Source organism: Panicum virgatum, chromosome 5K (assembly GCF_016808335.1).
Source record: "Panicum virgatum strain AP13 chromosome 5K, P.virgatum_v5, whole genome shotgun sequence".
NCBI classification, from domain to species: domain Eukaryota; kingdom Viridiplantae; phylum Streptophyta; class Magnoliopsida; order Poales; family Poaceae; genus Panicum; species Panicum virgatum.
Window position 1 is genome coordinate 45,560,413 of NC_053140.1, and position 69,987 is coordinate 45,630,399.

At 48.0% G+C, this 69,987-nt stretch overlaps 5 protein-coding genes and 1 long non-coding RNA gene across 9 annotated transcripts; 3 read left to right on the forward strand and 3 right to left on the reverse strand.

Moving 5' to 3' along the window:
- Window positions 1–732: 732 nt before the first annotated feature.
- Window positions 733–5,660, forward strand: LOC120707770 (chloride channel protein CLC-e-like). 4 transcript variants are annotated; one of them, XM_039992777.1, is made up of 7 exons: window positions 738–1,146; window positions 1,574–1,961; window positions 2,455–2,616; window positions 3,092–3,558; window positions 3,775–4,317; window positions 4,856–5,064; window positions 5,169–5,660. In XM_039992777.1, exons 1-7 carry the CDS (start codon window positions 820–822, stop codon window positions 5,248–5,250), a joined length of 2,178 nt encoding a protein of 725 aa, XP_039848711.1. In that variant the 5' UTR covers window positions 738–819; the 3' UTR covers window positions 5,251–5,660. The 4 variants fall into 4 exon arrangements, with proteins under 4 accessions (XP_039848712.1, XP_039848711.1, XP_039848710.1 ...); XM_039992776.1 differs by having other exon boundaries at window positions 739–1,146; window positions 2,419–2,616; XM_039992779.1 differs by lacking the exon at window positions 738–1,146 and adding an exon at window positions 1,342–1,386 and having other exon boundaries at window positions 2,419–2,616.
- A 553-nt stretch (window positions 5,661–6,213) lies between these two features.
- LOC120707772 (MAPK kinase substrate protein At1g80180-like) lies at window positions 6,214–7,370 on the reverse strand. Its single transcript, XM_039992780.1, has 2 exons — window positions 7,240–7,370; window positions 6,214–7,115 (listed from the first exon to the last, which is right to left on the reverse strand). Exon 2 carries the CDS (start codon window positions 7,007–7,009, stop codon window positions 6,710–6,712), a length of 300 nt encoding a protein of 99 aa, XP_039848714.1. The 5' UTR covers window positions 7,010–7,115; window positions 7,240–7,370; the 3' UTR covers window positions 6,214–6,709.
- A 10,735-nt stretch (window positions 7,371–18,105) lies between these two features.
- Window positions 18,106–18,750, forward strand: LOC120710706 (germin-like protein 1-2). Its single transcript, XM_039996302.1, has one exon. It carries the CDS (start codon window positions 18,106–18,108, stop codon window positions 18,748–18,750), a length of 645 nt encoding a protein of 214 aa, XP_039852236.1.
- Window positions 18,751–58,645: 39,895 nt separating this feature from the next.
- On the reverse strand, window positions 58,646–59,885 carry LOC120710707 (late embryogenesis abundant protein 14-like). Its single transcript, XM_039996303.1, has 3 exons — window positions 59,688–59,885; window positions 59,174–59,593; window positions 58,646–59,080 (listed from the first exon to the last, which is right to left on the reverse strand). The coding sequence occupies exons 1-3, from the start codon at window positions 59,745–59,747 to the stop codon at window positions 58,904–58,906; spliced, it is 657 nt and encodes a 218-aa protein (XP_039852237.1). The 5' UTR covers window positions 59,748–59,885; the 3' UTR covers window positions 58,646–58,903.
- A 1,070-nt stretch (window positions 59,886–60,955) lies between these two features.
- Window positions 60,956–65,961, reverse strand: LOC120707785. Its single transcript, XR_005689099.1, has 3 exons — window positions 65,817–65,961; window positions 61,919–61,985; window positions 60,956–61,289 (listed from the first exon to the last, which is right to left on the reverse strand). It is a non-coding gene; the product is annotated as an uncharacterized LOC120707785 (long non-coding RNA).
- LOC120707783 lies at window positions 64,682–65,614 on the forward strand. Its single transcript, XM_039992793.1, has 3 exons — window positions 64,682–64,797; window positions 64,884–64,936; window positions 65,196–65,614. The coding sequence occupies exons 1-3, from the start codon at window positions 64,734–64,736 to the stop codon at window positions 65,301–65,303; spliced, it is 225 nt and encodes a 74-aa protein (XP_039848727.1). The 5' UTR covers window positions 64,682–64,733; the 3' UTR covers window positions 65,304–65,614.
- Window positions 65,962–69,987: the final 4,026 nt, after the last annotated feature.

The window sequence follows — 69,987 nt, forward strand, 5'->3', positions numbered from 1 at the left end:
TCGTGCAAATTTCAATCAGAACTACCGAATCAACATTCGAGGGGATGCGCAGGGGAGTGGGAAGGGGAATTTGCAAAAGTGTGATTAGAGGCGGACAACTAATTGTAAAATTATCCAATCCATCCATATTCATTGGATGTTGATTCGGTGGCCTAGATTGAAGTTTGCATAGTTTACACGAAAAAGATTGGTTTGCACTTCCGTTTTTGAGAATTCCTAATCCCTTCGCAGAACGGTCAAAGGCCCCGTTTGGTTCCTTTTAGAAAATCTAGTATTTTGCATGCATGGAGTAGCAAATGAAGTCTATTTACAAAATGTCTTCACGGGTGTGTGTAACTTTTCGCGACGAATCTAATGATGATAATTAATCGATGATTGGCTATAGTAATGCTATAGTAACTATCCTCTAATCATGTAGTCGATTCGTCAGAATTTCTAGCGCAGGGGTTCTAGAGTTGGTTTTATAAATTATTTTTATTTAATACTCATAATTAACTTAACTGTCAAAATTGTATTTTCTAGAATTCTAGACAAACCAAACAGGGAGAAGTCCAAACACAACGCCGGGCCTGTGGCTCGACCGATCTGCAGCCTAGCATTACCAAGGCCCAGCTCAATTCGGCACCGTGCGGTAGGGGAGAAGAGGAGGAGAGGCCGAGGATAACGGACGGACGCGTCGCGGATTCACGGCCACCGCAGAAACCGAGCGAGGGAAAAAAAACGGCTCCCTCCGTCCAGAAAGGTCAGAACTCGGAGCCTGCGTTTCTTCTGAAATCACGAGATGAGATATAGCCGGTGAACAATCAGAGCGCCCCCCCCATGGCGCCATCCGCTGCCACCACCACCACCACCTCCTCCGCGCGCCTCCTCCTCGCCTCGCCCCAGTCCCCGCCCGCTCTCCTCGGGCTCCGCGGCTGCGGCCGTCGCAGCACCGTGGGGCTGGCGCGCCGAGGCGGCGGCTGCGCGCGCCGCCTGCGGGTTGTTCGGCGCGGCGCGGCGGACGAGGAGGCCGGGGCCACCACGCGGGGGCAGCAGTCGGTGGAGGAGGCAGTCGAGGACCCGGCGCCCGGCCGCGACCTCGTCACGCTCGCAGCCTGCCTCGTCGGCCTCCTCACCGGCGTCTCCGTCGTGCTCTTCAACCTCTCGGTATGGTACCCACCTCGCGAGCTCAACCATGGTTCGATCGGTTGGTTTATTACGCAGACAGTCAGACCTGCGTGGAACGGTGTCCGTTCTACGGTAGTTTGACATTTTGAAGTAATGGAGTTGAATTGGTTCGAGGCAACTGAACAGCTATTTGATCATGTATATCTTGCTTCAGAATTCTGATCCCCAAAGTTGCTGAATCACTTCGCCATGCTATTCAGTTGCTTACATTTTATTCTGGCAAGTCCTCAGACTTCAAAAATATTAGTTTCCCTTTGATCAGTGACTTGAACATGTTGGGTGCATTTTAGTACTGAAGAATTATTTTAAATTCTCGTGCTGTCCATTTAAGTTCCTAACTTCCTCAAGCTAAATCCTGTAGTCCTGCAATTTAAGATGGAACCTTTTTTTTGTGTGATATATATAGGTTCATGAAATACGTGACATTTTCTGGGATGGTATTCCTTCGCGTGGCGCTTCATGGCTGAGGGAAGAACCGATCAGTGAAGTCTGGCAGAGAGTGATATTTGTTCCAGTCAGTGGAGGTGTTATAGTAGGAGGATTGAACGCATTAAGAATTTCTGTCAAAACTAACTCAGATGGCCCTATGTCCAAGGCAAAGAGTGCAATTAGGCCATTATTGAAAGCTGTGGCAGCATCTTTCACACTTGGAACTGGCAATTCTTTGGGTCCTGAGGGTCCCAGTGTGGAGATTGGTTCTTCAATAGCCAAAGGATTTGGAAATGTGTTTGGCTGGGAGGGTGGGAAAAAGCTATCTCTTGTGGCAGCTGGATCAGCAGCTGGAATTTCATCAGGTAACTTTTACTATCTGTAGCATGAGCACTGTATGTTGTAAACATTTGTGCCACATGTATAATAAATTTAAAATGCCGTGAATGTTTTCTCGATTTCTTCTTGTCCATGGCAAATGATTGTCACCGACTTAACATCAATCCATTTTCTTTAGCAACACCACATCAATATTCCATGTCCTTCGCCTATTGTAGATTATTTCCCCTAAATTTCAAATTGTGATGCTGGTGTATGTTAATTTTTGAACCACCAATTATGAATAGATTAGTATGCTGATAGCTATACATGATGTATTGGTTCATTGGTTGCATAATATATGCGGCATTATTCTGTAGATTGCATTAGATTCACCTTCCATGGATACTTAAAATGCTCCACAACTCAGCATGTCAATTCAGTTTTCTGTCTTCTTTCTGATTTCATTTTACTTTTATTTCAGGTGATTTCCTTGTATTTTAGGTTTTAATGCTGCTGTTGCTGGGTGCTTTTTTGCGGTGGAATCTGTTTTGTGGCCTTCTTCTACGGATTCCTCATCCCTTGCCAACTCAACACCGATGGTGATACTCAGTTCAGTGATAGCATCTGTTGTTTCAGAAATTGGTCTAGGTTCCGACCCCGCTTTCACTGTTCCAGAATATGATTTTCGCTCCCCAACAGGTACCTCGTTATAATTGAGATTTCAGCACTGTTGATAACTGAGTTTTACAAAACTTCTAATGGTGATGATGTTTTAACCAGTTGCTGTTTCGTAGCACTCTCTAAATAACTTTAGATGTCAAATAAAGTAGGTATGTGCAACTGTTGATGTCAAAAGTTACTGAAACATGACACAAAATGTAACATTGCTGTAAGCTAGCTGATTTTTGGATTACTTTGTTTCGAACTGCATATGCTCTTGTCCTCCTGATAATTGAGTTGGGGAATGGTGTACATTGTCTCTGAGAGCACGCAAACCCCTCCTATCCATCCAAGTTTGCCAAAATGTCCCTTACAGCTATAGAATTCCTTTACAGTCCTCTTGATGGTAGGTTAGTTATGGTGTCTGTTTTATGATATCCTCTTTTTACATTTTGTTTTTCGTGCTCCAGAGATTGAAAGTATGAGGATATTTACATGACTTCATAAATGTCAGAACTTCCTCTATATCTTTTGCTGGGTGTCTTCTGTGGATTGGTATCAATCACATTATCAAGATGTACATCACTTGCTATGGAGACAGTTGAGAGATTACAAAGTGCAACAGGATTACCAAAGGCTGCATCGCCTGCATTAGGTGGCCTTATTGTTGGTCTCCTAGCACTCATGTACCCTGAAGTATTGTATTGGGGCTTTGAAAATGTTGATATCTTGCTGGAATCACGACCATTTACAAGTGGCCTCTCCGCGACTATATTGGTCCAGCTCATTGGAGTGAAAATATTAGCAACGTCTTTGTGCAGAGCTTTTGGATTGGTTGGTGGTTACTATGCACCATCTCTTTTTATTGGTGCAGCCACAGGGATGGCATATGGCAAGTTCATGAGGTTTACATTCACTGGTCCTGAACCACTCCTGCATATCCCTTTCCTAGATGTGGCATCACCTCAAGCTTATGGCCTGGTAACATGCCTACCAATTCAGCTCTCTCATCTGCATTCTGCATTTTTCTTCTTCTTCTCAACTATCTTAATAACTATCTCTTTACAGTGTTATGTTATTATTTTTTGTATTCCAAATGTTAAACTAGTTTTCCACTCCTTGTACCTTGGATGACAATATTAAGCAAAGAACATGATAATTTCTTGTGTTTTCTTCCTTTTTGTTTAATCTTCACAGGTAGGTATGGCGGCTACCCTTGCTGGTGTATGTAAGGTGCCTCTGACATCGGTGCTCCTACTTTTTGAGCTTACACATGACTATCGTATAGTTCTACCTTTGCTTGGGGCTGTTGGGTTATCATCTTGGATTGCTTCTCCTCAAAGGTTCTCTAAAAGCATTAGGAGTAAGCTGGATTCTCTGGAGGAGAAATCAAGTATTGCTCAACAGGCAAACAGCTTGCCCACTCAAAACAAACAAGTCAGATCCATGGATACGGTTGATTCATCTCAAGAATTATGTAAAATTGAAAGCTCCCTTTGTGTCTATGATGCCAATGATGAGAATATGTTTGAGAATATTACTGTTGCAGAGGCCATGAAAACTAACTATTTTTCAGTCTCAATGACAACTCCATTAGTTGAGGCACTAGATCTTATGCTTGCAGAGAAGCAGCCCTTTGTTATTGTCACTGAGAATAACCGGTCTGTAATAGGCTTGTTAGCACTAAAAAGTATCCAAGATTTCTGCCGAGCTGCAAAAGATACAAGGGCACAAGATGAGGTGAGATGTGATTTGGAGTTCTGCAGAGTACATAGGTTAGGCAAACGGTCAAGTTCTTTTTTGAGATCTATAGATATTTTGTCGTCTCAACACAGTGATCATGCATTATTGTCTTACCTATGAACTTTCACCAGTTTGGTTAGATATAACCAACTTACTGGGTAGTTGCATCCATGCCAACTCTGGATCGTAGCTAGCATCTAGTAGGGAGGTGAGCATTCTAAGCCATACTACAACCCAGATACACCAAACAAATAGCTTTGTAATGAATTATACCTGATACCATAAGTTTAATATTCACAATGTGTCAAACACAATTGTCAAGTTTGGTTAGTTCTTGTGAGCACGACAACCTTTGTATCTCCAAGTTTCTCTGGTTTATGCATACTTCCAAGTTTTCCTTTAAAAAATAAAATGGATTTCTTGTTTGTTTGGTGAGATCGAATAGTAATTTAGAGGATGTCTAAGTTTAGGTAACATTTATTGCCAGATGGTCATATTTGTTAACTGATTGGGAGTTTGCTCAATCTTGGTGCAGCTAAAGGAATTCCTGGTATCTCATGTTTACCATGCAGGCAAGTGTAAATCATGCTATGTGACTCCTCAGATGCCACTTACTACTGCAGAGAAGATTATGGATTCTCATGGTGTGGATCACCTTCCTGTAGTCTCTGAACCTGCTAATCTTCAGGACAGCGGACTTTTGATAGGTTTTGTAGACAGAGAATGCATCACCATCGCTCGAAGGTAATTGTAGAATTCTTCTAAATTGAACATAATATTGGTTGTATTCCAATTGCCAATTTATACTAATGGTGTTCTTATGTCTTTCGTGTCCTGTTCTCATTCAGAGCCATGTCAATGAAAGAATTTTTCAGATCTACATATGAGATTGGGAAGGAAGAGAGATCTAGCACGGAAGGGAGGAGATGAGGCAATACAGGAGCACTTGCTACTTCGCAAGCTGTATGATATTTTGCAGCTTGGATAATTGCAGGTGCAGCCTGCAAACCTGGCCTGGTTTCATGCGCCATCTGTTCTATAACTGGTCAAGGCTAAGGCTTCATCGCGTTGGTCTGCTAACTTCATAATGTGATTCAAATGTGCGGTTAAGGAGGGCCTCTATTTTTTTTTCTGAAAGTATCTCCCTTACCATCACCCATGTGTGCATAGTTTTGTCGCAGTGCGTTGCAGTTTCCTGATCATTTTAAATTTTTAATTGATAAGCTGAATTAGCAGCTGAGAACTGAACAAGGTCGGGTGTTGTTACGTTCTATTCTTCTTTCCACTTTTTGAAACCAATTAAAATCGAAATACAGGAGAGGTTGAAAAAGCATTCATAAGCTTGATTTGCTATCAATGTCCTGTCTCCGTATCCTACCGTGCGCCAGGGCCGGCGTTCTGTACTTGTGCAATTACATGAGTTAAAATGGGGACTACAAAATTCGGTGCTGGTCAAGATGCACTGACCGACCTACTATATAATTGATGTTTTTTGGAAATTAAATTAGAATATTCGAAGAGCACGAAATTGCTGCTTCAATGTATGTCCAGTGATGGTCTCAAAATGAACTCAAAGCTGTAGGCTTTCTATAGCGACATTTCAATTACATTTTTTTTTTCCTGGCAAGTTGAGGGCATGCTGCTGCCGTATGAATGGGCGATTTTTCTTTTGTTCTGCATGGTTGAATAAGAACTGCAAAGTCTGAACTGTTAGGGGATTGATGTCCAGTCCAACCTTGTTACAATTATTAAGTCTGGAAAAATGTAGCTAATCATGTTACGTGCGAACTTCATGGAGTTGAAGAGTAAATATGGAGCTTATCTGTATCCATGTTCCATGCGCACGAATAAGAAAAAGGAGGCAACACGAAAGGGACACATGATGATACATACAGTTAATATCCCTATCAAGATTATGCAATTTTTCAACATAGGGATTAACAGGGCTGCAGAACATGCTTGTTTTTCTTTTGAGGAGTCCCAGGACATGCTTGTCGTCAAGTTGTGATTTGTAACTAGTACTAGAGACGATTCTGAAGATATACGAGAACAAAAGAAAGATACAAGTTAGAATGTTCAGAATCATTCAGCAAAAGTGTCCACTAGCACGTCGCCTAAACGATTTAAGTACATGGGCGTTCAGAATCACTAGGCAAAAGTGTCCAGTTTGTACGAACACAAACACAAAACTTTTCAGTATTCCGTGGTCTCTGATGATCATGCATGTAGATATCCTCTAACTTGCTGTCACGAGTTCATCACGACAAGACCGAAGCTAGCTACCAGCAGCAAGAAGCTTACAGGATTAAGTATAGCATAGCATGTAGCATCATAACCAGAGCTCTTGCACGCCGGCCCACCTTGCCGTCGTCGTCGCCGAGCTCGATCGTCAGCGGCGCCGGGCCTTGCCGCGGGCCGCCGGCAGCTGCTTGTCCTTGCCGAAGATGCCGCAGAAGCCGCAGGCCGCGACGCGCGGGGACGGCGGGTCCAGCGCCGGCTGCACGTGCCCGGCCCTGTACCCGCCGTGGCCGCTGGATACGCTCCTCCGCTGCTGCCGCGCGGCCGCCGCCTGTGTCGCCCCGGCCGGCTTGGCGAGCTCGCCCGACGCCGGCCTGTGCTTGTCCTCCCACACCGTCCCCGACGACCCGGACCGCCGGAACGTCTCGCTCGACCGCTGCAGCCCCGCCATGGCGTCCGCTATGAGCTCGCTCGCGACCTCTTCCTGCCCGTTGCTGCCGTCCGCGCGCGGCCGGCGCAGCGCCTATACACACGGCTGCAAGCGCGGACCGGAGCTCCTGGGGGAGTCAGATCAAAATCATGTGATATGGAGATAAGGGAAGGGCGGATCAGGATCAATGGAGCTGAAAGGAATGTGGTTTATAAAGTTTCTTCATCGCCTGCGGGCTGCGGCTGACCGACCTGCAATGGACTGACTGATGAACAGGTGGAGACGCGTTCAGGTGATGGGTGACCCGCTCGCCCTGCTCCCTCGCTCGCTTGGGTTGCTTAGCCTCGTCGATCACCCGACTTTGAATTGTTTTTTTTAAACAAAATCTTCAGGAGCCGGTCGTGACGGTTCCTGTTTATTCAGACCGCGCAAGCATGGCATTGGCTCTGATTCTGTTATAGTTTACTTTTTTTAGGAGAAAAAACAGGCGTTTGCTTGGTGACTGAAGTTGTGGTGTGGAATGATTGATACGTGCCAAGATGGACGACGGACGCAGCACGGGAGCAGTGGCGAATCTAAATGTCAATGTTAGGGTGGTCCAATGCAAACAAAATTTTTTTAACTAGTTGTGAGGCTGAAAATATAGTTAATTTCTTTTAGAAAAAAAAAGAGAAAATACAGTAAATGAGCTTGTTGGGCTGGATCTTAGGGTGGGCCGCGGCCCACCCGGTCCACCCTCTAGATACGCCACTGCACGGGAGGAGTAGGAGCGCGAAGTGACAGCGTGATACTGATGGATAGCATGCCGGGACAAATGGGCCGACGTTGGGAATGAAGAGCAGGAGAGTGGGAACGGAATCATGCATGCTTACACAACGATGCCCTTAGCTACAACACGCTGACGAAATTAACACGCTGGTAAAGAACAGATTTAAGGATGGAAACGGATCGAATGCGCATGGAATCGGATTCGGATAGCACTTTTTACCACATTTTAAATCGAATACGGATACGGATTCGGAAATTCTCGGATACGAATGCAAAACAGATGCCTCGGATTTGGATTCGAATTCGGATATTGACTTGATATATGAGCTAACATTTATCTATTCTCTTTATTAGTAATTTTATATTATAAAATTATTATACATGTACAAACTAAAGTATAATAATATAATAAAGATATCTAGTTAAAAATAATTTATTTATCATTAATAAGTAAATACATAAAATAAAATTAGAACTAAAAATATATTGCAATAAACATATAAATAATTTTATTATATATAAATTAAAATATAGAAGTCATATTGAGATAAAATAAGAATATTTAAAAGTAAATTTAATATTTAATATTATATTATTATTATAAAAATAATAATATGGGTGGTAAGAAATAAATATATTTCTTAAATACTTTTTTAATGAAAACGGATACGGATATTGTCGAATACGAATATGTAATCGGATAGAGAAAATCAATGAAAATCAGATTCGGATGTATCCACTTTGCTACCATATTAAATTCGAATATGGATACGGATATCCATATTGATGTTTAAACGGATACGGATATCGAATAATTCGGATATCTGCTATCTGTTTCCCATCCTTAAACAGATTAGCTAGCCTTTCACAAGGTGGATAATATAAATAAAACAACAGTACCGATCACAAAGATGTCGCACGTTGCAGTTATATTTTCGAGAACTGTTTCAACAATACCCCGCAATAATCTTAAGGAGCCCGCTAAAATTAGCCCGGCGTACAGCCCCTCCAATTTTGAAAACTGGAACAGACCGTTGCGGTCTTCTTGACTTTTCTGGCAAAGTCAGTGCACAATAGGCCCACACCAGATAAGCAATTCTCAAGTTAAAAAAGGCATAGTTTTACAAGTGAGCAACAAAATTCAAAACTGATTACACCGTTGCATTGGCCTCAACAAAAGCTTTGAGACAAGATCTCACTTCAATATGTTTCGATCTCTTTACAATAAGAAGCATTTTGTCAAAATTTGAAAGCATATTATAATAACAATTAAGCAATTTTGAATAAATATACAAGCATTGCATTCATGTTCGGCTGCACTTTGCGGCAGCAACAACTGTAGTTGTTGCAGCTGTTAGCGTGTCATCTACGTGAACTTTGGTTGCTGGGCTGCTACAGCCGTATGGGTACTGCTGGAAGCACAGCTGAACAGATTTCACCAAAACAGGGCAAACCGAAATGGAATCCCTGCAAATTAGCATTTTACTTCATAAACATATAACATCCACATAAAGTAGTTCTTCTCATCTCATCGTTGTTTAATTGCTCTTGATAAAAGTTAAACAACAGTTGTCTTCATCTGCTAAAGATACTAGCAAAGCTACCGGACAGGTAATGAGATTAACAAAAGCACATGAGGTAAAATTCGTTTTAGTGAATAAACTAACGAACTACTCAATTGTTCGACCAAAGTAAGCAAAGTAATGATTCAATTATAGAACTAGCAGTACCATTACTATAGCGTGAAAATGAAAATCCATGTACTTGACATCTGAAACCTTGCTGAATACTAATATGCTTACCTACCCAAGTTGGTGTTGTTGCTACTCAATCAAACAAAACAAAAAGAATTGAGCTGTTGTTATTCCTGTCGCCCTGAGCACAAAGGTGAAACTGCAGTGATTGTTGTAGGCAATCCAATTAAGCAACACAGTGCAAGAAGAAATAAATAAAGTACCAAAAACCACCCAATGATGTTGGTTTTCAGTATATCAGGCAATCAAGGAAGAAAAAGAAAGAAAAAGATAACTAGGATTTGAAAAACGATGCATAATATCGCTCAAATTTGCCCCTTGCCTTTTCCCATGCAAATCTGAATAAAAACTAGCACATCCAGGCTTCGTTCAGTACATCAGGCATCATCAAGTAAAAAGCTTGCACTCCTAGTATTGATAATTTTGTTGTTACATATAGAGAAAATGTTTATTGGGAACCATATTATTGCCCATCTATAATAATATTTTTGCCTAATTCCTACCTATTAATTGCCTAAATAAACTCCATGTTATTGGCTAATGTTCTTATCTTTTAATCTGAATATATAAAAAGACAACAAAACTAAAATATAAAGTAGGTTTGCTTTCCCCTGCAAATCCAAATAAAAATAGCACATTCAGGTTTCATCCAGTACATTAGATGTCATCAAAGTAAAAAAAATGTGCACTCCTAGTTTGATATTAACGTTGTTACATATGGTAAAAGTGCTTATTTTGAACCATATTGCCCATCTATAATAATACTATTGCCTAAATCATACCTATAAATTGCCTAAGTAAACTCCATGTTATTGGCTAATGCCCTTATCCTTTAATCTGAACACATAAAAAAGACAACAAAACTAAAAGATATAGTAGGGTTCTAGGGGCATTTAAAACCCATGTTATTACACGCAACTATTATCTTACAACAAAAGTGTTGCCTCGTAGAAAATACTAGGACATATAACTTGCTACCTTCAACATATTTTGATGATAGTACAGTGATACATACCGCAGTACATGATGATATAGTGCCTTGTTGATGCTTCTGTCATCTAGCCATTGCATAAACTACAACTAAACAAGCAAGAGAATGAAAAGCATTTAGCTTAAATGTTAAAAATGCAGTTAAAAATATAATTTCTGGATATGATAGTGCCAAGGCTTGTGAGTCAGCAATGAGCACCAGCAGTGCTAGGGAAAGAACTACTAAGCAAAAAGCAAAGTTGAAACAATACTTCCTTTAGAATCATACATGTACAGGATAGTAAAAAAGAACTAATATATTTCCAGTACTAGGATGCATGTAAAAAAAGAACTTAAGAGCTTTGACATGTCATAATAATAGGGAGGGAGGGAGGGGAGGGAGGGGGGGGGGAGAGAGAGAGAGAGAGCCAGGACACTGGGGATGGAGGGAGGGGAAAAAGAAAATGGCACAGCCTTGTTACACATAAGCATACCCAAAACAATGATAGGAGTCTTTAAGGCTTGTTATAGTGCTGACTAACTGAGGAAACCTACAGGGAGGCATAGGAAAGGCACATCAGGTTCTAATCTCTATCTTGTTGTACTGAAATGAAGAAAGAAAAAAAATATTAGTGAATGAAAAGCAAGTGTGGTTAATAAGAGTAAATATCAGGTTCTAATTCTATGTGTGTGTTATGAGTTGAGTGCCTAGCTAGCATCCAATAAGAGGATGCATGGGAAGGTTGTGCAATGGTTTCAGTTTGGGTTTAGCGCATTTCAATTCATTTCAGCATTATATCATTCAATATTCAATATATAGATGAGTTCTAAAATTGCACAAAAAAGCTCAAATAGGGGCACGATTTGACACTTGACTATGTAAAACCAAAAAAAGGATCTAGCAATATGCTAGGTTCTACCCAAATGAACATAACCAACACTGAACAATGTGGCAATCTCGTATCTGTACAAATGCTATTGCTTCAATAATTTAAAAAAAACAAACTTGAAACGAGACTCACCTTTGTGTGCAGGGCTACTCGTCTTCACTTGCCTGATTTTGATTGACTTTTCCTTGAACATTAATCCAAAGAAAAAAAACAAATCACCACACAAATCAGTGAGGAATATATACCAACAAATGGACATCCCCTCTCCGTTGATTTCTATGCAAAGGATAAATGATTCACCTCAGAAATTTATATTTCCCCTATAGACCAGTGGATTCGAATAGAAAGAGCTACTCCTCTACCCTCTGTGATGAAATTCCTTCATATCGAAATCCAAAATGTAGACGCAAAGGTCAGTTGAGTATAGAAAAAAAAACAGTGTGACAACAATTTAGATGAAAAACAAATAGATTCCTCACCATATGTCTGTTGTGGATCCTTTTTCCACCGATTGACAGATTCTCTCCAGCAAAAAAGGGCCCAAATCAGTTTATCTCGCGAGATGTAGAAGGGGCATGGGACAGACTCCGTATGGGACAGCGTTGGAATCAGATGGGAGAATCACTCACCTACACGAGAAAATCCAACGAGTTCCATAGGTGCGCTGCAGATGGAACGCGAGTAAGCCGAACTTGTCCTCAAGCACAGCTTCCAGGGCAGGAGATCAGCTCGGTTGCCAGGCCCAAGCCCCCACCATCGACGCCTGGTTCCATCGGCGGCGCGTCTTCGCTGTTGTCGCCGAGGACGAAGCGGAGAGAGATGCAGTCCTCGCCGCCCTACGGCATCCGTCACGGGTAGTGTGAGCGAATGAACGTCCTGAGGTCGCGGTCGTAGCCCCGAGCCGCACCCACCACGGCGGCGAGCGTGTCCTCGGTGGCCGCCGAGATGGGTAGGAGGGACCCAGGAGAAATCCTCCCCAGGAAGGGGAGCGCCTCCGAGACCGGGACATATTCATCGAGCACCGCAAGCAACTTCGATGGAGAGCTCCCAAGCGCGGCGACGGCGCCGCGTCAAAGGAGAGAGAGAGAGAGAGAGAGAGAGAGAGAGAGAGAAGAGGAGGAGGAGGAGGAGGAGGAGGAGAAATAGGCCCAGGCGTGCGGAAGCTGAAAAGTCATTTGGCACACCGTAATGGAAGAAGTCCACATTACCCCCCTCAACTCTCGCCGCGGTCTAAAATACAATCCTCAACTATAAACCTGGCTAAATGACCCCCTCATCTCTAGAAACCAGGTACGCCACACCCCTATGTCCAGTTCACCGTGGTTTTGAGCCAAGGTGGCTGCCACTGGACCTGACACCCCTCCTCCCCATGCCGTTTTTATTTTCTCTCCCTGTTGGCTTTTCTCTCTCTGTCGGCAGCACCTCTCCAGCTCTCCTCTCTCTCTCCCCCAAGCTGCGTACATTTTATTTTAGCCGAATTGTTCTCAGTAATGACACCATGAATTAGAACAGATAACACTGCATAGCACTGGCATAAGAGTACCAAGCCATTAGTCTGGCATATTACAGGAAGTAGTAGCCTACAGTTTGGCATAAATTGGAGCCATTAGTCTTGCATATTACAGGAAATAGTAGCCTACAACTTGGCATAATTTGGAGCCATTTGTCTGGCCAATTACATGACCTGGCCAATTACATGACTTAGTCCTGGGTCTTCACTCTCGCACTTGCAGTCCCAGATGTGACATTAATAGAGCCTTTAGCTGGGCCTTCTATTTGTAGGGAAGCTGTTCCACCAGGTGTGGTTGCCACCCTGCCTTGAGCAGATGTCCTCATAATTCTTTGGGTTGACATGCCCTGCTGCAATTTAAACCAATAAGCATTTGCAGCAGCTATAACCCAAGTTGCAATAGAGAGGTGACAACATTAACTTACAATTTGTGTTGTTGTTGCAGTCTTCTCTGAATAGAGAATTCCTGACCCATAACACTGTTTTTTGCTGTTTGAGGAACTTGCAACATTCGTCGAAGGTCCCTTTCTCTTCCTGTCACTTGTAACACTCTGCTGTGAAACTGGCACTGAAACCTGTGTACATGATGATTAACTAGTTATTAATAGCAATTAATTTACACAGAATAGCTGAGTCACAAGTCCTTACCATTGCATTTAGTGAGTTGGCATGAACTTCAGATTGAGCTGGTTGCACATGAGATTGAGATGCTGCCTTACTAGGCCTACCACTATTCCTCCTTTCACAGGTGCTCTTGTTGTGTCCAGTTTGTTTGCATTTTGTGCACCTGATCCTATCTTAGAAATTATTTTCTTTTTTGGCTTCTCATGTGGTTCCCTCATCCTCTCCTTTTTAGGCCTGCCAGGCATCTTGACATACTTTGGTGCTCTCGGTTTTGCCATTTTAGAGGTGGGCCAATTTTGAATGCCTTCGACAGGTTGCAACCAATGAGAATAAGTTTTGTTGAATTGTTCCACTGTGTAACAGCTTGCAATGTAATCATCTAACTTGTTGGTTTTGCAGTATATACAGAAAATGGCATTGCAACATGGCAGTCCAGATAGTTGCAAATACCTGCAAGAGCAAGTTCTTTTTTCAAGATTTACTGTCCACCTGTGATCATTGTGCTGCACTTCAAAGGAATCTCCTCCACAACAAATTGCATGGCAGTAAGCAGATGACTTGATAGCTGCTTTGAGTTTCTTTAGTATATTAGGACATATAGCATGGTGCCACCTAGCAGCTTTACTAACCATGTCATGGATCCTGATCATTACTTTACATCTAATAGCCTCTAGCATACTGATTATAGGAAGATACCTTGCTTCAATGATCCACTTGTTGAAGGACTCATAGATGTTATTGTCAACTGAGTCACAGTTTGACCCTAGCTTCATCCATGCCCTGCTCCAATGATGTGGAGATGTGTTCATCACTGCTTGTGCTCCTTGAGGTGTCTTCTCAGCCAGCTCAGCTCTTGCAATGTTGAAAATTGTCATGCATGGAGCCTTAGCACACCTCCAGAAGATGTTCTGGTATTCTTTTTTCTTGAATTTTTTTCCTCCAGTTGGCATAGATATGCCTAGCACAATTTCTATGCTCAGCTCTAGGAAGCCAGGCTTCAACTGCATTTATAATTCCCTTTTGTTGATCTAAGATAATAACCCAACCATCTCCATCTCCAATATCCAAGTCTCTGCATAGCAAGTAACAAAACCAGTCCCATTAATCATTTGTTTCCATCTCTACTATAGCCCAAGCTATAGGATAGATTTGGTTGTTTGCATCCCTACCAATTGCACACAGCAGGATACCTTTAGTTGCTCCTTTGAAGAAGCAACCATCAAGACCAATTACTTTCCTACATCCAGCCAGAAAACCCTTCTTACATGCATCTAGGCACACAGATTCTCTGAAACACAAGATCCTCAAATTCTAGGTCCAACTTTATAACAATTGTGCTTTCTGGGTTACTCCTTAGAAGTTCCTCCTGGTAGTCATAAACTCTAGTGTACTCACTCTTTGTCCTGTCTAACCATCTACCCATTACTATCTGCTTTGCTCTCTTGCACTTAGACAAACTGACATTTGCAAACATTTCCTGTTGAACCGTGGCTCGAAGGTGATGTAAGCTCCATGCTGGGTTTGCTTTAATCAACTCTTCAAATCTATCTGCAATTCTTCTAGATGCCACAAGTTTATTATCTCTCCTTTTGGGACATGTGTGCTCATCATTCAGACTAGTTACAAGCCAGCTGTCTGACATAGTGGTCTTCTTCAAAAGGCACACCCACGGACACATGGGCCAATCACATACAGCTCTGACCCTGTTTCCTTCATCCTTGATAAATTTGATACATTTCCTTTCAGTAATACCATACTGAATTATTGCATCCTTGAATAGTTTCTTATCACTGAACTTCATTCCTAAAACAAAAACCGGGACAACAGCCTTTCTGTCAAACCTAAGAAAATTATCTTCTTTTATAAAAACTTCTCCATCAGAGCCTTCTTCAAATGATTCATCCTCATCACTAGAGTCAGCATATGGTGTCGAATTGCCATCTAGAAGGTCACAACCATCAAGTTGCTCAGTTTCAGTAACATGAGTAGTGAAAAGTTCTCCTGATTTCAGATTGTTCTTGAATTCCATCAATTTATTGTTAATTTCTGCAGCTTCCTCATCCTCTTCTGAAGAACAACAGCCACTAGGAAGATGATAATCACTATCTGAACTGCTATTCATTTCTTGTTCCTCCCCCATCTCACTAGAGCACTTCTGTAGCTGTATACTTGGTTCCTCTAGTTTGATTATGTTGCCTTGGATACTAGCTATCTTCTTCTCATCAATGAATTGCACTTCATCAGAGCTACCATCATCTACACTAATGATTTCTCTATCTTCTATCTCAGCTGCAATCTCATTTGCTTCACCATCACTTCTCCCATCATCTGCAAATGCTTCCAATTGCATTGCCATTGACTCAACAAACACATCGGCAACATTATTGCCAGTGACACAATCTAACATTAATCGGCACACGTTGTCATCGTGCAACACCCTAAGCCCATTGTCCAAATTTTTTTCCCGGAAACAACCAATGCAGCAACACTTCATCTGTAACCACTCCATGATCCTTTAGGTGGCCATGAATCTCAGGTAAAGAAATCAAATCTCGATCTATGTAAGACATTCCTTCAGACCCACTGAAATAGTGCATCATCTTCCCATCAAAGAAAAACTCTCCTCCAAAATGAAATCTAACAGCCAACATATCCATATCATCCATCTAGAAAACGAGATCCAAACCTTAGTCCCTAACCCGAATCATGAGAATATAACAGATCTAGATTCCACAGGGAGGATGTCTCACCTTAACCACAAGAATCTCCTACATCCAGAGGGCTCTGGATCGGGAAGAAGAGAAGCTGGAAGAGGTCATGTCCATGGGAGTTACAGGCTTGGAGGGTAGTCGCCAGGTTTGGAGGGCTCTGGAGAGCTTGGGGGGGGGGGAGAGAGAGAGAGAGAGAGAGAGAGAGAGCTGGAGAGGTGCTGCCGACAGAGAGACAAAAGCCATTAGGAAGAGAAAATAAAAAGCGGCGTGGGGGAGGAGGGGCGTCAGGTCCAGGTGGCAGCTAGCGTGGCTCAAAACCACGGTGAACTGGACACAGGGGTGTGGCGTACTTGGTTTCCAGAAATGAGGGGGGTCATTTAGACGGGTTTATAGTTGAGGGTTGTATTTTAGACCGCGGCAAGAGTTGAGGGGGGTAATGTAGACTTCTTCCCACCGTAATCCATCTGATTCCTAATTGACGATGAATACATCCGGCCATTCCTATGGACAAAAATACGGCGGGTCATAACAAAGTCTTTACCTAATCTTAAACCAATCAAAGCCACCCAAAAGTGATTGAAAACAGACCACGTTAACTTTAGCAAGATGTTTAGAAATTCGGAATTCCTAAACAACACTCTCGAGTGTTTTTTTCCAAGTCATCAATCGATTTATTTTTATGTCCACTAGTTGTTCTTTTCTGGTTGCATGTTTCTGTTTTCACATGAATGAAGCCCGGCCCATCTTCTATTGTTTTTTATTCTATCTTCACTCGATATCCTTTTGCTTCTATCACTATCAGCCGATGATGTTTGATGTCTGCTGTATTGTTCATGTTTCCGTTTTGAGTTCTTGAATATGATCCGGCATATAGGTGTTGCTTCTTCTTCTTCTCCAGCTAATGGACTGTTGAGGCAGCAGCGTCCCTGGCCCTGTGCGCTCTGCTTCTCCCAGGCAGAGAGATGCCAATCCGGCGCCTCACCCTCCCGTGCTGACGAGCTCTTCGCCTCTTCATGATGAGATACTTCGTCGGAGTCGGCATCATCCGCGGCGGTTTCGGGCCTTGCGCCAAAACCGATTTCGAGCCGGGGGGTTTGGAAAGGAAGGAAGTGTACGTTGGGAGGAAAATTGATCGTTTGTTGACTCGGAGCCATTCGACGGACACATTTAAATGTTGTACTTCGGTGGATCTTGGCTGTTTGAGATTTCAATGTCAGAGGGCTTTTTTTTTAGTACAGATGAGCCTCTGATCGTTGTTGGACTCGGAGCCATTACGGCCCATTCCTATGTTGTACTTCGGTGGATCTTGGCTGTTGAATTCATGGCAGCGGGCCTTTTTTTAGTACAGATGAGCCCACGATCGCGATTCGCGAACCATTCGTTCGTTCTTGTCGACATGCTCACGAAATTGCAAATAATCCCCCGTATCTGCCTGGCCGGCCGGACTCAAACCTGTTCAACTCTCCTGCGAATCCAAATGGAAACGAGTCAAACGACCCGACGAAATGGCAGCAGATACCCCCACCACGCCAAAACCATCACGACGAGCACCAGGACCAAAAATGAACGATCTGGGAGAACAATCCCATGATCTACTCTCATTTTTTTTTAAAAAAAAGATCCCATGAGCTGCTAGGGGTAATACGGTGCTCACCAGCTCGCGTGCAGCATCGTCCCTGCACGCGCTTTCCGACCCAGTAGCCATGCCGGCCGCCGCCTGCACTCCCGGCGGACATCAGCATCCACATCAACTCCACCCGTGCCACCACTTCCCCTGATGCCTGCTAGGCTGCTATATATATACGCTGCACGGCCTGCGATCCCCAACAACAACGACAACCAAGACAAGGACCCAAGAGCAGCTTCTGAGTTGTGATCACCCATCGATCTGATGGCTTCCGCTGCTCGCTCCTCTCTCGCGCTCCGAGCGCTGCTGCTGCTCGCGGCGGCCGTCGCCGGCGCGCTCTCGGACCCGACGCCGCTCCAGGACTTTTGCGTGGCGGACCCGCAGGGGGCGTGCAAGCCGCCGTCCGCCGTGGTGGACGACGACTTCTTCTCCGCCGCCATCGCGTCCGCGGCCAGCACCGCGAACCCGTTCGGCGCCAACTCCACGCGCGCCACCGTGTCCACGTTCCCGGGGCTCAACACGCTGGGCGTCTCCATCACGCGCGTCGACCTCGCGCCGGGCGGCCTCAACCCGCCGCACTCGCACCCGCGCGCCTCCGAGCTCGTCATGGTGCTCAGCGGCGAGGTCATGGTCGGCTTCACGTCGTCGGCCAACCGCCTCTACTCCAAGGTGGTCAGGGAGAACGAGCTCTTCGTCGTGCCCCGCGGCTTGCAGCACTTCCAGCTCAACACCGGCGCCGGCGACGCCGTGTTCCTGGCCATGTTCGACAGCCAGTCGCCCGGCGTGGTCACGCCCACGTTCGCCATGTTCTCAACCAAGCCGGCCATGCCCATGGAGGTGCTCACCAAGACGTTCCTCATGGGCGAGGACGAGGTCAGCGCCATGAAATCCAAGTTCGCCGGCTTCTGACATTCAATATCACCAGTCCAACAGCAGTTATCTTCTGCTAAATTATCCCATCTAGAGTCACGCCAGTGCGTGTATTCATTTGTTTTTTAAAAGAAGATGATTCTCTGTTTCTGAAATCGCTGTATACACATCTGTGCTTCGGTGCTTCCGCCAAATTGTAAACTATATAATGCTCTAAAAGTGTGACCTGAATGTAAATGTACGTGTGCCAATATAATATAACTAGCAGTTTGCATTGAGAGATGAACTCACGACTTCATATAGTGTAACTGTAACGTCCCGGATTTTTTCCAAAATGTTAGAAAGTCGAAAAATATGAATTTCAAATTTTTATTAGTAATGCTGTAATTAGATGCATTTACGTGTGATTTCTGCTCTTCTTAAATTCCTAGTAATTAAAATTTCGAAATAAATTAAGGATACAAATGTTAGTGTGCTATATTTAGAGTTACTTGAATTTTATTGTATCTACCTTATTCAATTGAATTCGATTTTGATTTATTTTTTGTTTGAAATTATGTGGAAATTAAATTTGGAGTGTGCCCTTCAAATTTAATTTCAAATGCTAACCCGTTGACTGCCATACCCGTATCGTGCCCGGGACCAGACCCAAAATCTACCCAAACCTGGAACCCAACCTAGCTAAGCCTTTTTGGCCAAGGTGACCAGCTCGCCTACCCTAAACCCGGCCTGCTACCCCACCTGAGCCTGACTCGGCAGTTCGGCCCGTCCCCGTGCATTTGCGCCCCGACCGGCCCGAACTCGGCCTGCCCCGCTCACCCGCCAAGCCACGCTCGCGGCCCAATCTGCCATTGCCGCCTATGCCCACTGACAAGCAGACCCCGCGCGTCAGCCTCACCTCTTCCACACCCCTGTTCGCCTTTCCCCTCCGCCTCGCCTCGCCCCACCTCTCTCAGCGGCCTGCACACCCGCGCACTCGCCGCGCCGCTCTGCCCTGCTCACATCAGCCCGCAACCACCCGCACCTTCGTGTCAAGCCCCCGAGCGCCCAAAACCCTAGCCGCGCTGGCCGCCAGGTGCCCGCACCGCGACCTCGGGCCGTCCATGCCGTCGATGCCAGTGCTGGATGCTTGCGCGAACCCTGGCCTCAGCACCTATAAAACCCCAGCCATGTCGCAACCCTAGCGCCCCCATTAGGGTTTTCCTAGTCTCACCGTCGCCCAGAGCAAAGGGCTGAGAAGGAGGAGAAGCAGAGGAGGAGGAAGAGAGAAGAAGAGGAGGAGGAGGAGGAGGGGCGCCCATCGGAGCTAGAAGCCAACGCCGAGCCGCGCGAGGAGGACCAAGACGCCGCCACCACAAAGAGACACAATCAAGCTTATGCCCGAACGCCGATGTCGTCGTTGCCGCGCAGCCTGCATGGCCTCACCGCTCCTCTCCTCTCCTCTTCCTGGACATCGCACAACCCCTCTCTTCACCAAGCCGACAGGTAGGCCCATGCTCAACGTCCATCCATCCTGTATTCCCCTGTGCTGCCGGAGTGTTGCATTGCGTCATCGATCAATATGCTGTAGCAGAGCCCTAGGGTCCCCGTCCGATTTTAGTACAGGAGCCCATCGCGCCGCCGTCCCTGCCCTACTGCTTGTCGATGCCACCGGTCGTGTTGCAGCCCTAGCTGTCAGACTCGGGGCAGCGGGACTGCTTACATGCATAGAATATTTTGGAATAAAGGATAGCGCATGGCATGTACATTATCCTTTTGTAACTACCCGATTAGGCGTAGCACTAATTGATATACAAGTAAACTACTAGAACGTATTTGAGTTGGACTCTGTGTTAGTATTCGGCTAGGGTTCCCATGTAACCATGTCCCCCAAACTATATAAGGGCGGGCAGGGACCTTTTCAAAATATATCAATTCTCTAACGTAATACAAACCAACACACAGGACGTAGGGTATTGCGCTCTCAGCGACCAGAACCTGTCTAAAGTTTCATGTTCCTTGCACCTTCGAGTTCAGATGTCGGCGAGTCCCTGCCTACAATTAGCCACATCGGAGGTTTCCCTCAGTGGTGCCCGCGCACATGTCCTTGCCCCGTTCAGCCAAGCTTAAAGGCCATGCCTTTGGCAAGGCCGAGCCATTGGCTCAAGCTTGGCCCTCGCCAACCTGCGCGGCCGAGCCGAGCCATTGGCCGAGCCGCATCTCAGCTTCCTGAGTGCCCGCGCGTGCATGAACACGACCACCGTACAGCCAAACCGAAGCCATCGCTGCGTCGTTGTGTTCGCAACATGGCCAGCCCCTTTCGGGCATTTTGCCGAACGCTCCGGGGGCGACACCACACACATACACAAACCTGGACGAAGCCCACGCTACACCTCGTCGTCTTGCCATGCCGGACCCTAGCCTCGCGAGGTAAACCTGCCTCATCGCCGTAGCCTCGCCATCGCGCTGCACCGCCCCCTTGCCCTTTTGCCATCCGTCTCAGACCTCACCGTAGCCATATGACCTCGCTTGTGGAGGTCGCCGCGCCGCCGTCGAGCCTTGCCTTGCTGTATCCCAGGCACCGCATGTCCATGCTATTCGTGTCTTCGCTGGATCGAGCTGAGTTCGCCACCATGTCGACGAGCCTTGACCTCGTTCTACCTCTGCCTTGCCCTTGACCTTTCCTGTACGCTCACGACGCCTGTGATCGAGCCCTAGCCTCACTTGTGCCAGTGTCCGCACACACTTGACCTACTGGCCTTGTCGCCATGCCACCTTAACTCGCCGCGGCAGCTGGAGTTGAGCGCGAGGAGGATGATGACGCCGCGCCACTGATGTTGTGGACCACCTTGCCAGCGAGAGAGGAAGGAGGGAGGAGGAGCCGGATCAAGCCAAGCCAAGTGTTGGTCCACAAAGCTGAAGATGACCCGGCCTATTAGCAGTTTTCAGCCCAAGCCACGCTCTGGCCTATGGAACCGCGGGCCAATCCAGCCAGCCCAGAATAAAGTCCGCCAGCACTGAGCCCATTTGTTGGGCTACCGAGAGTCGAAGCCTGCCAAGTCGCTCCGTCTAGATCGAGCCGGCCAAGTTCCCATAGCAACTGACCCGAGTTGTCCCAAGTCGCCTAGCTGAACCCGACTAAGCCAGCCCGTGAGCGCAAGCCAAGCCTGAGCTAAACCAAAGCCAGCTTGCGTGGCCTTGAGCCGTTTTCCTCGAGCTGCAGCTAAGCTGGCCTGCAGCTTGCAGGCCGAGTTGAGCCATGAACCTTTGTGGGCCAGACTGAGCCGACCCATTTTCCCTTTCAGCCAACGGTAGCCCGGAGTGTTCCGGCTCACCGACAAGGACGGGATGTAGGTACCCAACGTCTGAAACATCGAGTATCTCCGTAAGTTCTACCCATAGATAGGGAGAGTCCCAACGCTTCGGTATGAGAACCAAGTAACCCGAGTCCACCTCAGGAAACTTGGCCCGGGGGCTCCCTCCTACCTATGTACTATCCTACTTTTACTACTGTTGGCGGTCCTTAAGTGCAAAATCTGACCGTCAACTATACTCACAAAAGAAGAAAAATCATACCTCTCACTCACATATTTGTATCACTAACCTAGTGTTGACGGTCGTTAAGTGCTAATTCTGACGGTCAACTAGACTCAAGAATAACGGAAAACTATACGCCTTACTCACATATTTGTATCACTAACTTAGTTCCACAACTATTTTGGAGTTTGTATGATTTCAGATGAGCAAGAGTGAAATAAGACGAAAACACGACGAAGACATCACGCAACTACACAGAAGATCACGTCCGGCATCACACCCTTACAAAGAGGGCCCACCTAACAGAGCAAATGGGAGTGCCAAGGAAGATACACTAGTGGATAAGGACGAGGATCCATGTGTCAGCCAGCATGCAAAGGATAAGATCAAAGGGCTGACAGGTGGGGTCGGCTAAACCTGGGCTGCATCCCATCCAGGTGCACTTGGGGTGGAGTAGCTGCCACGTCTCCTCTTTCCATATGTGCATTTGGCGGGAACCGACCTCCAACAGTATAAATAGGCCTCCCCAACTCCCCTCTCAACACACACACACCCCATTTCACACCCACTCTCTCTCAAGGGTCTCTTGCTCTTAGTGTAGGGTAGTGGAGCTAGGCTAGTTTCCCTTTAGCGAATCAAGTCGTCCTCAGAGTCGTTGAGCGATCCTCGACTCTCGGTATGGCTTTGTATTCTTTCTGTCAGTACTCTATTCATAATATAGAGTTTGATCATGGTTGTTATGCTATCTCAATAGTTTAACAATCCATGATTATGTTTATCATGAGTTGTGTGATGGATATGGTTAGGCCAGATGATTCGGATACAGATATCGGTTCGCTGTGCTTTTGAGCTTGCTCTAGTGTTTTACTTGTCCATCCGAAGGGTGGGAGACCTGGGGACGCTAGAGCAGTGATGTAACATCCCGAAAATCCACTAAATAAATCATGCGCTAAAGTTGTCTTTCGTTGAGCTCGACTCCCCTCAAACCCTGAACCCTAATCCCCAGAACCTCCCCCAAGCAACCCGACACCCGAATTCAATCCGCGTCCCGTCTTTTTTCCCACCCAACGCGACGCGTCGTGACCGGCCGCCGCGAATCCCGCCCCTCCTTTTTCCCTCTCTCCTTCCTTCTCGGCCGCGTGCCCCATCTCCCGTGGCCCGCCCCCGCGTGGCCGACCGCGGCCGCAGTCGCCGCTGGCGCGCACCGCCCCCCCTCCTTCCTTTATCCTTTCCCTCTCTCTCCCATTTTCTTTTTCTCTAATTCTTTTTCCTTTTTCTCATTTCTTTTTCCCCTTTTCTCTTTTTCCTTTTTCTTTTCTCTCCCTCCCTCCTTTCCCTTCTCCCTCCTCTGCCTCACTCCCGCTCGCCCCGAGCCCGCCAGGCCGGCCCCTTTCCCCCGCGCCCGGCCGCGCTGCCTGCCTCCCAGCTCCGGCCGCCTCCTGCTCCGCTCGGCCGCGTTCCCCACCCGTGCACGCAGCGCCCTGCTCCCGGCCTGCGGCTCACGCTCTCCCGCGCGTCGCCCCGGGCTTGCCCGTGCGCCCGTGCACGCGCACGCAGTGCTCGGCGTGCCGAGCCGCGACGGCCGCGCCGCACCAAGCCGCTTGCCCGCGCCCGGCCGACCCCACGGGCCTGCGGCCCACGTGCTCGCCCCGCGTGCTCGCTGTGCCCCGCCATCACCGCCGCGCCGCCCGACGCTCCGCGTGCTGAGCCACGACGCGACGCTCGCCAGCCGCGCACGCGCCGTGACGCGCCCCGCTCGGCTGCCCTCCGTTCACGCGCATGCCCGTACCACGCGTGCTCCACGCGGCCGGGCCAGCCACCGCGCCGCTCGCCGCTTGCGCCACCGCCAGGCCGCCGCCTCGCCGCTCACACCGCTTGGCGCCGCGCACAGGTGCCCAGCCCACCCCACGTGCCACAGTGGCCGACGCGCCTCCCGCCGCTGCCGAGCGGTCTTGTCGCCACTGTGCGCCGCGAATCAAGCCGCCAACCGCCATTAATGGAGTCCGCGGAGCTCGCCGGGTGACCACGCCGCGGCCACCGACCACGCCCCCCCCAACCGACCTACATCGGCTATAAAAGGGCCCCGGGCTCCGCGGCCAACCCCATCGCCGCTCCCAGCTCCCTCCCCGGTCCCGCAGCGCCGCCGCCACACTCCATCAACGCCGCCGCCGCCGGCTCGCGTCGCCCTGCTCCCTCGCCGCACCCCAGGCCGAGGTGAGCCGGGGAATCGAACCCACGTGCCCCTAGCCCCTTTTCCCCTCACTCCCGGCCGCCGCCCTGGCCCTGGATGGCCGGATTGGCCGCCGCCGGCGACCCCAGGCGCCTCCCCTGTTTCCCAGCGTGGGAGGGAGGAAGGGGATGGCGATTTTGCCAAAAAACCCTCCCCCCCTTTCCTTTGTTTCTTAAAGAAAACTTCCATCATTTTTGCCTTTTTGCAGAAATACCCCCACCTTTAGTATATTTGCAAATAAACCCTATTCCAATATAAACCTAATCTCAAATATACCCCTGACCTCTCCAGAATAACCCAAAAGCTCCCAAAAATTACAAACAGACCCCTGCCTACTCAAGATTTTTTTTACAACTAGGCCCCTGACCTCTTAACCGACCCACAAACCCTTATAAAGCCCATCATTTCATGTAACAAACGACCTCTGATCAACCCGAAACTTTACCACGCCTCTCGTAACTAAGTCTTGGCCATGCCTTTAGGAAACCACTCAAAGATGTTACTTCTCTCTCCATATTTTATGTGTTTCCGATTCGAGCTCAACGATAGGTCTTTGTACTGATTGGATGCTTATTGTGTGTGCTTTAGATCGCGGTGTGAACGAAGGAGAGCCCGCTAATGAGCAGTTCTACGAGCAAGGGAACGAGGATCAGTTCCACGACCCCGAGCCCGAAGGACAGGACTTCCCCGAAGGCTTCGAAGACGGCAAGTTCAATCCCATCCTTTGATGCATGTTTCTGTCCTAGTTTTTATAAACACAACCCAATGGCCTGTTTTATAAAGTTGCATATGTTTTACTTGCATGAAAACACGGTTGGATAGCCACCCCTTGATTTGTGATGACCATTCCTTGACCACCTAGATTAATGTCTGATTTTGCTTGGACGTTAATCGATATTAGAACGCTTAGGACTTTACTCATAATATGATTTATTTGATAAAGAAAATGTGTGCGTGTGGGAAGGGATAAAATGTGGATTTCGAAAGATGAGTATGGACGAGATGGACGGCATTTCTGTGTGATTTGTCGATTGGTGTGCTTGTGCCTGTGTGGCAGAGCAAGGAGGGAGATATCCATCTTGTCGTGTCTAAGGACCGAGTTGGTGTGTCATCTCACCTAACTCCATTATCGTGCAAACCACTCGACCGTTGAATGGGCAACGGCGTAGCATAAATCCCACTAGTTGGTGTGATAGCCATCAGGAGAGCTGAGAGCGACGGGTGACTAAGGAAAAGGGATAAGCCCCGAGTGACTTATGCCCGGTTATACCTAAGTGAACGGTCGATGACCCCTTGGTACATCCCGTGATGGCTAGTCAGGCTTAGCTATGGTGGGTAATGGCTATGTTGGGATCTACACCGACACGACGGTGTTCGAGTTGTGGTATCCTACTTGTGGGTAAAGTTGCACACCTCTGCAGAGTCAAGAATCTATTCGAATAGCCTTGCCCACGGTATTGGGCGAGTTACGGTGTGGTCACATAACTAGTGTTTCATGGGATGGGCTGGTGTGAGTTGTTTTGGAATTGTGTCCGGCAGTTGTGCCGTGTGCTACGACGGACGGGGAGTCCGGTGGCAGTTTAAAAATTGGAAACTCCGTGTTACTTTAGAAATGGATTTTCATAAAGGTTTTCTTTAAAGCAAACCCCTGCATAAAATATCGTTTTTCTGCAAATTAAGCCATAACCTTATCCTTGATTTACCTATGCATATTATCCTGATTTAACCCCTCCGTGGGTGTGGTTGGACTTGCTGAGTACGTTCGTACTCACCCCATTCTCACTTTTTACAGAAGAAGACCCGGATTTCGTTCCAGACGACGCCGAGTAGGGTTATCGTTCTACACCCAACCTTGCTTGTGGAACCGGCCCCGTTGAGATGCCTCCGCTGTCGCAGTACTCTGAGCCCGTAGTGGACCCTATGTGGTTTGCAGTCTGGTGTTATGTTGTAGCTTGGTTAATAATTATCATCATCTGTATCGAGTGTCCTCCAAGGTTTGTACGGTTTTGAACCATCTGATGTAATAAATGTGGCATCAGCCTCCTGGGACTGGTGCTTTGTATCACATTTAAGTCTTCTCTCACGAGGGGACGCTTCAGGTGGTATCAGAGCCGTAGGTTGGCCGTAGGACGTGACCCTAGGAGCGAAACCCGTTTTTAGACCCTTTACCTTAGGACTTTTCTATCCTTAATCCTTTCCTCACACAAATACTTACCCTTGGTTCTTGCCCTGTTCCAGATGGCTGACAATGGATGGATCGGCGGAATCTGTTTCGCAGAGCCCGGCCTTCCTAAGTTGTTGATACTCAGCCTGGAACGCATTAGAGTTGTGGATCCGCCAGAGTTTCTTTACCGGGAGTACGACTCCAAGGGCACTCTTCGGTGTGACCTGATGATCTTCATAGCAAGGAGCACCCGCTACCCTGATGTGGACCCTTGGTTCATCTCCACCACTGGATTCCGTTTCCCGGACACCTATCGGAAAGCCGCCCGTAAAGCCCTGCGACGGCTCCGAATGATCTACAAACATCACCTTCAGCGGACTCCTATGGGATTCTTCCCGCCAACTGAAGGAAGAGGACGCACCTGGATCGCCCGAATGAGAGGACTCGGGAGGGAAGAAGAAGATCTGGAAGACACTGTATCCCACCTGTCCATCTACCTCACCGGCCTGGATGAGCTCTATCGCGAGCAAGCAGCACAACTGAAACAGCAGGTCCACAGAGCAGAAAAAGCAACCCAGGAGATGGAGGAACAACGGTCGAGGACTTTCCACGCCGAGTATTCCTTGGCTGCTCTCCAAGTCCAAATGGATGAAAAAGAGGCAGAATTATAGGAGCAGCGGACAAGGGCCGCACGTGCTGAGAACTCGCTGGCCGCTCTCCAAGCTCAGATGCGGAGGTACGAGGCTCGCTGGGGAATAGGTGGATGGATAGAGGAAGACGAAGAAGAGGAAGAACCCATGGAAACCCATTGGGACGTTGGCACTCAGACTGAAGAAGAAGAACCCGAAGAAACCCACTGGGATAAAGGAACTCAGACCGAGGATGATGTGATGGATCAGTACCTTCCACTGAAGAAGCGCTCCTTTAGAATTGAGGAAGAATCCCCATGATGGGAGTAGTCTCTAAGCTAGAACCTTTGCTCTAATAATCATGTACCCATGAAGTTGTACCCCATCATGATGCCATAAATAAAAACCATCTACCCCTTTTGTGTACCGCAAATATTCGCGCAAGATATTCACTCTATCTTTATTTTCAGATGGCTGAGGAAGGATGGACCCAGGGCGACTGCCAAGCTGCACCTGGCTTCCCCAGCCTGTTGATCAACGCCCTGGAAAGCCTTGGCATTACGGAACGCCCAAGGTACTACAGCAGAGAGTACGAGCATCATGGCACTCTCCGCTGCAGGGTGATCATTGTCATCGCCAGAAGTGAGCGCCACCCCAACATCCAGTCATGGCGAGTGACCGCTACGGGATTTAGGCACCAAGACACCTATCCCTTGGCTGTCAGAAAGGCACTTCGGTACCTATGTCGGATTTTCGAAGAACACCTAGCACCCACGCCAATGAGGTTCTTTCCGCCGGCCATCAGAACCCCATGTTTGGGAAGCCCGCATGAGAAGCCTGGAACGGCGCCGCCATGAAGCAGACCCTTTGTACCAAGTGGTAACTATTTGGCCGCTTTGGATCAACTCTTCGATGAGCAGGCCCACCTGCTGAGGGAGCAGACCATCGTGTGAGCAAGCTGAACTCGCAGTGAGGACTCCAAACAGGTCCGAGCAGCCCAAGCCGAGGCAAGAGCCGCGGCCGCGATCAGCAGTGAGGCGGTTGCACAGGGAGAGTCTCAGACAATGCCCGCGACCGGCGCATGCAAGAATGGACCAGAAGTGGGACCCCAGTTCCGGCCATCGGAGAAGATCATGTTCTACTTGGGACACCCGTCATAGGATGGGGAACGCTCTTTGGAAGCCCTCGAGCTCCACCCGAGAACCCCGAAGGGTCTACTGCTGTCAGAGAAAGGACGTTGTGCTCAGCCCAAGAGAATGGGGAACCCGGAGGACGACGAGCCGTTTGTTTCCCCGGAAGCTGCTCAGCCCCAAGAGAATGGGAACCCGGAGGACGACGAGCCGTTTGTTTCCCCGGAAGCTCGTATCACCCCAGAAGAAGACTCGCCCCGCGAGTAGAGTGTCCAACCCTACCCTATTGTTGTACCCTTCTAGCCCTTTCGGTTTAAGTTGTACCCTTAGTTTGAACCTGTACCTGGACTTGTAGTACGCGTTCTAGTCGTGTTTCCGTGTTGTACCCTACCTCGCTTTAGTATAAGTTGCTTGTTTGCCTTGTTGTGTGCTTGTTGTGTGTGCCTTTCGGCAGAAGGTTAATTCTGCCTTTTTCAAAAATACGAATTAAATAACTTAAACATCACCTAATCCCAATCTCACAAAAACCCTACCAAATCTGCAGATGGTTTCCCGAAGCGTCACAAGGGCCTCCCGCGTCAGGGATCCTGCAGCTGCTGACGCAGGAGTGCGCCTTAACGGGCAAAACCACCCTCAGGAAGAACAAGAAGTGAGTCAGGGCAGAGGAGAAAATCAGGATGCACAGCTACCACCACCACCACCCTTCGTGGACCTGGCACAAGTGATCCATAACCAGACTCTCATACTGGAGACACTGGCCAATGCTCTAATGAACAGGCAGCCACGAGAGCAGACCTTCAACGACAAGCTAACAGCTTTTCTGAGGGCCAAGCCACCCACTTTTGCCGGATCCAGCAACCCCTTGGACGCAGATGACTGGCTCCGCGTGATCCAGAGGAAGCTCGAGCCGTTTGGGTGCCAAGATCGGGATAAAGTCCTCCTGGCAGCACATCAACTCACCGGGACTGCCTTAGCCTGGTGGGAAAATTACTGCGCTGCTGCCAGAGATGCCTCCACCATCACCTGGAATGAATTCGTGAGAGAGTTCCGCCGCTATCACATCCCTTCAGCTACCATGAAGCGCAAGGCAGATGAATTCCGCGCACTTCAGCAGGGGAATATGACGGTAGAGTAGTATACACACCAGTTTATGGAATTGGCTCGCTATGCACCAGAAGAAGTGAACGACGACGAGAAGAAGCAGGATATGTTCAAGAAAGGACTAAATCCAGAACTCAGGACCCTGCTCACCCCTCAAATCTATCCTGACTTCAACACCCTGATGAACAAGGCAATCCTCACTGAGAAGGCCAAGAGTGATGAAAGAAAGGATAACAAGCGCAAGTTCCTGGAGAGTAAGGCCCGCCAGCAGGATCGTTCCCAGAAGGCCAGAAGCTTCAGTTACAATGCACCAAGGTCCCAAGCCCCAATGCAGTACAGAACTCAGTCGCAAGCAACAGGACCACGGGCCCCTAACACACAGCCCAGAAGCCAGAACACCATGAGGGCCTCACAGAATAATGCGAGCCAGGTCACCAATAACAACAGCAATGTGAGGGCCTGTTTCAACTGCCGAGAGACAGGGCACTTCATCGCCGACTGCCCTTATGCCAAAAACAAGCCAGCCACTTCAGCTTTCTCCAACACAGTGAACGGACCCAAGCCAGTGCTGACCGGTGCCAACCGAGTGCCCCTCCGTGGCAACAGCAACAACAACAACAACCAGCAGAGGCAACCCCAGCAGTCTTTTGGACGAGCCCGCGTCAACCACATCGACGCACAGGAAGCTCAAGGAGCCCAGGGCGTTGTACTCGGTGAGTACCTAGTTAGCTCAACTCTTGCAACAGTACTGTTCGATTCTGGAGCATCACACTCATTCATATCCTCAAGTTTTGTGGAGAAACATAAAATACCTACAGTACTACTAAAAACACCCCTATTAACCCGGACGCCCGGAGGAGACATCAGGTGTCAACTGGGTTGTCTACGGGTAAGGATTAATTTAAGTGGGGTAGAGTTTCTAGTAGATCTAGTAGTACTTAAGTCAGAAGGGATAGATGTGATCCTCGGAATGGATTGGCTGAGCAAACACAATGGCCTCATAGGTTGTAAGGACAAGGTAGTCCACCTAACAAACCCAGAGGGAGTCCGAGTGACCTGTCACACCCGGGAAAGTGGAGCAAACCCGATGGTGTTTAGCATGGAAGCCAAGTCCTTGGAAGAAGTCCCAGTAGTGAGTGAGTACCCCGATGTCTTTCCTGAAGAACTTCCCGGTATGCCACCAGATAGGGACATAGAATTTGTCATTGATCTTGTTCCTGGAACCGCCCCCATAGCCAAGAGACCCTACAGGATGGCAGCCTCTGAGTTGGCAGAGTTAAAGAAACAACTAGAGGAGTTACAACGGATTGGCTTCATCAGGCCAAGTTCGTCACCTTGGGGAGCCCCGGTTCTATTTGTCAAGAAAAAGGATGGAAGTATGAGGTTGTGCGTTGATTATCGAGCACTGAACGAAGTCACTATTAAGAACAAGTACCCTCTTCCCAGAATCGATGACCTTTTTGACCAGCTAAAAGGAGCCAGGTACTTTTCCAAGATTGACCTAAGGTCCGGATATTTTCAGCTCAAGATTAGGGAAAGCGACATTCCGAAGACAGCCTTTGTCACCCGATACGGACAGTTTGAGTTCACAGTAATGTCATTTGGACTGACAAATGCACCGGCCTATTTCATGAACCTCATGAACAAAGTGTTTATGGACGAACTAGATAAGTTTGTCGTAGTTTTCATTGACGACATACTTATTTACTCAAAGAGTATTCAAGAGCACGAGCAACACCTGAGAGTAGTTCTGGAGAAGTTAAGAATGCACAGGCTATACGCCAAATTCAGCAAGTGTGAGTTCTGGCTGGAGAAAGTAGCCTTCCTTGGTCATATCTTGACCGCGGAAGGAGTGGCAGTAGACCCCGAGAAGGTCGAAGCAGTATCCAACTGGCAGCAACCAACCAATGTCAGTGAGATCAGGAGTTTCCTCGGATTAGCTGGGTACTATCGGAGATTTATTGAGGGATTTTCTAAGATAGCCCGGCCCATGACAGAGCTGCTCAAGAAAGAGAAGAAATTCACCTGGACGGAGTCGTGTGAAAGAAGTTTCCAGGAGTTGAAGCAAAGATTGACGACAGCCCCAGTGCTAACCCTGCCGGATATTCATCGGGATTTTGTCATCTATTGTGATGCGTCCCGACAAGGATTGGGATGTGTGCTGATGCAAGATGGGAAAGTCGTTGCATATGCTTCCCGACAGCTCAGGACTCATGAGCAAAATTACCCGACTCATGATTTGGAGCTTGCAGCCGTAGTGCACGCACTTAAGATCTGGAGGCACTATTTGATTGGAAATAAGTGCGAAATCTTTACCGATCATAAAAGTCTGAAGTATATCTTCACCCAACCAGACCTAAACCTGAGGCAGAGAAGATGGCTGGAATTAGTCAAAGATTATAATTTGGAGATTCATTATCACCCAGGTAAAGCCAATGTAGTAGCCGATGCCCTAAGTCGGAAATCTTACGGGCCCAAGAATGACCATTTACGAGAGGAAATGGCACGATTAAATGTGCACATTGTCCCTCGAGGTTCCAGCCAAGCGCTGAACGTTCAATCCACTCTAGAAGAACGAATCAGGAAAGCCCAGAGAGCGGACAAGGGACTGATGGAAATCCGGAAGCAAACCGGAGAAAATAAGGCACCAGACTTTAGAGTGGATAATAGGGGAACATTGTGGTACAAAGATAGAATTTGTGTGCCCCAGAAGGGAGATTTCAGGCAAATAATCATGGATGAAGCCCACAACTCAGCCTACTCTATTCACCCAGGATCCACCAAGATGTATATGGACTTAAAACAGAAATATTGGTGGAATGGGATGAAGGCAGATATTGCACGATTTGTCGCCCATTGCGATACTTGCCAGAGAATCAAAGCTGAACACCAGAAGCCGGCAGGATTGTTGCAGCCCCTACCCATTCCGGTTTGGAAATGGGATGAAATAGGGATGGATTTTGTGGTAGGACTGCCCAGAACCCAGAAAGGACACGATTCCATATGGGTAATAGTGGACCGACTCACTAAAGCGGCTCACTTCATACCCGTACGTACCAACTACGGCGGAGAGAAGCTAGCCAAGCTTTACGTGGAAAATATAGTGAAGTTGCATGGTGTGCCCAGTCGAATTGTTTCAGATAGAGGGACCCAGTTCACCTCTAGATTCTGGAAAAGTTTGCATAAAGCCATGGGCACCAAGCTAGACTTTAGTTCCGCTTATCACCCGCAAACAGATGGCCAGACAGAAAGAGTAAACCAGATTATGGAAGATATGTTGAGAGCATGCGTCCTCACTTATGGCAAAGATTGGGAGCAGAGTCTACCCTATACCGAGTTCTCGTACAACAACGGGTACCAAGCAAGCTTGGGCATGTCACCTTTTGAAGCTCTCTACGGAAGAAAATGCAGAACCCCTCTGATGTGGTCAGAAGTTGGAGAACGTGCCCTAGTCGGCCCCGCACTCATAAAGGAAGCAGAAGAAAGAGTTGCCGAGATTAGAGAAAAGCTGAAAGCAGCCCAGTCTCGACAAAAGAGCTACGCCGACAAGAAGAGACGCGAGATAAGCTTCAACCCAGGAGATTTCGTGTATCTCAAGGTATCACCCATTCGAGGAACCCGAAGATTTCAGGTACAAGGAAAATTAGCCCCTCGGTACATTGGACCATACCGAGTTCTGAAGAAAGTTGGAGCAGTAGCGTACCGTTTGGAACTGCCAGAAGAAATGTCAGATATACATCCAGTGTTCCACGTCTCACAGCTAAGAAGATGTTTGAGAGTACCCGAGGCGGAGCACGTGCCAGTAGAAACGATAGATCTACAGCCAGACCTACGATATCAAGAAGTACCAGTCAAGATTCTCGACACTGTCACCAGAAGGACCAGAAATTCCGAGGTACGAATCTGCAGAGTCCAATGGAGCAGGCACGGTGTGGAAGAAGCGACATGGGAACGCGAAGACGCCCTGAAGAAGGAATTTCCTCACCTGTTTAGGAACCAGCCGAATCTCGAGGACGAGATTCAGTTTAAGTGGGGTAGGTTTGTAACATCCCGAAAATCCACTAAATAAATCATGCGCTAAAGTTGTCTTTCGTTGAGCTCGACTCCCCTCAAACCCTGAACCCTAATCCCCAGAACCTCCCCCAAGCAACCCGACACCCGAATTCAATCCGCGTCCCGTCTTTTTCCCACCCAACGCGATGCGTCGTGACCGGCCGCCGCGAATCCCGCCCCTCCTTTTTCCCTCTCTCCTTCCTTCTCGGCCGCGTGCCCCATCTCCCGTGGCCCGCCCCCGCGTGGCCGACCGCGGCCGCAGTCGCCGCTGGCGCGCACCGCCCCCCCCTCCTTCCTTTATCCTTTCCCTCTCTCTCCCATTTTCTTTTTCTCTAATTCTTTTTCCTTTTTCTCATTTCTTTTTCCCCTTTTCTCTTTTTCCTTTTTCTTTTCTCTCCCTCCCTCCTTTCCCTTCTCCCTCCTCTGCCTCACTCCCGCTCGCCCCGAGCCCGCCAGGCCGGCCCCTTTCCCCCGCGCCCGGCCGCGCTGCCTGCCTCCCAGCTCCGGCCGCCTCCTGCTCCGCTCGGCCGCGTTCCCCACCCGTGCACGTAGCGCCCTGCTCCCGGCCTGCGGCTCACGCTCTCCCGCGCGTCGCCCCGGGCTTGCCCGTGCGCCCGTGCACGCACACGCAGCGCTCGGCGTGCCGAGCCGCGACGGCCGCGCCGCACCAAGCCGCTTGCCCGCGCCCGGCCGACCCCACGGGCCTGCGGCCCACGTGCTCGCCCCGCGTGCTCGCTGTGCCCCGCCATCACCGCGCCGCCCGACGCTCCGCGTGCTGAGCCACGACGCGACGCTCGCCGGCCGCGCACGCGCCGTGACGCGCCCCGCTCGGCTGCCCTCCGTTCACGCGCACGCCCGTACCACGCGTGCTCCACGCGGCCGGGCCAGCCGCGCCGCTTGCCGCTTGCGCCACCGCCAGGCCGCCGCCTGCGCTCACGCCGCTTGCCGCGCAAGGTGCCATCACCCCACGTGCCCAGTGCCGCCGCGCTCCATTTGCCGAACGCTTTCGCCACTGTGCGCCGCATCAAGCGCCCCGCCATTATGAGTCGCGGAACCACGCCGCGGCCCCGACCACCCCCCCCCCAACCGACCTACATCGGCTATAAAAGGGCCCGGGCTCCGCGGCAACCCACGCCGCCCCAGCTCCCTCGGTCCCGCAGCGCCGCCGTCACACCATCAACGCCGCCGCCGCGGCTCGCGTTAGCCACCTCCGCCTACCCTCGCCGCTACACCCCAGGCCGAGGTGAGCACGGGAATCGAACCCACGTGCCCCTAGCCCCTTTTCCCCTCACTCCCTCCTCGGCCGCCGCCCGGGCCCTGGATGGCCGGATTGGCCGCCGCCGGCCGACCCCACGGCGACCTCCCCTGTTTCCTCCCAGCGTGGGAGGGAGTCGACAGTGATGGCGATTTTGCCAAAAAACCCTCCCCCCCTTTCCTTTGTTTCTTAAAGAAACCTTCCATCATTTTTGCCTTTTTGCAGAAATACCCCCACCTTTAGTATATTTGCAAATAAACCCTATTCCAATATAAACCTAATCTCAAATATACCCCTGACCTCTCCAGAATAACCCAAAAGCTCCCAAAAATTACAAACAGACCCCTGCCTACTCAAGATTTTTTTTACAACTAGGCCCCTGACCTCTTAACCGACCCACAAACCCTTATAAAGCCCATCATTTCATGTAACAAACGACCTCTGATCAACCCGAAACTTTACCACGCCTCTCGTAACTAAGTCTTGGCCATGCCTTTAGGAAACCACTCAAAGATGTTACTTCTCTCTCCATATTTTATGTGTTTCCGATTCGAGCTCAACGATAGGTCTTTGTACTGATTGGATGCTTATTGTGTGTGCTTTAGATCGCGGTGTGAACGAAGGAGAGCCCGCTAACGAGCAGTTCTACGAGCAAGGGAACGAGGATCAGTTCCACGACCCCGAGCCCGAAGGACAGGACTTCCCCGAAGGCTTCGAAGACGGCAAGTTCAATCCCATCCTTTGATGCATGTTTCTGTCCTAGTTTTTATAAACACAACCCAATGGCCTGTTTTATAAAGTTGCATATGTTTTACTTGCATGAAAACACGGTTGGATAGCCACCCCTTGATTTGTGATGACCATTCCTTGACCACCTAGATTAATGTCTGATTTTGCTTGGACGTTAATCGATATTAGAACGCTTAGGACTTTACTCATAATATGATTTATTTGATAAAGAAAATGTGTGCGTGTGGGAAGGGATAAAATGTGGATTTCGAAAGATGAGTATGGACGAGATGGACGGCATTTCTGTGTGATTTGTCGATTGGTGTGCTTGTGCCTGTGTGGCAGAGCAAGGAGGGAGATATCCATCTTGTCGTGTCTAAGGACCGAGTTGGTGTGTCATCTCACCTAACTCCATTATCGTGCAAACCACTCGACCGTTGAATGGGCAACGGCGTAGCATAAATCCCACTAGTTGGTGTGATAGCCATCAGGAGAGCTGAGAGCGACGGGTGACTAAGGAAAAGGGATAAGCCCCGAGTGACTTATGCCCGGTTATACCTAAGTGAACGGTCGATGACCCCTTGGTACATCCCGTGATGGCTAGTCAGGCTTAGCTATGGTGGGTAATGGCTATGTTGGGATCTACACCGACACGACGGTGTTCGAGTTGTGGTATCCTACTTGTGGGTAAAGTTGCACACCTCTGCAGAGTCAAGAATCTATTCGAATAGCCTTGCCCACGGTATTGGGCGAGTTACGGTGTGGTCACATAACTAGTGTTTCATGGGATGGGCTGGTGTGAGTTGTTTTGGAATTGTGTCCGGCAGTTGTGCCGTGTGCTACGACGGACGGGGAGTCCGGTGGCAGTTTAAAAATTGGAAACTCCGTGTTACTTTAGAAATGGATTTTCATAAAGGTTTTCTTTAAAGCAAACCCCTGCATAAAATATCGTTTTTCTGCAAATTAAGCCACAACCTTATCCTTGATTTACCTATGCATATTATCCTGATTTAACCCCTCCGTGGGTGTGGTTGGACTTGCTGAGTACGTTCGTACTCACCCCATTCTCACTTTTTACAGAAGAAGACCCGGATTTCGTTCCAGACGACGCCGAGTAGGGTTATCGTTCTACACCCAACCTTGCTTGTGGAACCGGCCCCGTTGAGATGCCTCCGCTGTCGCAGTACTCTGAGCCCGTAGTGGACCCTATGTGGTTTGCAGTCTGGTGTTATGTTGTAGCTTGGTTAATAATTATCATCATCTGTATCGAGTGTCCTCCAAGGTTTGTACGGTTTTGAACCATCTGATGTAATAAATGTGGCATCAGCCTCCTGGGACTGGTGCTTTGTATCACATTTAAGTCTTCTCTCACGAGGGGACGCTTCAAGTGACCTCGTACACGGGCGTGGTGCTCGAGTATGTGGGATCCTTCGGATATGATCGTGCTTCGTGGTGTGATTGGGGTAGACGACATGACATGACAGCTATGTCCGTCTGGCGTAACAGTGGTGTTGCGTTTAGCGCACTCCCCGACATTCGGGTTCGATGTAGGAGTTCATGCAAAGAGGTAACGGGACTGGACGTTCTCCACTGCGGGACCTTCTCCCCGCTGTCCCAATTTCCTGGCACTTGCAGCCCTAACCATGTTCTAACATAACCTCTGCTTTGAATAGATACACTAGGACCCCTAACCTAGCCTAAGCTCCAACTAACTTAACATAGGATAATTTAGTTTGTTTTTTTTTCTTTTGTTCTTTCTTTCTTCTTTGGGTGTTGGATGTGTGATCATGCCACATTACCCTTATTTATCTTCTTTATCATAACTTACCCCTGCTAGAGTTTTGCCTATTACTTGAGAAACAATGTCATGATTAATGTTAAGCACAGTACCTTTGCCACTGCCATCCTTTGGGAACATATAAATAATGATACCCTTACTCTTCGGGTGAAATACTACAACGGTATATCCGTGCGCTTGCGGATCCCATCTATAATCGTATAGACTATACCACGAGAGTAGCAATCCTTGGTGCAGTTGCTAGGGATGGGCTTAACACCCCTGTTCCTAGTGATTACGATAAGGAATGTCAACACGCATTTCTGGCGCCGTTACTGGGAACTAACCCCACCTTGGAAACAAATCCCGGGAGTCCGGGCCGAGGCCCTGCACAAGCGGCAGCAACGGCTCAACACTCCAGCGCAGGCGCTCGGCGGTGGAGCGGCAGAAGAGGGTGCCCCGCACCGCGCCCAGCAGCTCCCGCAGCGCCTCCCCGGCGAGCTGCTCCAGCAGTAGCCGGTCCATGGTCGCCGCCGCGTGTCAGCGAGCGGCTCCAGCAGCAGCCAGAGGTTGAAGAAGACCCTGACCGATAGGACCCACATGTCAGCGAGTGGGTGGAGAGAGAGCCAGCAGCGGGAGAAGCGCGGCCATGTTGGCTGACTGTGTGGCGTGCCAGCTCAGCTAAAATGGCAAATGCGTAGGAGTTCAACTGCATGCGGTGGCAAATACATAGGAGCATTTTTAAAACTGGCATCTACGACGATAGCGGCCAACCCTAGCAAATCCAGCAAACAATGAAGGGCAGCGGCGGAGATTGGTTGCCGGGCATGGGGACGGGGCCCTTCTCCTGCTTCCACATGGAGAAGGGGATGCGGAAACCCCCCATCGACCATGCTGCTCACCACGATTCCACCGCGATCAATAATATCATCAAGGAATTCTTCATTGAGGCGCAGCGGCGGCTGCCCGAGATCCCGGAGCTCGTCGACTGCATCTGCTGGGGCTGCGCCAACTGCATCGGCCTCGCCGACCCCGTCACCAACATCATCCTCAACGCCGTCGGCCTCCTCGTCCACGAGGAGGACTCCCTCCTGTTGCAGCCCAAATGGTCGCCCGAGCCCCGCTGGGTCCCCAGCCCCTGCACATGGACGGCGGCGGCGGTGGCCCACCACTCCTACAACGGCCTCCGCGCCTTCATGACTACCTACTTCCGGTACCTCTCCGAGGAGCAGGCCATGCGCTACCTCCACCTGGCCTCCTACGACCTCTCCCTGGCCATCGATCTCGTCCACTACGACCGCCGTTCGGATCAGCCACCACGACGGCGCATGCTCCTCGATGGTGGCAACTGGCAGGACCAAGCGCGCCCTCTGGATCGCGGCGCAAAGAGATCATCCCGCACCCGACGTCCTCGCGCGGCTCATGACTGCGGGGTACCCCCCTGACCTTTTCTCTGACGTGATGGGCAGGCTACGGGGAACGGAGGTGCTCAGCTCCTCCGACGTCTCGAAAATCAAGACACTCTTGGCCTCGCAATGGCCGCCGTCCTGCCCACCGGTCAACATGTACTTCTGGTCCCCTCCCAGTCAAGCCACAAGATGTGCCAGTTACTCATCAGATGGCACCACATTGTTGAGACTTCAAACCTGCATTGGGGAATGCCGCCACACGGCCCAAATCATCATCCTCCGTGGCGACGATCACGGCCACTCTCAATATCTCCACATCTCTGACCTGGAGCAGCGAGGTTCAGACAAAGAGCAGCTAACCAAGTGCTTGGATCGGGTCAGAATGTGCGTTCCGCCTGCTGGTACAATTATTGATTCTGATGAAGCAATGGCCTTTTCATGCGAGCACCTAGACCCTGTTGGTTTCAGGGACTTTTGCATAAGTTCCTGGGACTTTTGAGTCTAAAAAACCAAACAGGAGATATTTTTTGGGGGGGGCTAAAAGTCTGTTGGGGCTAAAACTTGAGAAGTCCATCAAGAGGAGCTTTTTGGGAATTATTCCACCCTATCTCAGGGTCCACTCACGATTCCCCAGTAAAGTGTGAGGCTTTCATTTGCATGCATGCAGGGGTATAAAAGTACTTTGTGCACTTCATTTAATGACTTGTAGTCCCTTTAGTCCCATAAACTAAATAGGTAGGGGCTAAAAGTTTTAGCCACTGGATTAAAATTAGCCCAAGAACTATTTGTAACCAAACAGGGTACTAATGTCCTCGAGGTTCAAGCTGTGTGTTCCTCCAATTATTGATTCTGATGCTGCATCCTCTCCATGCGAGCACATAATGTCCTTGAAGCTGTGTCTGGGTGACACCATCCATGCCTTTTACATCAAGGTTGTGTTTAGATCCGTAAAATAGTGGTAAAAAGGATCACATCAGACACTGTGGTACACTGTAGCATTTTTCGTTTGTTTGTGGTAATTATTGTCCTACCATGACCTAACTAGGCTCAAAAGATTCGTCTCGTCGTGTACATCAAAACTATGAAATTAGTTTTTTTATTTATCTACATTTAATACTCCATACATAAGATAAAAGATTTGATGTGATAGGTGAATAGTGAAGTATGGAGAGAGAAATTTAAGAAGTGAACACAGCCAAGGCACTTGCCATAATGCCCCTGCGAATTCAACTCACTCACGCTCTTCTTATGGCTGGACATTGTTACGGATACTTTGACCCTGTGACCAACATCATTATCAACACCATATGGTACGGTGTCAACTTCCCCTTCTCAGATCCTTGTGTTGACAAGTTTCCAGAGGGCATCCTTGACGCTAGAATCATTGGTCGTCTGGCGTCCCGCTCCCTTAATGTAGTTAAAACCCTTAATTAATTGTAATGACCATTATTTGAACACATCGAACACATTAGCTTAATTAAGTGTAACTTGACAGGCTGTTTCCAATCCACAGGCCGATCGAAACACACCAGTAGTCTCGCACGAAGACGAGCACAGAAGGTACCAGCATGATAAAATCTTACAAAAAATAGTAAATATTATTAAGACTTTTACGAAACAGCTTTAAATTTTAAATTTACAAAAGAAATGATAGTAGTGGAAGAGAATCTAGCTTACAAAGCATTTTTACTAGAGAATAAATAAAACAAACTAAATAAGTCGAGAACTACCGAGACGTGAAGACAAGGTGCCACATCGAGCCCACCGATGTGAAACCTAGTTGGCTCCTATACCTGAAATAGGGTAAACAACAAACCCCGAGCAACTAATACTCAGCAAGACTTACCCGACCAGTGGATATACTTAGCCCACATACCTAGACATGCAAGGTATTTGGCAGGTGGTTTATTTTGCAGAAAAAGCGACTAAGGTAAATCCTTACTTTTATTATTTTAACTCCAGATTCTATATATATGTACTAACTATGATCTAATATTTGCATAAACCATCTATAGCAAACATAGTGGTGCAATCAATAATAATTTAATGTTTTCATCATCATAGATATATAAATATAGTCATCATCCCATCATAACACTACGATGCGATGCAGTGATCAAGGTGCTCATATCCGAGAGCGACTGACGGCGAATCGATCCGATTTAACCTTGCAAGGTGGACCTAACCAACACGGTACGCATAAGCCCCGTCGGACTCCACGCAACAACCATTCCCTTCCCTGCCTCAACTACAGAACCGCCCCACCTACTTATAGTCAGCCGAGCTCAACGAGAGACCACCAAAAGTAAACACGTGCATCCCGTTTCTCCGCGACTACTCGACTCGCCCTAAGGGGTGGTGATGAAGTTCTGTACTTTCGAAGTAAGGCAGTACTCGGCTTACCGGTTTCGACTACCTCATACTCCCGGCATGCGGTTAGTACAATTCAAATATGATCAGCAGGGCCAACAACGGTACGGTCCTTAACCGACACGGACGGGGCTAAACATTCCCCTCCCGGTCTCCAATCCATTTCCTTTCCTGCATATTCCAATATTCCATATATTCAAATTATAGAGACATCCTATATCTCACGAGTAACAGGAGATTACTCGACTCTAAAATATCTTATATCTCGCGAGTAACAGGAAATTACTCGACTCTAAAATATCCTATATTTCGCGAATAACAGGATGTCACTCGACTTCTATCGAGACATATTAAGCATAGCCGTGCTACCGACCTACACATACTAGTATAAGGCCCAGGGAACATAGGGATCATGCAACTAAGGTTTCAAATAATTCCTAAAAACGTAATGCACAAGTAATAGATATATATAATGTTTCATAATTTGAAATAGTAGGTCATGCACCAGGGCTTGCCTGGGGGTAACACTAAGTCAGTGTTAATGCTATTAAGGCCTTGGGCCCTTCCGACCTTGGGCCGGGTCTTCGGTTGCTTCAGCGGGTCCTTCCAGCTTCTGGAGATGTCCATCGAACACCGTCTTGTGGTTCGGCTCCAACATCGCGTGCTTCGCGTCCACACGTATACATCTAGCGTACCTAAATGAGGTGCAATAATACATATGCATGAATATATATGAAATGCCAGTTAATGTACATGCATATGATATAAATTAGTGCAGCTAAAATTCCCTACTTACAAAAGAATCACACTCAAAATGAACTAGCTGGCGGACTGTCCGCTATGCGGCAGCGGACTGTCCACAGCTCAACCTTACCGACCTACCAGAACTACCAACGGCTCTGGATAAACTTACAACTATACCGCGGACTGTCCGCGATCCGGTAACGGACTGTCCGCAGTACACCCTTGCAAACTCACCAGAACCAACAACGTCTCTGGACGAAATTCAAGCTCTATGGCGGATTGTCCGCTCCCCATTAACAGACCGTCCGCAATTCACTCTGCCAACCCACCAGAGACAACGACGTCTCTGGACAAACTTCTAATCTTACCGGCGGACCGTCCGGCCCTCCTTGGCGGACCGTCCGCGGTTTATTTACGCGAGACCACCAGAAACCCAACGCCTCTAGACAACTTCTAACCTAACTTGCGGACTGTCCGGCCCCCCTGAGCGGACCGTCCACGATTCGTCTTTTTAACATCGTACGACAGGCGGCGGCAAGCGCGGCGGCGGCCGTTCTCCGGCGCCGGCGGCACACAACGGAAGGGGAAAAAGGCCGGGGAGTACAAATAACTCACCACAAATCCATTCTCGGGGTCGGTTCGGGCGGAGGACGACCGGAGAGGCGGATCGACGGTGGAGCAAAGCTTCAAGCGGCTCCAATGGTGACCGGCGGTGGTTGGGGCGATTCCGGCCGGGAAGGAGCTGGCTGGGGGTTGGGGAAGGTGGAGGAGGTGCTGGGGAAGATGCTCGCGCAAGGAATCGAGGTATGGTGGCCGGAGGAGGGAGATCGAAGGAAGGGGGCGACGGCGGGGCGAGCGGACGAGCGGAGCTCGTCTCTGATCGATGAGATGAGGAGGAAGGAGAATATGACAACCGGGGCTCACAACTAGATAAATATCTGGGTGTTACCTGGGCGGACCGTCCGCCGCTCCGGAGGCAGGGTGTTACACTTAATGTCCTTGTTACTATTGCACGCTCCGCCATGCTCTCGGACCATCAAGCCTTGGAGCTCTTTAACTCTTGCCACTGCAACATCACTAGCTCCGGTCACATCAAAATTTGTGAGGATTCCTTTCTTCTTGCGGCCAAGGCTGCCAAGCACCCCCAGTATGCTGCGTTTGGATCATTCTTTGGGCACTATGACTATGAGTGTGCCAGGCATCTGCTTTTCCTGCTGGGAGAGCGAGATGATGGTGGCAGGATCTCTTCTGATAGTTGGCTAGAGGCATGCAGGAAGCTCGCAACATCTTTCACATTATCCTCTGATCAAGTGCCAGAAGAAAAGCCTTGCTTGTCCCTGCCTGCCTCACTCGCGGTGTCAAGAGAGCAGAGGTCCTCCAAGGAGAAGCTCATCTTTCTTCGTTGCAAGATGGAAGAATTGCTATACAAATACTGCTGCCAGCATCCTTGGGTAATGATCTTCCTCCCTCCTCTATCCAGAAACCTCTTCTATGTAGTTTTGTGCATGCTCTGCCTTGTGTCTTACCACATGTTCTATCCCATTCTCTAGTGTCCATTGCCCTGTCCTTGATTAGTGCTTTGTGCTGATTAGTTCTTACTGATCAATGGTTGCTCGTTACTAGTGTACTACTGACTAACTGGATATGTTTACTAGTGTACTACTGATTAACTGGATATGCTTCTCTGGTTATTGGTTGCCCGTTAGTGCTAGGTACTACAGCCTATCTTCTTAAGACTTAGTGGCTTCGTTTTTTTTTTTTGCCATGTGTCACTGTGCTGCTCTGTTGGTATGTACACCAGACCACTTCATTCCACTAGCAACTCATTTTTCAACTCCAGGCCAAAGCTAAGTACGATTCTCTTCCATACACACTTACATTGGTTTTAGTTGTGATTGCTCTTGCACTCCCTGTTTGAGCACTGACTGACCATGAACTAACAATATCCATGTTGAAAAGTCGATGGTCATGTAGCACCCATCTGATTCTATGACTACAGAGACATGCTTCTGTGAGGCTGCTGAAATATTCTCCACCCTTGTGCTTCTTGCAGGAACCGGAATTTCAGCTTGGCATTATCTGTGAAGTGATGGAATTCACACCTTGCTGTCTCCCTAAGCACTATCATGCAAACTTTTTGGCAAGCATAGCTGATGGTGAGCAAACACTCTTTTTTGCTGAGTTAATGGATTTACATTTGCCCGAAGTTGAATCGAAATCGTCCAGATGCTCCCCGGTATATGATTACAGTGATACCGGTGAGCCTTCTTTCCTAAATCTAAAATGCTTCTACATGATATTCATGATCTTATCATGATAAGATTAGGAATTAGGAAAAAGCAAAAACATAGTAAACATGCGTTTGGATAATACTATCTAGCCTGCCTTTTCGGAACCACAACTCCAGTTTAATAGACATGAACACTGTTTTTTTTTTGGGGGGGGGGGGGGGGGGGAGGGGGAGGCGATGAGGTGCCAATTTGCATCTCGGGCCTAATTCCCTACCATGCCTCAGCTTTCCAGCCACTCCTTTACCTCACAACATAAACACCTTGAAAACCATGTCATAAACATCCTGTACGATTTCTGTAATGCCTGGGACAAGAACCTATAAATAATAGCAACAAGCATGAGAGCTCAGTGTAGTTTTTCTACATATTACTTACACTATGAACTTATATTTTTTAAAATCCAAAGTATCATATTCTATCATATGAAATTTCTGGAAAGTAGCATGGCAGTGCGCATTTCATATCCAATTCTTCATTAATGCATCATATATGTTTTACAATATGGCATCGGGCATCCTACCACCTAAAACACAGCTATTTACAGCTATTAGTGAAATTTACTGCACAATCTAGAAATCTTCTGGAGGTTTCTTGCATTCCTCAAATCATAGTAGTCTTTCATGAATCATTTTTAATAATCCCTTAATCTATAGAAATAGCTGTAAATTGCATATAGTTGGTGAACTTATTGTTTTTTTGTTTTTCTTTGGCATTGGCAGACTCAATTTCTCTTGCCTTTTCTTTCTTTCACATTGGCAGACTCAATTTCTCATGTCTTTTCTTTCTTTCTTTTTTGTGTGGGGGATTTGAGATCAGGTCGTTGCTCCATTTGTGAGAAAGGACTAAGCAAGATTCTGCATCCACCATCTGGAGGTTATCGTGGGGATATTGATGACTCCACCCCTGATTTGTACCGGCCTCATGTGCACAATTTCCACGAGGATGATTTCGAAGGCTTGCTGACTATATCTATTTTGAACTTGACCGTGATGCTGAGGTGGCCAAGATTATTAATAACGTACACACACTGTGTGATGGCAATCAGTTCCTGTGTCCACTACCTCCGAGTGAAGACCCATGGGCATGAAGTGAGCTGAAACAATCTCTATGTTTGCTGATTATATCAGAAAATCTGTTATCGTAAGTGTATTTAAGCAGGAGATGAGAGCAATCTTGTTTGCTTGTAGCAACAACTGGGTATTAAGATGCTAACATTTCGTAGAATCATATTTAAGATATTGCGTGCCGTTGTTTGCTTCACTTCCTTTAAGTCAATATAATAATCTAGCTTTCCTAAACAGAATACCGTTGCTGTCGTGGATTGTCTCTTTATGCGGTGTATATAGGTAAAACTGTGTTTAACTCAAAGGTCAAATGGCATAACACGATTCAGTTTACACTCGTCCACAATAACATCTGACACGGATTGGGTAGCCTGTCATTATACTTGAGGAATGTTGAGTACTCTATCCTGCCTGTGATGAGTGAATTGTCAACCGTGCGGTGTGATCGTGCGCTTGGTCTTTGGATTGCAGGTACAAGGGCGTCGAGTGTCGACGGAGAGTTGCCGTGGAGGAGCTCAGGCCGGGCGGCAGCTGTGGCGTCCATTCCTGGATCGAGGGCACAAGCGGCGACGGAAGGCGGGTTTCTTGGTTTGCGCCACAAAACCAAGCAGGCGGACGGCGGTTGAAGACGCCAAGTCGTGGAGACATGGGCGTCGGTCTCGGGACCGGCGGAGGCGGCGGGCGTCGACGGCGTCTAGGGCCTCGCTGCGGGCGAGGAGGTGACGGGCGTCGGGCGGCGTCTAAAGCCGTCAGAAGGCCGAGGCGGAAACGGCGTCTAGGGCCACGGCATGGAGGCGGGAATCTTCCCGCGCGAGGAGTTTTGGCGGTTCTCTCAAAACCCGGCCATCTACCCGGGTTTCACGGACTTTCCAAAGCCGTGGACCAGATTTTCATCAAGATGGAGGCATCGTGGAGAAGACTTCGTTCCGAAGAAAGAACCTCAGCCGTCAGATGAGATCGTGTACAAGGGGATTCTGCAGACCAACCGGTCTGACCGGTCCCTGGCACCGGTCTGACCGGTCTAACCAACCGGTCTGACCGGTCCATGGAACCGGTCTGACCGATCTCCGCGGGTATAAATACCCCTTCACTTGTATTAGGTTATGTGCGGCTTTTGTATCTCATCCGTGGATTGCTTGTTCCTCCAGGCCGCCGCCCCTGTGTCTCTCTCCCCCCGTTCTTTTCTTTAGAATAGGATTTGCTTATGGATTCGTGAGACTTTGTATTGGATTTGGTTGGGAAAGGGGCCCCTATCCTCCTTGTGCCCTCTGAGCTTTTGAATCAATCAAATCCCGTCCCTCTTGTGCTCTTTTGTGATAGATTTTCGTTTCGTTTTTGATGGACGGTTCGTAGACCTCTTTGTAGTGATTCCCGTGCCCCTAGCTTCGTGCCAAACCCTCTAGAATCACGAGTTCCTACGAATTGAAGTTTTTGAGTTCTTGAGAAAACCCCAATCCTTCTTGATCTTCCCTCAAATTCTCAAGTTTCATTGATCTTTTGGGAAAGATCTCTTGGGGATATGTAAGCAGGTTAGTTGCAGAGGTATCCTCCAAGTTTCACTGGATTTGAACTTCGTTTGGTTGAGATTCCTCTTTTAAAGTCTTGTTCACGGGTTTTTCTGGGTGGCACCGGTCAGACCGGATGACAAGACCGGTCAGACCGGTCAAGACCTGTTCAGGCCACGACCGGTCAGACCGGTCTGTTGCACCGGTCAGACCGGTCCAGGCAGTCGAGTTCTGCGATTTGCATCGTATTGACTCTTTTGCTTCCGCGCAGCTTCCTAGGGCTTTTCACTGGAGATAGCTTACCAATAGCTACTCTCTCATATCCTAGGTTCGAGGGGTTGTGGTGATTTTTGGGATATAGGCCGACGGATCGATTTCGAAAGAAATTTTGATCGGCTCCCATTCACCCCGCTCTGGTCGCCGGTTTCGGTCCCTTAATTGGTATCAGAGCTTGGTTGAGGTTTTCAGTACCTTAACCGGTTCGAAAACCACTTGGCGACCATGGCGAGTCTTGGCAAGATCCCGGTGTTTTCCGGCGAGGACTATGCCTACTGGAAGGTTCACATGAGAGCCTTCTTGCAGAGCATGGGAGCCGAGGTCTGGGATATCACCAAGAACCAGGCTTACGAGGTGCTTGCCATTTGGACCTCACCTCTTCAGGTGTCCGAGCATGAGGCCAACGCCAAGGCTGTCAATGCCTTGTTCGCTGGCGTTTCTCGTGCGGAGTTCTCACGCGTCCAGAGTTTTCAGGAAGCCCACAAAGTTTGGACGTGCCTTGAGAACTACCACGAGGGCACACCTCAGGTGAAGGCCAGACTGTTCGAGACTCACCGGCGTGAATACGAGAACTTCACACAGGGGCCGAGTGAGAGCATTGGCGACATGTTCAGTCGGTTTCAATCGATTGTGAACAAAGTCAATGCGAACAGATCTGCTGATGCCCTTGAGTACACAGAGCATGAGAAGGCCCTCAAACTGCTCTACGCACTTGACCGCTCTGTGTGGGATCTCAAGGGGAACATGATCATTGAGTCTGCTGGCTATGAGACTCTGACCGTGAACGAGCTTTTCAGCAAGCTCAAGGTCACGGAGGTGGATAACCAGACACGAGCCAAGTTCAATGGTGCCCCTCCTTCCAAGAGCATCGCTCTTGTGACTGGCCCAGGTGGATCGAGCTCTAACGCTAACTCTGCTCTTGGCTTTTCTCTTGCCTCTTTGCCTTCTGTTACAGATGAGCAGCTGGAGACGCTGGGCGACGACGACTTGTGCCTCCTCATTAGCAAGTTCCAGCGCGTCTACCACAACAGGTAGAGGAAGAAGAACCCCAGGTGCTACAACTACGGCGATTTGAACCACTTCATCGCCGATTGCCCTAAGAAGTCCGGCGGTGGCCAGAACAACCACTTCGACTACTACCACCACCGCGACCGCGACGAGGGAGACTCCAACAAGGAGCGTCGGCGCCACAAGTACCGTAGTCGTGACCGGGGAGGACGCTTCGACAAGGAGTCGCTCAAGAAGCGCTTCCAGTACAAGGCCAAGAAGCGGGAGAAGGCCTTTCTGGCGCAGCTCAGCGACCTCGACAAGAGCTCCGACACCGACCGCTCTTCTTCACCGACCTCCGACGATGACGATAAGAAGAAGAAGAAGCGGGACAAGGAAGCCACCAGCTTTATCGGCCTTTGCTTGGCGGCCGGTCGGCGCAAGGGCTTCTGCACCATGGCGGGTGAAACAAATGGTGCTCGTGCGTCTTCGGGTGAACATGCTACACCGACGCACGTCGACTCTTCTCCTAAATCCGAGAGTGATTCAGAGGTAAACTCCACCATCGACCTCCTTGATACTGAGGTTAGGGAGTTGTACGCCGCTCTCGACAACCAGAAAAGGCTGCTTAAGGAAGCAGTTAGAGAGCGTAGAAAGCTTAGAGCTGAGCTGGCTTGTGCTAGGGAGAAATCTAGTGAGGATGAGTGCGCTGGCTGCATATCTCACATGAACAATCTTGTTGCTCTCCGTGCCAAGCATGATGAGAACATTGCGAACTTAGATGTTGCTAAGACTTCGCTTTCTGACGTGTCTCATGAGCTCGCTAAGGCCAAGCATGAACTTGAACTGGTTAAGGACGCTCCTATTGTTAGTAATGTGCTTGAATGTGATGAGTGCTCTATCTTTAAGGTTGATCTAGCTTCTTTACAGTCAAAGTTTGCTACTGTTGTGTGTGAACTAGAGGAGTTTAGGTCTAGGCCTGTTCTGCTTGGTGCTTGTAAGCTTTGTCCCACGCTTAGGTCAGAGCTAGATGAGAAGAACGCCTTGGTTAACTCTTTAGGGAAGACTAAGGTCGTGGAGTCTAGCCCACCTATTAACTGCTCTGTTTGCCCTGGTTTGATCTCTGATTTAGATAATCTTGCGGTAGAGAAAGCCAACTTGGAGAATGAGAATACCTATTTTAGGACGATTTTTAGTTGGGTTTCTGCTAGTGAGTCGCAGTTGGGCATGATGATTAAGCAGTTCAAGCGTGGTGATGGTTTTGGGGTCGGTTACACCTACACAAAGTCAGACTTTAACAGGTTGTATGATAAGATCGGCAAGGCTGTTGGAATTCAGAGTGCTCTAAACACTGCTAGTTCGAGCACGCAGCCTTCGCTTGTTGACCCCGTGGATGGTGTGCTGAAAGAACCATCAAAAGCACCTCCACAGAAACAGGTTTGGGTTCCAAAGCCCAATGAGCTGAGGAATCCCCTCGACACGCTCCCTGCTGCCGCAGCTCAGGTTGCCCAGAAGAAGAGGGCTGCTCCTCCTCGTCCGCAGGCTAGGCCTTCACCTCCCAAGAGAGAGGTGAGGTACCACTGCGAGTACTGTGACAGAGAGGGTCACCTGGAGGAGTTTTGCTTCAGAAGGAAGTGAGCTGTGAGGCGTGAGCAGGAGAGACGGAATGCGGACATGTACTCTGCTCGGGAGCATGGTCCTCCTCGGCTTGATGGTAGGCAAGATGCTAGGGCGCACTAGGTGGAGGTCAGGGAGACGGTGGTGCTTACCGTGCTCCAGCGGGTGGTCGCTTTGCCGGTCGTGCTCCTGGTCGTTTTCAGTACGGCTATGGACCACAAGACCGAGGTTTTGGAGGAGGTTTCGAGGAACCACGCCTTCCTCGCGGTGGTGTTCGTCAGCCTTGCGGTAGACAGGATAGGGGATACGCTTTGCCTGACTTTGCTTACCCTTCTGTAGAGCAAATGGCTCGTCACTGGTTTGCTTCTCACTTTGCTAACCCCAGTGTCGAGATGTTTGCTCCCCTATATCTCGTTGGAGATGTAGGTTGGTAGCTTGGAGAACAAGTGCTCCATGGATCTTGGTCTTATGCAGGTTTGATCAAGACTTGATGGTTCTCCAAGGCTGATGGATAGCCCATGGTGGTTTTTGTATTCTATGTATATTTGAGTTTGTCCTTCGAGTTCTTTGTACATTCTCTGATTGTGTAGATTTTGCTCCTTAGTTCTGGTGGCTAGCTCAAGTACCTTCTTCATATCGTCTTGCTACAGTGGTTCATTCTGTTTGAGTGCCTTAGGATTGTTCTAGGGGTATCTTTTGTCTTGGTATCTACCTAGATTTTCTATTGGTATCTCTATGCTTGTGTAGCCTGACTAACGCCTAACCATATGGTTGAGCTTGTTTTTTCTTGGTACTTGGCTTCTTCTTGTTGGTGTCTAGCTTTGTCTTGTGCTAGGTCCCAGTCTGTTGAGGGGGAGCTCTACCCCAAGTTGATGACCGTGATCCGGAGTTACTGCGCCGGCTGCAGGCTCCGGCCCCTTCTGCTTCGACTACCTCAGCTCAGGAGGACGATCCAGTACCACTACTTACACTTCGATCGTTCACATCTACAAGAACATGTTCGAGTAGAAGGTGGACCCGCTGAGGACGCAGGGAAGGTGATCTCGAGCTTGCTATGCTCTAGGTCCAGCGGGATCTTCATCGAGGTATGTAAGTGTTTGACTTGTACGATTTCTTCCCAGGATAGACTTGTGGTTTTCTGATTGTTACCTTTTCATGGTACTCAGTTGGATCCATTTTGATCTAGTCCTGTGTGTCTTTGAGCCTATGTATTTGCTGAGTGCTTCATTTGCTTAGCTTTTGGTTTGTCTTTGTCTTTCTCTTAGTTTTAGCTTGGTTAGTTGCATTGTGCATATGCATTGTACATGTTTGCATTTTGCATTGCTACACTGCACTGGCATTCTTGTATACACTGTTATGATCTTCTAGTGCTTACTAGTGTAGTTTCTTAGACTCGATCATGTATAGCTTGCTCCACAGTATATGTCATATCATCTGAGTTAAGCTATTTTGATTTGAAAAATTTGAAAATATGGTCACCCTGTCTTGGCTACTAGCATGATAGGATGTATTGATGTGCTTTGCTATCTTATTCATGCTAGTGTGGCTTGTAATCTTTGACATGAGCTAAAATTGTTAAATTTATTTAAAATATGTCTGAAATGGAATGAAAAGATCCAGGTGGGATTGCTTGTCGCACTGATCGAGTTTTCGGGACGGCTCACTTTGCACTTGTGAGAACCCGGGCAAGGCTGTGCATGACTGAAACGAGTGTCTTAAGCTTCTGACTGCCTTTGGCATAGGCTTGGCCTCGTTGCTAAGTAAAGCATGACAAGCTTTCAACCCCTGGCAAAAGCACTTACTTGATAAGTCTTGATATGCAGAATTAATTCGTGATAAAATATAATGGCTGGTTTGGCTCACCTGTATGAGTATGATTAGCACTGTTTTTCATTCCGTGCTTGTTAGTGCTAGATCATGGGTAATGCTTTTATTTCTCCTAAACTAAACTTGCCTAGCTCTGTATTGATTTGATATACCCTGTTGAGCTAGATGCAGATCTTGTTTATGGAAGCACACGTGCTTATGACTAGATGTTGCTCATATCCTTGTATCCCTGAATGCTTTCACTTACACCTCCTGCATTGCATTCATTGCATAGCATCTGTTCAGGGGGAGTCTCAGCTTTAGTGGGAGCTTTAGGTTTGTTTAGGCTTGATGTGTGCATGTGCCAACAAGGGGGAGAGTTTTTGGGAGAAGTGATCGAACAAGGGGGAGACTTGTTTGATTTTTGAAAAACTTGTTGTGCACAAGGCTTTGAGAGTGCATCATTTTGGGAGAGTTGCACTTGTGAGAGGGAAAAGCTTTACTTGGGGAGTGTCTGCTTTGTTTCTGGCTCTTGAGTTTTCCTCGTTTTCCCTCCTCTTCCAGCATAACTGCGTCGAGCGTTACCTCTGTCTTTGAGGAGTCATGTTTTGGCTTTTGATCGATTGCGTCGAGTCGTTGCCCTTGTCTTAGGGAATCGATCTGCGCTTGAGTAAGTGACTATTCTTGACTTTCTGAGTTTTTTGTCACTTGCTTGAGTTCTTCACTTTGTTGCTTCTATTTTATCACTTCTCTGGTTTCAGGTGGTGTGTTGACAATGCACTCATCAAGGGGGAGATTGAGGAATGTTGAGTACTCTATCCTGCCTGTGATGAGTGAATTGTCAACCATGCGGTGTGATCGTGCGCTTGGTCTTTGGATTGCAGGTACACGAGCGTCGAGTGTCGACAGAGAGTTGCCGTGGAGGAGCTCAGGCCGGGCGGCAGCTGTGGCGTCCATTCCTGGATCGAGGGCGCAAGCAGCGACGGAAGGCGGGTTTCTTGGTTTGCGCCACAAAACCAAGCAGGCGGACGGCGGTTGAAGACGCCAAGTCGTGGAGACACGGGCGTTGGTCTCGGGACCGGCGGAGGCGACGGGCGTCGACGGCGTCTAGGGCCTCGCTGCGGGCGAGGAGGTGACGGGCGTCGGGCGGCGTCTAGGGCCGTCAGAAGGCCGAGGCGGGAACGATGTCTAGGGCCACGACGTGGAGGCGGGAATCTTCCCGCGCGAGGAGTTTTAGCGGTTTTCTCAAAACCGGCCATCTACCCGGGTTTCACGGACCTTCCAAAACCGTGGACCAGATCTTCATCAAGATGGCGGCATCGTGGAGAAGACTTCATTCCGAAGAAAGAACCTCAGCCGTCAGATGAGATCGTGTACAGGGGATTCTGCAGACCAACCGGTCTGACCGGTCTCCGCGGGTGTAAATACCCCTTCACTTGTATTAGGTTATGTGCGGCTTTTGTATCTCATCCGTGGATTGCTTGTTCCTCCAGGCCGCCGCCCCTGTGTCTCTCTCCCCCGTTCTTCTCTTTAGAATAGGATTTGCTTATGGATTCGTGAGACTTTGTATTGGATTTGGTTGGGAAAGGGGTCCCTATCCTCCTTGTGCCCTCTGGGCTTTTGAATCAATCAAATCCCGTCCCTCTTGTGCTCTTTTGTGATGGGTTTTTGTTTCGTTTTTGATGCACATGATCGTGACGGTTCGTAGACCTCTTTGTAGTGATTCCCGTGCCCCTAGCTTCGTGCCAAACCCTCTATAATCACGAGTTCCTACGAATTGAAGGTTTTGAGTTCTTGAGAAAACCCCAATTCTTCTTGATCTTCCCTCAAATTCTCAAGTTTCATTGATCTTTTGGGAAAGATCTCTTGGGGATATGTTCGCAGGTTAGTTGCGGAGGTATCCTCCAAGTTTCACTGGATTTGGACTTTGTTTGGTCGAGATTGCTCTTTTGAAGTCTTGTTCACGGGTTTTTCTGGGTGGCACCGGTCAGACCGGACGACAAGATCAGTCAGACCGGTCAAGACCTGTTCAGGCCACGACCGGTCAGATCGGTCCGTTGCACCGGTCAGACCGGTCCAGGCAGTCGAGTTCTGCGATTTGCATCGTATTAACTCTTTTGCTTCCGCGCAGCTTCCTAGGACTTTTCGCTGGAGATAGCTTATCCATAGCTACTCTCTCATATCCTAGGTTCGAGGGTTTGTGGTGATTTTTGGGATATAGGCCGACAGATCGATTTCGAAAGAAATTTTGATTGGCTCCCATTCACCCCCCTCTGGTTGCCGGTTTCGGTTCGTCAATACAGCCAATGGTCCAAGACGGTTCAAGAATGACGTGTGTAAGAAAGTGAATTATACAGGGGAGGAGTACAACTGTACATGCATCGCAAAAGAGAGAGGGAGGAAGTAATTCTTGAATTAAACAAATGCTAATAGGATTCTTGTTCACGACGAAACCCCACATGACTATACCTCAGTTAATTATTAATGTGCTGCGCTGGCATTTCTTACCTATCTTCCTGCGCTGAGCTAAAATTATGTTATGTTTGTACGTAGGACCTGAGGAATCTGCGGTCACAGCTATACTAGGCGGCAGAATGTTTTCAAGTATTTTACCAAAACAATTCACACAAATATATGCATGATCTCTTTCCGGATCTCCGTTGTCTTGTTCGCTGCTTCTTATAGCAGGAAGTAACTCATCTCGCAGAATAATGACGAGTTTGAAAGATTAGTGTGGTCGCTGCTGTCAGCCCAAAGCAGGCCAGAGGGTCCGACCGATCCGAACTCGGAAGATCCCGTGCACGACGAGAGGAGAGGAGAGGACCGCGCATGGTGATCATGCCGGCCGCTCGGGATCGGGACACTTCTTCCCCCTGTGGTGCCCGACTGCCCGAGGCTGATACGGCGCGGCAGTCTCCGTGATGCTGCTGCAGCAGCAGCAGCCAGCCAAGCGTGCCAAACAGAGACGTGCTCCTTGACCCAAACGTTCGTATCCTGCGTGCTTGTGTGCGGTTACTGATCTCAGCTTTCAACCTGAAGAAAGATCGAGGAGCGCCATCCCTTTGTCTGTCAAGGATGCATGCTAACAACGTAACGGAGTCACCATTCAGCATGGAGGCTGCACGCAACACAAGCACCTGAATTTTAACAGGGTACGTCAGGACGTGAGAAACCCATTTTAATTTTCTTATTAACAAAAAATTCAACACCCGTACAGCATTGTATCGAAAACTTGGAAGGGAACAGTGCACGCGTACGATACATTCATAAATTTGTGGCCAAACGCCCAAACGTGCGCCGACGGGTCGTCACGCTCTGCTTTTCCCGGCCGGTCAAAAAAGCATCCGAAGGACGCAGGGTGGCTTTGGAGTGGATTTCCCGCATGCTTCGTACGTGTAAATGAAGAGGACCTGCCAAAAATTTGAAATACAAACTGCCCCAAGCAAATAAAGAGTCACCGTGCGTGAACCATGGTGCGGGCGGGATCAGGATCGGAGCCTGGAAGGTTACGTTCGAGGGGGGTGCCAGGTGATTACTACTTGGATCAACGAACTGCCATTAAGCAATCATCAGCCATATGCTCATGCATGCTGTAAAAATACAAGCAAATCGTCGAGCTAGATGGAGAGAAATTTAAACACCAGATAGCACAGGGGATATTGTCTCTTCTACTCCTCTCTCTCTCTCTTTCTCTCTCTCTCTCTCTCTCTCTCTCTCTCTCTCTCTCTCTCTCTCTCTCTCTCTTTCACACACACACACACACACACACACACCTTGATTAAGTATGCCCACCAGTTTGATTATTGTTCAGAACTTCAGATATGAAGCATGGTTAATATAAAATGCGCTTAAAAATGTAGGGATCAGAGTAACTAAATACCACTGCCGAGACACGAGAAAAAGTAGCTGAACTTCAGGCAGATTCAAAAGGAAAAAACAGCTCTTCTTCTCTCTTGATTCAAACTAAAATTTCGAGCACATAGCATCGTCCCGTTTGCAAAAAGCATCAGGAACTCCTCTCGTTCGAACGTGCGTGACGATGCCAGGCCCAGGAGTCAGGAGCAGCTTCTTTCTTCTTAATCTCATGCATCACGCACGGACGCCAAGGCCACCGCGTTCGTGGTGCCGGCAGCCGCGCCCCGGCCGGCCTCTACGCCGTGCGCGCACGGGCGGCGGGCGGCGGCCATCCACGCACGGCGTGCACCACCAATAACTAGGTCGAACGAACGGCCAAGAAAATGTTGCAGCGTTCCTGCTGGTCATCCACGTCCCCGCGCCATGGAACCGAGCGTGCCCGACTCGTGCTCGTACTCGCACGCAGCACCACCCACCCGGACGCGCAGCGACGGAACGCCACGAGATCGATCGTGTGCGGATCAGATCAAACGGCTGGGAAACCGGAAGCGTCACGCCGGCGGCAGGGCCGGGCGCCTGCCTGGCATCCAGTGGCAGGAGCCAGAAGGGGGGTTGGCTGCGGCCCGGTGCAAGAACAGAAAGGAGGGTGCCTTTCAGAAAATCACCATGTACTTGCTCATAAAGCAGGGACTCCGTTGGTGAATTTGAAAAGGCGCAGGGACTTTTCTGGTATGAAGAGCCGTCCCGGCTATATAAGCATTCCTCCCCTACCACCGGGCAGAGAGAGGCATCACCACCGTTCCACCAACTTCCTCTCTGCTGCGCCTGCGCTCCCAACAAACCAGCGCACCCATGGCGCCCTTGGTCGCTCGCGCCGCCGCCGCCGCCGCCTCCCTTCCGTCCGGCCGCGCTGGCCTCCTTGGCTCCGGGAGGCTGCCTCTAGGGCCGGCTCGCCGCGGCCACGGCGCGCTCGTGCTCGCCGGGCGGAGGGTCAGGGCAGGCCACGGCGGGGTGCTCGCGGTGCAGTTCATGGTTAGTGCCTTGATTTTTGCGGTGTTTTCTTGGCCGGCCGGGTCGGTGTGTGTGGCTGTGTCCTATGCGCTTGGTCTTCCATGCATCTTCGCTTCGTTTCTTCTTCGTGTTGTTGTTGCTCATGCTTTCGATCGAGATCGCGCTTGTATGTTCCTCATGGCAGGGGACTAGCGAGAGAGGCTACCTCGCAAACGACGCGCGGAGGGATGCGTTTTTTTTTGTTGTTCTTTCGTTCATGGTTTCTAGATCCCTTCTTCACCTGCCTTTTCTTTTTCTGTTAAGGGTTCGATCGGCACCCAAGCCCTTCGTTACGGGGACAAAGCGATTCCTGCTTCTCTTCTAGCTATTTTTTTCTTCATGGAAGAAATGGCATGACTCGTCCATTTCTGCTTGATTTTTCTCGGTTTTTCTCTGCGACAAGGGTGACGCCTCTTGTTGCAAAGATTTTCTAGGGTTTTCATTTCTGTTTCCAGTGTACTCTTCCGCTTCTTCTTTCTTTTTTGTTCAACTTGTTCTTCATGATGAAATCTGTGTAAATAATTTCTGCTTTCTTCTCAGGAACTTCTGCCGGTCTCTGTTCATTTTCTTTGTGCCAATCCTGTCGATCTCATAGGGGGAGGGAGCCTTTTGGTCGTCTGCCTCTGTTCATTCTCTCACCAGATTGCTTCTTCTTTTTTCTCCTTTTTGCTTTGCAAGGCCCCGGCCCTGGCCAGAGATGTCAAGGTTGCGTGCCATCCGCCTGGCATCTACCCCAAGACTGTGATCAACGACGACGAGGACGATGTAAGTTTGAGCGCACATACTTTCGTTCCGTTCCGTTCCGGTTCGGTTCAGTCGGATTTGTTTTTTTTTTCTTCTCCCCTGTAATAATCGGATTGAGTTCTCTGGTGCCTCTTACAGGAGTTCGAGAGGATCTACATCGAGTTCATTCAGAAGGTCGAGAGGCTGCATGCCAGTGGCGAGCTGCTCATCGGCCTGCCTCTTCCTCCGGCTGCCGTTTCCGACGAGGAGAAGGCGGTGCAGGAGAAGCTCAAGGAGATCGCAGAGGGGTGCATCGGCCTCCACGCTGACGCGATGCGCTGCCTCCGCCTCAAGGAAAGGCTCCGGATGTACCCGGTGAAGTTCCTTGATCATGTGACCCAATCTCTCTCTCTCTCTCTCTCTCTCTCTCTCTCTCTCTCTCTCTCTCTCTCTCTCTCTCTCTCTCTCTCTCTCTCTCCGGATGTGTTTGGGGGTAGGAACTGATGATCCGTGTGTTTCTCTCTCGGGTGCTGGAACAGGAGGCGATGCTGACGCTGCTCGGGCGCCTCTACACTGCCACCAAGTACGACATCGACGCCATGATCTCCGTTGCTCCTCGTGCTTGTGTTCGCCATGCCATCGGGCTTGTGTTTGTCGTTGGGACCGGTGTTGATCGGCCTGAATTCTATCTCGGTTTCTACTCTGCTTTGGTGCGTTTCCTGGTAGCTGTTAGCTTAGATAGTAAGTAGTGCTTTGCAATGTGTCTAGTCTACTGTCGTTAGAGTCTATCCAGGCCGTGCGTGGGACATGCTGTTGGTCCATCGGCTCCTCTATCTGTCGTACTACTGGCGAATTCGGCCCTACCTTGGTTAAGCAGAGTGCTTATGTTTGTTTCATGCCGTACTCTGTTGTCCACTGCTGGATTATCAGTCGGATCATTTCTGATATCAATGCTATGACGCTATCACATCCTTCTGGTTTTCTGCAATGCCTGTGTCTGTTTATTTTATCTGAGATGGTTTCTTCTTATGCTTGCAACTGTAAAAGGTGAACCTGCGGATCAGCATTCAATCTGTGAACTGTAGTTCCCACTTCCCATTATGCTGTGGAATCAGCATTCAGTCATACCATTTCTGAATCCGGTGTCATCATATTCAGTTTTTTTCTTTCCTGGAATGCCTGTCTATTTATCTGAGATGGTCTTTTTTCAGTTTTCTGCATTGTGATTGTGATCCGTCCATTTCTGAACCCGCGTCTGCATTGTTATTGTGCCTCTGAATTTTGTTCCCGGACCCCCAGTATCCTCTGCGCCGCCGTGAGCCAGACTCTGGCGGCGCTGGCCTTGTGCTTGGCCTCGTTGGCCGTAGATTATATCCTTGTCGTCAATTTGGTACTTGTCGTGAAAGCCAGAAGTCTCGCCAAAATTTGTGGGATGTTCTGCATTCCGTTCTGTGAATTGCTGCACGCAGTTCCTGGTCTGATCCTCGCTGCCACGAGGTAATCCGTGTCCGTCCAGTCTGGCGGTGGGGAATAGTCTGTGTGTCCTCATTTAGCTGAGCATTCAATTCGCTTTGTGTCGTGCCGTGATACAATGCAAAGCACAATCGAGCTAGTAGAATCAGAGACGGGTCAACCGCAAACATTGATAAAACCGAAACAAAACACCAGCTTTGCAACTTTTTATTAGATCGTGAAACGAAAACACAAGACAAGAGGCGTCCGGTTAGACAATGTCCCCTACATCACCTATGTTCTAATTAAAAAAAAGTTACAAACCTCCAAATGACCAGGGAGGCAAACACAGGTTGAAATCAAAGCAAAGTGAAACGCACACGTAAGATACGTAACTGAAACTTTGAGCCTAAAGATACAGTTTGGCAGCAAGCAGCAGCATCTCCATCCATCCTTTGATTAGTAGTCCCTTCCAGGCTTGTAGGTACTGGTGTCCTTGCCGGGATTGGTGGTGGTGCCGTCGTCGTTCTCCCCGGCCATCCCGAGCGAGTTCATCACGGCGTCCTTGGCCCCCACGGCGGTGCTCACCACCTTGTCCTTGGCCCCCGCCGCCGTGTTCATCACCGTCTCCCCTGCCTGCACAGCCAAATAATACACTTCAGAACGCACGCAACACGCAGTAGTTTTATTTGTTTCAACCGGTTTAGATCAAATAAATCATTAGAGCACCTGCTGCAGGAGGGCACCGGTCTTGTCCTTGCCAGCCACCACGGTCTCCTTGGCGTACTGCGCGGCGCCCGCCGCCTTCTGCTTGGCGGCCTCGGCCGTCTGCGCGACGTATCCCCCGGCCTGCTGCGCGCCGCCGGCCGCTTTGTCCTTGGCCTCGCAGGCCGTGTCCCTGGTGGCCTCCGCGGCGCGGCCCGCGGCGTCGGAGGCCGCGTCCTTGGCCCGGTAGGCCTTGTCCCTGGTCGCCCCCGCGGCGTCGCGGCCCACCCCCATGGTGCGGTCCGCGGCCTCGCGCGCCTTCTCCCTGGTGGCCTCCCTGGCGTCGTGGCCCCTGCCCACGGCGCGGTCGGCGGCGCCGGACGCCATGGACTTGGCCTCCCGCCCTTTCTCCTGCGCCGCGCCCATCACCTGCCCCGCCTTCTCCTGCAATGCCGGCCACCAGAGAACGCCGTGAGTCTCGACATGTGCCAGATCTAAAGAATCGTAGAGCCGAGAGCAAGGTGTTCGAAGCACTCACCTCGGCACGGGCCTTGGTCTCGCCGGCGTGGTAGCTAGCCTGCTCCTGACGAGAAGCCATCGCGAGCTCGCTGTGCCAAAAGCTAGAAGCTGGACCGGTGGATCGAACGGAACTGTAAGCTCGTCTTGCTAAGCTCGAAGAACGTTTCAAGACTGGACTGGCGCTACAAGGTTTTTGTTAGCTTGTTGCTCTGTGTGTGTGTGTTGTGTCTGCGACGGACGAGCTGCTTTGGGTTCGGCAACATTTTATACGCTGGAGCGGCGAAGCAGAGGCCGGGGGGTACGTGTCCTGCATGGGCGAGCGCTGGGCGCCACGTCGAGAGGACACGCGTTGCCACGGGCGGGGGCGCCCCAGGTGTCCGCCTCCGGCTGGCGTGGCGAGGCGCGGCGATACGCGCGAACGGGATAGAAAAACGGCACGACCAGGGATGAGGCGCGTCCAGATGGAAATGGCGACGCGGCGGGGAGGGCTCGGGACTCGAGGTGGGCGCACGTGGTCCGCGCCTTCCGCCCCTTCCCAGCTCGGCGGTCGGCTCTCGGCTGTGTGCTACATGCGGCTGCGGGTTCGCCACGTCGAGCCAGCCCTCCCCGCTGGGTTGCGCGCCGGTGCTGCCGTGGTGCCTGCCTTCGTGGGCTCTTCTGCTTTGGGTCACTGACGCGCGGGTCCGGGACCACGCGTCAGTGACCAAGCAGCGCGGCAGGGAATTCCCGTCCTATGCAGCGAGATGGTCTAACGCCTGACGGCATGGATCTCCTATTCTCCCTCCGCTCCCCCGTCTTTGAGCAAGCAAACGCCGAGACGGTCGAGATTGGAAGGGAGAATTATCTTCTTCTTTAAAAAAAGAAGAAGAAGAAAATCATACTTCTTGGGCCTTGTTTGGTTTGCCCTAGCACAAATAGTACAAAAACTTTGACCAATAATTAGGGGTGCTAAATAAAGGTAATTTATAAAACTAACTCCACAGCGCTGTACTACTTCGCGAGACGAACCTAACGAGGTCTTTGACCGCACGATTAGAGGATAGTTACTGTAGCATCACTGTAGCCAATCATCGATTAATTACTATCATTAGATTCGTCGTGAAAAGTTATACACATCCGTGAAAAGGTTTTGCAAATAAATTTCGTTTAGTACTCCATGCATCGAAGATTCTTTTCTCGGGAAATGTGTGCTAGTAGTACTATATGTAAACCAAACAGGGCCTTGAGCAGAAACGGCTGTCGGACCTGATCACCTGATCCGCGTTCTCCCCAGAGCGATCGATGAGAAACAGCAATTTTGGGAACTTGACACAACACAACAGGAGTACACCAAAAGTTAGGATATGCTTGTTTCATAAAGGGAAAGCAAACCTTCATTACATCAATTCCTAGTTCCTACGTCCAGCTCGAAGCAGCAGTCCAAGGCGGAACAACGACGACGACGACAGGAATTGATGTAACGCCGAGCAGCCCAGCTTTCGCGTTCTCACTGCAGATCATCATTCTGCTTGCCGATCCTGTCAGCACCGGAGAAACAGGTACAGCCGCCCAAACAGAAAGGCTTCGTTGCCTTCACCTCACAATTGTTAGAAATTTGTGATCTCAGGATAACAACTTAGATCTGCGTGGCAAACAAATTCTACAAATTAGAGATAACATACCAAATATATTTATATACCGTGATTGGCAGGTACACCTAATGTTTCCATCTATAAGTCAACCCCGGTCCCACAGTGCTATCTATAAATATGAAATGGAGGAGTACCCTCTGTAACCCTAATCAGTTAATCTCACGATTAGCAAAACACCAATCAACTAAGGCACTGGAGGGGCTGGAAGCGCGACTTCCTCATCTACTTCGTGGCAGGCACCGACGGGAGTTGTTGGTCATCATCGACATCAAGATCTTCATCAACAAGAGATCTAAATCTCTCTAATTGGTGAAGATTAAACTCTACTTTATCTACATCAGCCCTACTACTACAACTACAGAGGCGTTCATGGATTCAAAGGTTCTGGTCAGTATTAATCTAATTAATTCCACATTAAGTAATTAGTGATCATGATTAGACTAATCTAAGATCCTGTTCATGGTTAATTAATTCTAACAACAATGAGCCTAGAGATTTTCTTGGGAAGCTTCACAGATCTGGCATCTTAATTAATTTTGAGTCTTTTCAGGGCATTTGATTACGGAGCATATATCTGAGAATTCTTGATTTGTCCCCACGGTATAGTGCTATAGTGTACCATCATGACCAAGGCCTCCCAGGACCCGCTGGTAAAGACGCTCCCAGCTTGTCCTCGCTCGCCGATCCTGCACATGCATAAATGTACGTATGTAATGACAACAGATTAGAAGCCATAAGCATGGTCGATGCATTAGGATGTAGCTTTGCTCCACCCACCCAGTGATTTCTAGTAAAACAAAAGAAATCCCAATATAGAATACCACAAAGACAGTGTTAACAGCGACACACGGATATCCTCCTATCTCAGTATCTCACTATCAGGAATCCAGGAGATAGAGAAAGTCAAGCACAATCAGGGAACTGCCTGAAGGCAACAAAAGCAATAAACTGCTTTTCGCAGCCTGAGCTGCATGCACAGGTTTGCATCTCACAGAAAGTCTAAAAATAAAAAGTACCATCTAAAACAAAAAGGTGTTCTAGTTAGAACTGACAGCCCAAATCAGATAATCTTACTCTATTCAGAAGTTGGTTCGCAACTAAAAGTTGCTATGGATTTCAGAAACACACATTTTGCCCAAAACATATTATGTAACTAACATATAAGAAAGAAAATTGCCTCAATGCTCAGAAGAAGCCTTCTGAATTTAACAACAAACAAGTAACTACTGATAGTGTTTCTGATTGTTCCAATCTCATCCCATCCTTAAGAAGAATTGAACTCCTCTTGTATGAAACAACTGTGCACCACTAAGCATACAAGAAGAACGTTGCTCATGCACCGCATCCCTCCTAACCTGTTTGGAGTTTCTTATCTTCCTAATTAAAGAGCTGTGATCAGGTACAAAAGTGTTGGTCAACGTCTAACCCTATAGTTTGAGATGGACCTTGTCTCAAGTGGCTACTTGATCATCTTCATGCAGTCTAAGTCTAATACTTCCACTGCCACGTGTGCATCCTCGCGTACATAACACCAATGGTGATATGATATGATGCTGAAATTTTCAGGTCATGACACAGCTTCTTTACATGTGCAGGCATTTTATTCACAAAAGATCTTTGTACATGGTGTCACACACCAAGACAGCAAGGAAGTGGGGTTCCCAATTTCTAGAATCCAGCTGCACCGTCTATGAACAACTAGCGGCTAGTCTAGTAAAAAAAACTCTACCGGGGGGTGTGAAACGGGCCCACTATTTTTTTCATTAAGAGGAAGCTTAACCGACTAACCGAGTAGAGAAACTCCCCGAACCCTGACCCATGCCCGAGAGGGCCAAGCCTTGCGGCGAGCACAGCGAGGGGGTTTTTTCCTCCCAGCAGCCTGAAATTCGCTTCTGATGAGATTCGAACTCAGGAGCTGCTGGGAGCGCGACGCTACCGGGCCGAGCTAGCCATCTTGACCGCCCGGCCTTTCGCTAGTGGCTAGTCTAGTAAAGCGGTGACTCTGAATTTGGTCTCCTGTAGCATGCATTTTACTTTCACAAAATCTTGCTAGTGAACAAATAGATGGTCAACTGAGCAGAGGTGCTCGCTGCCTAGGATGACATAACGAGCGGCCAACAACACACCTGCAGCTTGGCCGTGATCTTCCTAATTTGCACATCTGGGTGAACAGTAGATATATGCGTGGTTAGGTCATAAAATCTCCCATAAAAAGAAGGTGCATGTGGTATGTAGCAGAAAGACAACCTAGACATATAACAAGACAAATCCAAAGAATATGTATGCGCATATGTCAATGCTATGAATAGCGTTTGATAGGGAAGATCTCAAACAGGACTCCCCACAACACAATTAAGTAATTCTTTTCTTTGATGGAGAGGGATTTTTTTTCTTAGGGTGGACGGGCATTATTGGGGGGTACTATTGCACTTGCACTTGCACTTGCGGTTCCCTCCATTTCCATTGTGTGCCCTCACTCCACTATACTCTTACACACTGTGGCATAGCAGTCAGTGTGCACTCACTCCACATACAGTTCCCGATCCTTTAGTCGTGCATTTACCATGCAATAGTGGGTGCACTGTATACTTTTTTGGTTATTTGATGCATTTAACCCTTAAAACAGATGCTCTGATTTTATTCTAGTATAGCAGCAATTTGATTCTTTGATATATTTTCGCTCTTCGCTCTTCAAATGGATGCTCTGATTTTATACTGGTACCGCAATTTTTTTGGCTATTTGATAATTGATACAATTTTGACTCATCTTTTGTTTTCTCGAACACGCAGGAGGACTGCGCATCTATATATTAAGAAAACAATTTTGGCTCATCAATGGATGTGCTGATTGTATAGTATTTAAAGTTTTCAACTACTGAAAAATTATGACTCAATATGATGCTGACGACATGCACAGAATCATGCCATTACAATTACTAGGGGCCTGCTGGTAACCATCGCACATCATCATCGTTATGTAAAATATTTTTTGCTCATGAAACAATAATTGTCTATTAGAAGTTAATCTAATATTGAGTTCATGACCAAAGAATTCCAACAATATATGTAACATTCCAAAATTAAGGTGTCATTTCATATCTGGTACAAATTAGAAAAAGTATAGAAGACAAAAGGCACAGAAAATATATCAAGAACTAAAACAGGATGGGCTGTAGTTTACTTTGGCCTTAGTACTAGATGGCAGTACAACTTATAAAGTAGCTTCGGACAAATGTGGTTGACCTTGTGCCATGGGATATTGTGTTTCATCATACCCTGTGGAGCAATCATTACAAGTAGACCATATCTAAAGTTACCAGTTCTTTACTTTCTAGCTGGCTGATCCAGCATCCATGTATAAAAGAGGCAAAGGTGTAGTAGCTCCTCCCAAGGAATTCTCCTAAGGCAAGAACATACAAGTAGAAGATAACAACATGCCTAAACACACTTTTGCGCTCAGCGTCATCCTTTTAATTCTTCTCTTCAATGCATCTGCAGGTATGGGGTTTGCTCTTGTGTCTGTGCACTACTAATTGCTAAACCATTGATTTTATATCTGAACATGTTCCTTTGTCCTAATGCAGGCCAAACCATAGTAGTTGGAAATGATAATGCTGTTACTGCAAAGTTGATAATGGTCTGTCAATTGTCCCCCTCTGTTATTATTTAAATTTGAGGTGTGGAATAGTTGTTTGTGTTCCAAAATTCTTGATTTTTTTTCACCTTTGCTATACATAATCATTCTCGAACAGTCGTATAGCAATATCAAATAAGCTGGCGGTAATGATGTGGCCTTCTGAACCCAAAAATCATGCCAACAAATATCAGAATTGTTACTTTTAGGTTTCTTTTTTTCATTAGCTTAATCGACATACGCTTTTATCTTCTAATTACAGGGCCACAGCAGAAAGATTCTTACAGAGGTTCAGGATTATGATTATGGAGGGGCAAACTCTAGGCATGATCCTCGCAGAAGGCCTGGGATTGGGGGCAGGAATGGCTAGACCACTAAGCTCCTTATTACATTATATGCATATGATCATGTGAAGATGCTACTACATGAGTGGGGTTTTATGAGGGGGAGTAGCCTCTTACTGCAGCTAACGTACTACATAAATATTTGAATCCCTGTTGTGTGTCTTTTAGATATCCAATTGGATCAATGAGCCATATACAAACTCTTATCTGATAAAAAGTCTAGCATGATGAAGTTGAGACTAGCTTATATTAAATGAACCTATGCGTACTTTTTTTTGGTTACCCAGCTATGTGTGCTGCTAAAGCATACGTGAGGCAATGGATAATCTATGAGCCATTTTATGAGGTGAAAGTGTAGCATTGTATTTTTGAGTTCTTTCGGTTTTCTTCAAACTTTGACTTAAACCGACTGCCTCACTCTGGCATGTTAATTGGCAGAAAACTCATCAGAGGTACAGCTGATGAAACAGACAAACTGAAACTGCAAGGAAAAACTGTACAAAATAAAAATCTGGTAGTAAATTATCAAACGTGCTTACCAAATAGCATGTAATCTTACTCAGTTTCCCTCCTCTTTAATGAAATAAGGACCGGGCTTGATAGGATAAGGATAAAGATAACCCTCTGGCCGAGAAAACCCAACTTCATTCATGCGGTCACTGATGACATGAAGTATAGGTTTCTGCTAGATATCTAGGCAATTTTCGGTATATTTTAATTCCAAAATTAAATGTATAAACTAACAATATTTCTATGACTTTAAGGAGTAAAATAAAACATGTACATGTTTTATTTTACTCCTTAAAGTCATAGAAATATTGTTAGTTTATACATTTAATTTTGGAATTAAAATATACCGAAAATTGCCTAGATATCTAACAATCCAAAAACCTGATTGTGTTAATAGGCTTTCGGTATCTAGCTTTGCTGCATCAATCAAACCATCACCTTTTGATGGTTCAAATTACAAACGTTGGCAAGAGCGGCTTATACTGTGGTTAACACTATCGAGAGTGATCCATGTGAAAGAGGGTAAGCCTGAACAATTCTCTCCAGAGGAAGGGAGTGCGTTCGATGAGGCTGATATCCTCTTTCGAGGCTTGATCATTAGTGTTCTCAGTGATAACCTGGTGGATTCTTATATCCGGCTGCCAACTGGCAAAGCATTGTGGGATGCTCTTGAGGCTCAATATGGAGTATCTGACGCCGGGAGTGAGTTGTATATCATGGAGCAGTTCCTTGAGTACAGGATGGTCGAAGACCGTTCTGTAGTGGAACAGGCTCATGAAATACATACTCTGGCAAAAGATCTCAAAAATTGCAGCAAAGAGTCCCCATGTGTGTTACCCAATAAGTTTGTGGCTGGAGGTATAATCTCTAAGCTGCCACCTTCTTGGAGGGACTTTGCTACTTCTCTAAAACACAAGAGACAGGAGTTCACAATAGATGGACTCATAGGGACTCTTGATGTTGAGGAGAAGGCGAGAGCAAAGGACATACGTGGGAAAGGAGTTGTTGGTGCTTCAAGTGCCAATCTTGTTCAGAAGAACAACTCCCACAAGAACAAGAAAAAGCCACCGCAGAACCAACCAAAGACTAAGAAGACAACCACTTTTAAGAAGAAGAAGAAGACGGGAGCTTGCTATGTGTGCGCTAGTACGGATCACTTTGCTGCAAAGTGTCCGAACCGCAAAGGCAACGACTCCGCCAACATGGTTATTAGCGAGCCTGGAGGAACATCGGGGTACGGTAATTTATTACCTACTGTTCTTTCAGTCTTTGGTTCACCCGAGTGGTGGGTTGACACTGGTGCTAATATTCATATTTGTGCTGATGCTTCTTTGTTCTCTTCTTACCAGACCGGCGGGACTTCCTCCTTGCTGATGGGGAACGGATCACATGCGCGTGTTCTTGGTGTTGGTACGGTAAATCTGAAGTTTACTTCCGGGAAGACCGTGCAGCTGAAGAACGTACAGCATGTCCCCACCATCAAGAAGAATTTAGTCAGCGGCTCTCTACTGTGTAGAGATGGTTTCAAATTAGTCTTTGAGTCCAATAAATGTATCTTGTCTAAGTTTGGTACTTTTGTTGGAAAAGGTTATGAAAGCGGAGGCTTGTTCCGTCTTTCTTTGTCAGATGTTTGTAATAAAATTGCATACAATGTTATTAACGTTGATGAAACAAATGTTTGGCATTCGAGGCTTTGTCACGTTAATTTTGGTTGTATGATGCGCTTAGCTAATTTGAGCTTAATTCTAAAGTTCACTTTTGTCAAAAATTCTAAGTGTCATGTATGTGTTGAATCAAAACAAACTCGCAAGCCTCATAAGACCGCGGAGGCAAGGAGCTTGGCACCCTTAGAATTAATTCATTCCGATTTGTGCGAAATGAATGGAGTGTTTGACAAAAGGTGGTAAAAAATATTTCATGACTTTGATTGATGATAGTACTAGATTTTGTTACATCTATTTGTTGAAGTCAAAAGATGAAGCTTTATACTACTTTAAAATCTATAAAGCTGAAGTAGAAAACCAACTTGAGAGAAAGATCAAAAGAGTTAGGTCAGATCGTGGTGGCGAGTATTTCTCAAATTTATTTACTTTATTCTGCGAGGAACATGGTATTATTCATGAGAGGACGCCTCCCTATTCACCTCAGTCAAATGGGGTTGCCGAAAGAAAGAACCGCACTCTAACGGATTTGGTTAACGCCATGTTAGATACAGCGGGGCTTTCCAAGGAATGGTGGGGTGAGGCTATATTGACTGCATGTCATGTCCTAAATCGTGTTCCTACAAAGAATAAAGAGATAACTCCATTCGAGGAATGGGAGAAGAAAAGGCCAACACTGTCATACTTACGTACATGGGGTTGTTTGGCAAAAGTGAGTGTGCCAATAACCAAGAAACGTAAGCTTGGACCTAAAACTGTGGATTGTATCTTTCTAGGTTATGCTATTCACAGCGTTGGATATAGATTTTTAATAGTGAAATCTGGAGTACCTGACATGCATGTTGGTAGAGTCCAGAGATGCTACATTTTTTGAAAACATTTTTCCCATGAGAGATGAAACAAGTTCATCTAGACAAGAGTTCATCGAGGATGATGGCTCTGCTGAGCCGATAGAACACAATGAACATACACTTGTAGAAAATCCTGAGGAAAATAACAATGATGCTCCGAGAAAGAGCAAGAGACAAAGGACTGTAAAGTCTTTTGGTGATGATTTCATTGTATACCTCATAGATGATACACCCAGAACCATTGAAGAGACATATTCATCTCCTGATGCTGACTATTGGAAGGAAGCAGTAAGGAGTGAGATGGATTCTATTATGTCTAATGGAACCTGGGAGGTCGTTGAACGTCCTTATGGATGTAAACCGGTTGGATGCAAGTGGGTGTTCAAGAAAAAGCTTAGGCCAGATGGTACTATTGAAAAGTATAAGGCTAGGCTTGTGGCCAAGGGTTATACCCAAAAAGAAGGAGAAGATTTCTTTGACACTTATTCACCAGTTGCCCGATTGACCACAATTCGGGTGTTACTTTCCCTGGCAGCCTCTTATGGTCTTCTCGTTCATCAGATGGACGTTAAGACGGCTTTCCTCAATGGAGAGTTAGAAGAGGAGATCTATATGGATCAGCCGGATGGGTTTGTATCAAAGGGTCAAGAAGGAATGGTTTGTAAGTTGTTAAAATTTTTATATGGTCTCAAGCAAGCGCCTAAGCAGTGGCATGAAAAGTTTGATAGAACTTTGACCTCTGCCGGCTTTGTTGTGAACGAAGCTGACAGATGTGTTTACTATCGCTATGGTGGGGCTGAAGGAGTGATTTTGTGCTTGTATGTGGATGACATACTGATCTTTGGCACTAGCCTTAATGTGATTAAGGAAGTCAAAAAGTTTTTATCTCAAAATTTTGAGATGAAGGATCTGGGAGAAGCTGATGTTATCCTTAATATAAAACTGGTAAAAGAGATCAATGGTGGGGTGATTCTTACACAGTCTCACTATGTGGAGAAGGTGTTAAGTCGCTTTGGTTATAGCGACTATAAACCTGTCTCAACACCATATGATGCCAGTTTAATTCTTATAAAGAACAAAAGGATAATGCGAGATCAGCTGAGATATTCTCAGATCATTGGTTCATTAATGTATTTAGCGAGCGCTACAAGACCTGACATCTCGTTTGCTGTAAGCAAACTGAGCCGGTTTGTTTCAAACCCGGGAGATGATCATTGGAAGGCTCTTGAAAGAGTAATGCGCTATCTGAAGGGGACAATGAACTATGGAATTCACTACACCGGGTACCCAAGGGTACTAGAAGGGTATAGTGATTCAAATTGGATTTCTGATGCTGATGAGATAAAGGCCACAAGTGGATATGTGTTTACACTTGGTGGTGGAGCTGTTTCCTGGAAGTCTTGCAAACAGACCATCTTAACGAGGTCAACTATGGAAGCAGAACTCACAGCATTAGATACCGCCACTGTTGAGGCTGAGTGGCTTCGTGAGCTCCTTATGGACTTGCCGATAGTTGAAAAACTGTTACCGGCAATCCTAATGAACTGTGACAATCAAACGGTAATTGTCAAGGTGAATAGTTCTAAGGATAACATGAAGTCATCTAGACATGTGAAAAGGCGGTTGAAATCTGTCAGAAAATTGAGAAACTCCGGAGTTATAGCCCTGGACTATGTTCAGACGGCTAA

Bases quoted from the DNA above. Each gene is read 5' to 3' on its own strand.
- LOC120710706 (XM_039996302.1), top strand. From the start codon at position 18,106: ATGGCTTCCGCTGCTCGCTCCTCTCTCGCGCTCCGAGCGCTGCTGCTG.
- LOC120707783 (XM_039992793.1), top strand. From the start codon at position 64,734: ATGCCTAAACACACTTTTGCGCTCAGCGTCATCCTTTTAATTCTTCTC. The intron at 64,798-64,883 runs GTATGGGGTTTG...GTCCTAATGCAG, and splicing joins TCTCTTCAATGCATCTGCAG to GCCAAACCATAGTAGTTGGA. The intron at 64,937-65,195 runs GTCTGTCAATTG...TTCTAATTACAG, and splicing joins TTACTGCAAAGTTGATAATG to GGCCACAGCAGAAAGATTCT.
- LOC120707772 (XM_039992780.1), bottom strand. From the start codon at position 7,009: ATGGCGGGGCTGCAGCGGTCGAGCGAGACGTTCCGGCGGTCCGGGTCG.
- LOC120710707 (XM_039996303.1), bottom strand. From the start codon at position 59,747: ATGGCTTCTCGTCAGGAGCAGGCTAGCTACCACGCCGGCGAGACCAAG. The intron at 59,594-59,687 runs GTGAGTGCTTCG...CCGGCATTGCAG, and splicing joins AGACCAAGGCCCGTGCCGAG to GAGAAGGCGGGGCAGGTGAT. The intron at 59,081-59,173 runs GTGCTCTAATGA...TTGGCTGTGCAG, and splicing joins CCGGTGCCCTCCTGCAGCAG to GCAGGGGAGACGGTGATGAA.
- LOC120707770 (XM_039992776.1), top strand. From the start codon at position 820: ATGGCGCCATCCGCTGCCACCACCACCACCACCTCCTCCGCGCGCCTC. The intron at 1,147-1,573 runs GTATGGTACCCA...TGATATATATAG, and splicing joins TCGTGCTCTTCAACCTCTCG to GTTCATGAAATACGTGACAT. The intron at 1,962-2,418 runs GTAACTTTTACT...CTTGTATTTTAG, and splicing joins AGCAGCTGGAATTTCATCAG to GTTTTAATGCTGCTGTTGCT.